At 46.0% G+C, this 72,089-nt stretch overlaps 1 protein-coding gene across 1 annotated transcript; it reads left to right on the forward strand.

Moving 5' to 3' along the window:
• Positions 1-24,528: 24,528 nt before the first annotated feature.
• NRN1 (neuritin 1) lies at positions 24,529-32,152 on the forward strand. Its single transcript, XM_058810042.1, is given in 4 exon segments — positions 24,529-24,926; positions 28,962-29,106; positions 31,704-31,869; positions 31,871-32,152. Coding segments are annotated over 4 exon segments (432 nt in total). The 5' UTR covers positions 24,529-24,871; the 3' UTR covers positions 31,937-32,152.
• The last annotated feature ends 39,937 nt before the right edge of the window (positions 32,153-72,089 follow it).

Here is a 72,089-nt window from a genome sequence, read left to right on the forward strand (position 1 = left end):
AACTGTGTCATGGTGGGAGATCTGCCTGGTAAATCTGCTCCCTCCCAACAAATTCCTCTGGCAAAGGGAGCTTGCAGGCATTTGCAATCAATGGACCCAATTCAGAGAGAACATCATAGCTGCTGGAAACAGGCAGGATTGGGGCAGAGGGTCTCAGTTTGGGAAGGAGGAAAAACAGAGCAGATAAGAGTGATTTGCAACACCCAGAGTCTGAGCTTACTGGCACTCTAGCAGCGGTAAAACAACATCTCATAGGGACACTTGAGGCTTCAGTTGTAAAACCACACCTGGCTCAGCAAAGCATCAGAGCACTTGGTGATGTCTACATATGAAATAATCACATGCATAGAAACATGATGGAGCATGTTCATCCTGACATGGGAGTGTTGGAAAAAACAAGGCCTCCTAGGGGGGAAACTTGTTATCTTCAATGGAGAGGAGAGGAGAGGAGAGGAGAGGAGAGGAGAGGAGAGGAGAGGAGAGGAGAGGAGAGGAGAGGAGAGGAGAGGAGAGGAGAGGAGAGGAGAGGAGAGGAGAGGAGAGGAGAGGAGAGGAGAGGAGAGGAGAGGAGAGGAGAGGAGAGGAGAGGAGAGGAGAGGAGAGGAGAGGAGAGGAGAGGAGAGGAGAGGAGAGGAGAGGAGAGGAGAGGAGAGGAGAGGAGAGGAGAGGAGAGGAGAGGAGAGGAGAGGAGAGGAGAGGAGAGGAGAGGAGAGGAGAGGAGAGGAGAGGAGAGGAGAGGAGAGGAGAGGAGAGGAGAGGAGAGGAGAGGAGAGGAGAGGAGAGTGATGGGGTGGAAAAGCAGTTTAAAGAACTGGAAACAGTGTGACTTCCATATGTAAATGACTTTTGTGGAAGTTCTCCCAGTCTAAGATAATTTTCCATGGAGGAGTAAAAAGAAAAGCATTGCTTAAATCCCTTAAAGGTGGTGGAAGTAAACTGCACATCAGTACTGGTCTCACCCTCTGCACACAGGGAAGGAGGATCCATTTTTTAGCAAATTAAAGCCTTGGTGCTGAAAGTTTGTCTTCAACTTTAGGCAAATAAAAACACAAACTTAGCAAACAAGCAAACAAAAAACAACCAATCAATCAACCAACCAAACAAAAAAACAAGCCCAAATCATAGAGGAAGGAAAAAAATGGAGGAGGAGGAGGAGATAAATCTAACAGAGTCATTCCCCTGCATAAGAAGCCCGGAGACTTAGCTCCACTAAACACTGTTGATAAACATATGTAGATATTCAAGGAGAAACCCTTTTCCCACTTCTGCTGTGGACTTCAATGATGCCACAATTTCATGTGTTCTGTTGCAAATGAAGTGTATGAAAATTCAATGCATAAAACCCATCACAAAAGAATGGGCCAAAAGCAAGGAGGGTTTATTCTTCATCCTTATATAAAACTGGACACTCTGTGCTGCAAAAACACATTTACAAGAGCATTTTTGACATGGTACACAGGAAGATAGCTTCATATATAGCCATCAGTGAAATCAAGAATACGAATAATGCCAAGTCTCTTGCCATAAAAAGCCTTACTGTAAGAGCAAGAAACTAAATAAAATACATGGACTACCTCCTTTCTCCAACACACCATGATGTACAGTACAAAGGTATTTAAAACAGCTCTAATTAGATAGAGTATCACTTGAAAATGTGCTGAAAGGACACAATTACAATAATCAATGCAATAATGTGGGATAAGACCTTGCATTATGCCTAGACTTGCACCTTGACTCAAAACGATTTCTCTCTAAGCAGAGCCCTAAAATCCAGGTTGTTTTGCATTCTGAGGCTATGTTTGACAAGCATATGAAGTAGCAGCTGCTCCATCATTGCTCCATTTCAGATGTCAAAGTCTGACCCTGTCAAACCCACTCACAGCCTCACGTGTTCTGGTGAGGAGCTGGAGAAATGCATGGACTTATTCACCAGAGCACTGTTCATTCATAACGAAGTCATCTGTGCTACCCACATCCATTAGCCAGAATCTGAAATACCACACAGAAAAGCAACTGCCTAAAATTTTCATGAACTGAGGTATTAGTCCTTGAGACATGAATGGAAAGAGAATCGTAAGTGTGCTTGTGATGATGAGTCATGGGTTTAAGAGGATATTGCCAGGTAAATATTTTTTGAGCCTTCCTCTTTCTATTACCAGCACTTATCTTGCTGCACCTATGAGAATCTGCAGGCCTGCATCCTTGCCTGGCAAATTCCAGCTGAACACCTCAAGCCACCATTTCCTGCTCAAAGGCTAAATGGTCACACCTGGACTGAGAGTACAGAGTGCCCTTTAATGTAAAGGATATTGCAGCACCAGTCAAGAGGTGTTCAGCTTTTCTGGACATGCCATGAACCAGGTGGTGGCAGAAAGGCACTCATCCACCAAAAGTTTCTCCAAAGACTGGAGAGCAATATGGCATATGAAGAGTCCATTTTCAGGAGGAGCTTCTACACTGAAACATGGGGTAGCCCTTCAAATGCTCCACTCATGACATGAGTTTGTAGGAAAGAAATGAATGTTTCAACAAAGGTCTGAAGAAGACAATTACATGTAAAACCACCTAGGTTTCCAGAAGATTCTATATTAAAACATATAGATGAATTCATGCAATCATCTAATCAGCTACCCACCAGTGATGGAGGCTGCACAAAGTGGCCAAATTGCCCCATTTCCTGCTCACCCTTGTGCTGGAGTATCTACATGAAGAGAACAAAACCTACATTTTGGGAGTGTTGGCTGGGGAGAGAGATCTTTGGATGTCCTAGTCAGTCAGCTGGTCGTCCCAGTTTGGAACTACACCTCTCGCTTCAGGTAATGAGGAGTTCAAAAGAGAATTAACTTTTTTCTTTCTCAGAGAGAGGATATCAATGATAGGAGCTGGAAAATCCAGACAGGTGGAGAAAGGAAAGAAGAGTCTGCTATGAGAAAAGAGAGGGCACAGAGAAATGAGAACTATTAGAAGGGATGGAGTTGGAAATGATGGAAAGAGAAAGAGGAATCTCAAGGGTAGGCAGCAGCAAAGGTGTTGCTAATCATGGTGCAGAGTAATATGGAAGGTTATAGAGACAGAGGACTTTGCTGATATACATGCAGAGAGCGTGTTCTTCTTGTCCCTTGTGAGGATCACAGTGAGTTGTCCCTTCTGCCTTGGCACAGTTTGGGTGAGGGACCTGGATGGCCTCAGGTGGACTGGGTTCTCCTACCTAGTGTCAAGTTTTCCATCAAGGTAGGCAGTGCTGACATACACCAAGGGCACCTTGTGCATGACCAGCACGGCCAAGGTGTGTGAATAAATTTCCTGCACACATTGCACATATCAGTGGTGTCCCACTGGGCAATGGAGGGGTCAGGATACCCCTGGAGAAGACAGTGTGTCCCACTGATGGTCCCAGCACAACTGGGGTACATCATACCTTCTGCATGCTGTAGTGGCCACTTGAGGTACTGTACTTGAGGTACAGCCTCAATCTGTGGCTTGGGCAGCAGTGCATGGCTTTGCAGCTCTCTGCAAAGTTCACCTGCCCTTGGACCTGGAAGGCAGCATAAATACACATAACTATTTCCCAAAATGGAGACCACAAGTACCTCTGAAGGGAACTTTTCACATCTAGACATCAGTGGGCCACTGACAGGACAGAGGCCTGTACAGGTGCAAGGTGCTCTGGCTACTAGAGGGATCTCATGTCTCTATTATTGCCATTTGGCTGAAGAAGGGGATTGTCCCATTGTACACCATGCTGGTGCAGCCTCACCTCAAGTCCTGTGTGCAGTTTTGGGCAAGACAATATCAGAAAGACAGAGAGCTATTAGAGAGCATGCAAAGGAGGCCTACAAAGATGGTGAGGAGCCTTGAGGGGAAGCCATATGAGAAGGGGCTGAGGTCACTTGGTCTGTTCAGCCTGGCAAAGAGGAGACTGAGGGGAGACCTGAGGGGCAGACACTCTGTGGTGGTCAGTGACAGGGCCCGAGGGAATGGCCTGAAGTTCTGTCAAAGTAGGTTTGGGTTGGATATCAGGAAAAGGTTCTTCACTCAAAGGATGGTTGGACACTGGAACAGGCTCCCCAGGGAAGTGATCACAGCACCAAGCCTGACAGAGATCGAGGAACACTTGGACAATGCTCTCAAGCACATGGTGTGACTCTTGAGGCTGTTCTGAGCAGGGACAGGAGTTGGACTTTGATAATCTTGATGGTCCCTGCCTGCTTAGGGTATTCTATCATTCTGATTCTCCCATTTTTCCAGAGGTGATGCAGCACAGGGTAGGTGCATCCTGAGCAGGTGAATCCTGTGATGTACAGTGTGGATGCCCTTGGGACAGACAGCTCACGAGGGGTGAGGACTCAGCAGAGCCGTGTCCATGGGCAGCCCTGTGTAGAGCAGGGCCATGAGCCTAAAGTCACTTAGTTCACCATTCCCTGCCTGCCAACAGCCATGCATTATCTTCCATTCTCTATTGAAACAGCTAAGGCTGGGGCCACCTTCCAGGAAGCATGTTTTGTTCAATATCCAGCACTGTCATACTGTGGTCCATGACTTCTTGATGGGAGATGAGTTGAATTGCAAAGCTCCGTCACTGAATGGTAACTCAGCATAGATTAAGGAGCGGGGGGCAAGGGAGAAGCATTTGAAAATATTGCTGTCACAGCCCTCCCCTCTTCCTCATGTTCTCTTTTCACTCTAGATCTCTAATAAAAATCTTAATCTAAGAATAATATCACAGAGAAGCCTCTTGCATTGACATGTGAAACAATTTTTGCCTAAGAGCTGCAAGATATCATCAGCTTGTGGAGTCTGTCAGAAGGTCAGCTCTGTGAGTGAAGTTTATTAGCAGGGCTGACAAGGTCGTGCCTGTCTGTGCCAGCAGCAAATCACAAGGTTCCTGATTCAGAGTCTCCAACAGCAGTCCTGGTTCCTTGTTTTTATTGGTAGGACTGATTGAGGGCACTGTAAACCTGTAAGTGAGCAGTCCAAAGACCTGAGTTAGAGTAAGTGTAACAGCTCTGTAAGTGTGTGCACTGCCCGTGATTCCCCTGCTTTGCTGAGATAGGTGCTCCAAAAAAAAAAGGAGCATGTGAGGTGATACACAAGAGAAGTAGGTTACCCATGACTTACTGGTGTTCTTTAGCTCTCTTGCCTCTAGAGAATGGCACTCTTGGAAATACACAGCTGTCATGCAGACCTTATCAGATAAAAGGCAATTTGCCTGGGAAAAAAAAAAAAAAGCTTTATTTACTGAATTCTGATGCTTTGTACCAGATGACTCATTGTCACACTTCTTTTCCCTCTTCTCAGTGAACTAGAATCGTGTAGCAAGTTACTTTCATCCATTATGGCTTGTTGATAAGATGAAAGGACAAATTTTAAACTTTAAGATTTTGCTTATCCTGTAAGAACATAATTCTTATCCTATATGAGCATCATTAAATTTTTCTGTCTTGTCACCTGGTTGGCATTTTGAGTTGAGGAGAGTGCCACTTAGCATTGGTGACCTCAGACCTCAAATTTATATTTTTTATAAAATTTGGTTCTGGGGCTTCTTTGCATTGGTTCTGAGGCCCTCAAATTGGGGGAATGAAGGTTGCTTGAAGCCCCCAGCTCTGCTTGCTGGATTTTAGCCAAGGACATTTGCATAAATATAATTCCTTGGCTATGATATTAAAAAAATCACACAAATTACAGTTTTCCACATTGTTTCCCAGAGTCTGGTCTAGCTCTCTAGGAAGCTGGCAAAAGGATTATTTGGTTTTAATTAGAGTTGTATAAAGACTTAGAATACAATGGACCAACTATTTATTTTGCATGGAGTCGACAGAGTACAATTGGCTTCAATAAAGATGTGCCAGTTTACAGCATGTGACAAACTGACAACAGACAGTTCCTTAACAGCTAAAAAATGCACTAACTTTACAGTCACAGGTTGATGTCAGGATTTGGGGGTCAAAATATTTAGATTTGGACCATTTGAGGAAACAGGTAGGGTGAATAATGAAAACCAAGTGAATATTTTTTCTTAATAGTAGTTCCATTTCTGTTATTCTTTTATGTTAGGTGTCAAAATCTCATATATTTTACAGATGAGACATTTTGGTATGTGCTAGACTGAAAGAAACCAAATCTAGTATGGACCTTCTAGTTGAGCATACACCCCAGCTTTTAGACCAGAAGCAGTAATATTTGGTAGATTATGAAAGCTAGGCAGACAAATAGACCAAGCTCTTAATTACACATCCTGGAGAATTTCTAGATCCTGTTAAATTGATTTATTCTATATTTATGAAATGAGAAAAAGGTCCACATGTGGGAGGCTCAATTTGTGTAGCAATAAGATGGAAGATTAAGACAAGAACACTACTTTATTACATATATCTTTTTTCCTTACAAAAAAGAAAAAGGTAATTATTTAAATTAATTACTTTAATAATACAAACCCATTATAATAGCTTTTGATCATGTTAAATAATGACACAACACTTATGAGGTAAAGTTCACCTAAGAAAAGTCATCACAGTAGGTATTTGGGCTCAAAGGGGTGGCTGCAGTTAGCACACAGCAGGATTTTATGTAGATAGAATTAGGATAAAGAAAATTGATTTTTAACCAACCATGAGGACCACAAAAAGAAAACTTACCATGCTCCTTAAGGGAACAGAAGTGCAGCCACCCCCATGGGAAGAGAATTAGACTTCATTTCTCAATGAAGCTGAATTTCAGCAAGATTCAGTAATTAAACTGCTTGCTTTAGCAGTCAGGATATTTGCAGCCAAATTATTATTTCTTCCTGCTTAATTGATAGGAAGGTACATTTGCATTCAGGGCTTGTCTGAGTCTCAGCCACACCACGGCATTTTCTGCTCAGAGGCCAAGGGCTGGAGAGGAATCCGAGTGCTTGACAGAAGCTGGAGGTCAAACCCCACCACCTCCACTTGTGCTGGCCTGGCCCTCCAAGAGCCACAGTGAGCTCTGCTTGTCACTAGCTATTCCCATCAAATTAAGGGAAATTTTGAGATAGAGCCCCTTTGAGGTTGTGTTTTTCACAGGCAGCTTATCTGTATTAAGTTGTGCCGGCATATGTGGAGGCAAACATTTGCCTTGGGCTCGGAGTGCCTGGAAAAGTGCCTGGAAAAGCTTTCACAGGGAGTGTACCACTGCCACACGAGAGGTGTCTGTCAACAGGGTATTTTGAGGAGTTACAAGGAATGAGGTGTTGGAGATACGTGAGATTGCTTGAGACTCACCCTGAATTTACAGCTTTTTCCTAGTGATTCAAAGGCAATTTCTGTGATGCTCCATTCCTCCAGGCCTTAGGAATCAAAAGTAGAGCGGGTCATTTGCACTGGCCTGAGCAACCACCAGGCCACCACCAGCATCAAACCTGTGAGCTGTCACCTGCTGGTTTCTTTGGGAATACAGAGAAGTTGGTCCCAAATGGGATGCTGGGTGCAATGCCCGGGGGCTGACTGACACCCCAGGCTCTTGGTGCCAAGCAGAGCTGCTGCTTCAAGCCTTCCTTGCACCACACAGCAGAGCTGATCATCCCACTGCTGACCACAGAGCAGGAGCAACAAGTCTGAGGGAGGAGAGTTCAAACAACAAAAGCTGGGAAAAGTGAATCTGAGCAGACAGAAAGAGAAGAGGAAGGAAAGGAGTAAGGAAGGATGGCATTTCAGTGGGCTGGTAAGGAGAAGGATAAATGTATCTGGGAAGAACTGCATTTGCTCATTCCTTTCTAAATTAAGACTTGTAAACTAAAGTAAAGAAAATAATTGGGGAAAACAAGAAGCAGGTGCAAAGCAGGATGCACTGCATGGCTGGTAATGAGGAAGAGGATTTTTCTTCATCATGCAGAGGAAATGCCAGGATAGCAAGGGAAGCAGATGCTGCTTCCTGGCAGCTTGAGTGAGAGGTAATGTCAGGGAAGTCAGGAGGGGACAACAGTTGTCACTTTTCATGATTTTTCAGTCCCCATAATGGCCTTTTCTATCAGATTACAAGATTATTGCACTGGAGAAAAGAGTGAAAATGGATGTCTTGCTGCGTATGCATGAAGGACAGAAGGGCATCAGCCAAGTGGAGGGACTCAGCTGCGTCCCAAACAGACCACACAGAAACACACCAGTGTGAAGAGAAATGCCAGAATTCTCCCATAGCTTGTGTACCAGCAAAATTCCTCCTCACCTTATCAAAATCCCTTGAAAATTTGAAGCACTGGAAAACATTTTCAGTAAGATAAACAAGAAAGCTGGTCCCCAGGTGGAAGTCTATAGAGAAACAGAATATAGAGAGCTGTTTTAAGGGATCATTTCCTTTAAAAATTCAGATCTGCTGTAAGATTATATGAAGAAATATTTAGTTTTGCTATTCTTTCAGAAATTCCCTGAGCTGTGTGACTGGACTTGAGCTCCCCTAGGTCTTCCTGCCCCATGTTCACACCTAACAAAGCTGTGATTGATGGATGCTAGCATAAGAAGGCTGCTCTTTGGCCCCTGAGGGAACAGAGGATTAGGTATTAGCTAAGCTGCTATTGCAAAACAGCACCATGACACCTACTGGACCCACGACTGGGATAGCCATCAGCTGGTCTTGTCAGTGAGGGCAATGCAGACTGTGAGGATTTCCTGTTGGGCCAGCTGCATGAGCTGCCACACAGGCTCAAGCCAGCTGCATATACAGATGTGGCAATTACTTTTGCTTGCAAGTTGTCAAAACCTTTTTTTTGTGGCAAAACTTACATTGAAAACCTTGCCATGGATCTGCCTGTGTTCTCTCCCTCTGAGTTACTTTGTCATATTGCCAATCACAGATCAGACAATACACTCCTGGACTTGCCAAAATCGGGGCTTGACATGAGTCAGAAACTTTGAATGCATGGATTGATTCCACCAACAAGATGAAGCCACGATACCTCTTGGATGGGCATAACTTATTTCAAGGTCACTGGAAGGTACAGTGGCCTTCTCCAAGATGCAAACATCACCACCCTGGCTGCACTTCCAGCAGTCACCAAGCCATTACTACTTCAGGTTGGCTACAACACCTGCAGCAGTGGCTAGAACACAACTTGATGATTCCTGAAGTCACTCTCTCCCTCCTACAGAGTTTTCATTCACTGCCTGATTTCTCTTCTTTTTGTGCTTGTTAGCTAATAACTAGCTAAGTCAAAGTCACCTTTTATCATCTGTGATCCAAAAAATATCCTAGCAGTAATACTCAGAACAGTGAAACATAATTAGAAGCTTGCCAGTTGCTGAAGCGACTGTGATGAATCTCTGTTTCTCCAGACAGTTTGTTAAAAAAAAAAAAAATCAACATGGAAGACAGTAACCTTTGTGATGGGATTTGCTGTGCGTTTTTTCTCAATTTGTATGTGGTTTGCATGTTGTCTCTCTAAAAGGTAGCCAGAATGAACAGCCATGGCCATAGGTCAGGAAGGTTTCCCAACTTTTCCTTTCCTACAATGCAGGACACTGCAAGACCAATCCTAAATTCACCAACAATATAAGAAAATGTAAAATTTTCCCTCTAATTTGTAAGGGAGTAGAAAAAAAAGGTGTTCATGCAATAAAATCTACTTTGTATATGAAGTGCTTTAACCACTTGCCCCTCCCCTTTTGTGTCTTCAACAAGAAACCAAAAATTCTTTAATGGGGGTTGTTACTACAAAAACAAGGAAAAAATCACTTGCTATAAACCCCTGATTTAAAGTTGATTGTTTAATCTTGCAGCAGTAAATCCAAGACTTTACATGAGATGCAAATCTGATCCCTTCTTTAGCCCCAGACACTCCTTTATCATTAACTCATATGCATCAAAAGGCAAAATTTACCCTGGCATGCCTCTTCTTTTATGATCTTACATGTAAATATTATTTTTCTATCCCCTGAGGCCATTTAGCTATTCTGAAGAAATTAGAGACAAAGATGGAGCAATTCTCAGCTCGAGTGATTAAATCAGCTTAATAGAAACCCAGGATCAAGGAAGAGCATTTCCTTGCTAACTCTCTGAGCTCCTGGTGGGCTCAGCTCTGGGGCAGGAATGAGCCACTAACCACATCCTTAATCATAGCTCCTGAGAGATGGCTTGTGTGTTTTCTGCTGTACTGTATAGCCATACCCTTATGGCTCCCAGTTACAAAAGTCCAGACTAGTTTTACCCTAAGTTTATCAGACTAATTCAGATCATACTAATTTAGATCTCACTTCAAAAGTAAAAAAAAGAATGCACCCCATGTGTGCCATGACTTCACACGATTTTCTTTCCTTTAAGAAAAAAAAAGCATGCTAACAATTCAGCTGGTAGAAATTTCACTTAGTGTCTGAAATAACCAGAATGTATTTCAAAATAAATTCTTTACTTCTACTGTAATTTTCCCCAGACCTGAAGAATAATGAATGGCTTTATGTCCCCCACCAGCTCTGTGGTTCCTCAGTGGAATTCTTCTCTCCAGCTTTTCAAGTTTCAGCCACTTTCTCAAGATGCAATTTCAAGCTAATAATACTAATAGTTCTGTGCCTAGCATTCCTCTACAGTCAAGGACCTGGAACAGGATTCACAGGGGAGATGTTTGTTTTGGGTTTGTTGAGGGGTTTTTTTGCCTCTTGTGACAGGTGCCATCATAGACTAGAATTTTCTTAAGTTAGTAAAACTGCTTCTGGAGTTTGCTACAATGCTGTCTTTTAAGTCTCTGCACTGATGACCTGCACCCTTATGCACTTTGTGGAGCTCATTACATTAATTGTTTGACCTTTCCTATAATGAAGTGAACATTCTGCTGCTCTCTCTACTATCCTTCCTGTGTGACCCTTCCAGATTCCAGGATTCTGTTGGGCAAAAAACTGGCTGACAGGTTGGGCACAAAGGTTTATAGTGAATGGGGTGATACCAGGCCAGCAACTGGTCACTAGTGGGGTTCTGCACAGCTCTGTTTAGGGCCAGTGCTCTTCAACATCTTCATAGATGACTTGGACATAGAATCAAAGGTATACTAAGGATGTTTGCTGATAATACCAAATTGAGAAGAGCTGTTCACTCCCTTGAAGGCAGAGGGGCCCCTCAGAGAGGCCTTGACAAATCAGAGACATGGGCAATCCCCAGCTCTATGAAGTTCAACAAGGAAAGGTGACAGATTCTGCACCTGGGGCAGGACAGCCCTGGATATACAGACAGACTGGAATGAGAGGCTGGAAAGCAGCCCCATGGAAAGGGACCTGGGGCTCCTGGTCAGTGGCAAGCTGAACATGAGCCAGCAGTGCCCTGGCAGCCAGGAGGGCCAGCCCTGTCCTGGGGGGCATCAGGCACAGCATGGCCAGGCAGGCAAGGGAGGGGATTGTCCTGCTCTGCTCTGAGCTGGGGCAGCCTCACCTCCAGTGCTGGGGACAGTTCTGGGAGGCACAGTATAACAAAGTTGTAAAGCTGTTAGAGACCATCCCAAAGAGGGCCATGAGGATGGTGAAGGGCCTTGAGGGGAAGCTGTATGAGGAGCAGCTGAGGTCACTTGGTCTGTTAAGCCTGAAGAAGAGGAGATTGAGGGGAGAGCTCATTACAGTTACAGCTTCTGTGTGATGGGAGGAGGAGGGGCAGGCACTGATCTCTGCTCTCTGGCGACCATTGACAGGACCCAAGGGAATGCCCTGGAGTTGTGTCAGGGAAACTTTAGGTAGGGAATTAGAATCTTTAATAGCTTTGGGTGGTTGGGCACTGAAACAGGCCACACAGGGAAATGGTCACAGCCCCAAGCCTGACAGAATTCAAAAAGGGTTTGGACAACATTTTCAGGCACTGCATGTGACTCTTGCGTTGTCCTGATCAAGGCCAGAAGTTGGACTTGGTTATCTTTGTGGGTTCCTTCTAACTCAGGATCATAGAATCATTTCATGGAATGGATTGGGTAGGAAGGGACCCTAAAGATCACCTCCCTACAACCCCCCCTGCCATGGGTAGGGACGCCTTCCACTATGTAGCTAAGGAAGACTGCTCCGAGTCCCATTCAGCCTAGGCTTGAACATTTCCAGGGTATGGGGCAGCCATAACTTCTCTGGGCAACCTGTTCCAGTGCCTCACCACCATCCCAGTAAAGAATTTCTTCATAATATCTCATGTAAACCTACTCTCTTTGAGTTTGAAGTCTTTCTCTCTTGTCCTGTGACTACCTGACCTTGTAAAAAGTCCCTCTCCAGCTCTATTGCAGACCCACCTGAGGCACTGCAAGGTGCTGTAAGGTCTTCACTGGGCCTTCTCCAGGCTGAACAACCATACAAATTTAAATAGTGCTGCTGTGATTGGTGTGAGATTGGAATCTCTTGGCCTGAAAGCCACACTGAGCTTAGTAGAGAAGAGTTTAAACTCTGTCTTGGAGAGAGAGCCGAAACAACCTGGACTATCACCCAAAATACAGACAGGACACTCTGGCCAGTGAAAAGTCATACGTTGTGACTGGCAATGTTTTACAAAGTGAATTTGGATGAAGTACATGTCTGTGAATGGAAGCAGTAAGAAAACTGGAAGATAAAAGGAAGGGAACATCATAAATGTTGGAAGCAAAGTACAGGAGAAAGAGACAAAGAGGCATAAGTAAGAAAATCTTTATTTTAAAGAAAATTTCTGAGTGGAAACAAACAAACAAAAGACATAAAGAAATAAAACAGAAACATTATTTCCTGATGGTGGGTTCTTACCACACCAGGGAAAACAAGACTTATTTCCACAATGGGCGGATCTGTTGGATCACATGAAAGAAACTATGAGCTCCATTAACCATTCTTCTAACAATCAGGAATTGGGAATGAGGAAAATAACAGAAAGAATCAGGATTACAGTGAGAGATCTGTTTTTTAAAACCCAGGAGCTGCAAGGGCAAGAAAGACAAGGTTAAATGTAGGTCAGCTGCAGAGCTAGGGAGGTCCCCAGTGAGCAGAGCAGGGGCTAGGATTTGAGAAATCTGATGGCACTTCAGATTTATCTTCCACTTCACTGTGCTGCACTTTAATCCCACTGATGTGAAAGAGAAATCTTTCCTACCTACCAAAATAAGCAGTGAGGAATAAATTTAGCACTCTGCAGATGCTGGTGTGATTTCCTGCCGGTTAGACAACAACTGAGATCCAAGAGTAAGGCCAGCTAGGTTTTCATGTTACCTGGGACTCCTTTGCTTGGATGGAGCCTGAAAACCTCCTACAATTTACAGCCCTTGAGCCCAAATATACTTGCAGTGCCAGACCTGAGTCTCACCAGAGCTGGCAGGAGTGAGGTCACCCGGGCAGACACAGGTGAAGCAATCCATAAGGTGATGATGGTGCTAATAGAGCCCAGACTGCGCCTGCATCAAAGGCTTCTCGCAAAAGGCATGCTAATCAATAGAATTTATAACTAAATTATTTGGATAAGTAATAGATAAACTATATAACCTATTACATAAAATACATAATTAAATGTTATTTGTGAACTAGGAAGTCCAGCACGAAGATTAAGCTGACTGTCCAAAGCAGCAGGAAGGTCAACTCCCCTTCTCAGCCACGTCCCAGAAGCACCAAGACACACTAATATTCCTCACAAGATTGATGGGACTGAGAGTTTCCTTAGTCATTCACAGAGAGCAGACAATGACATTTCCTCTGTTGTCTCCTCACAGGGTGGGAGATAGGAGGGTGGCTGCATCTGCCACAGGACCCCACAGCAAGCTGCTCTAAGAGCCCCAGCAGCCCTTGATGGCTGTCACCATCCCATCAGCAGCAGCCCTGAAACCACCAGCACTTCCCCTGTGCCTCTCATCTGACACAGTTCCTCTCTGGACACACACCAGCCAGCAGAGCCTCCCTGTACCACCACAGGCAGCAGCAGCAGCAGCCACACGAGCCTATCTCGCAACCTGTTTAACCAGCAACAAACTGCAGAAATTAGTGAGAGAAAGGAACAAATATGGATCTTCTAGGAGGTTTTGAGCTGCTTATCCAGTTTTCTCTGGTTTTCCTAAGGTTGTCTTCTCATTCATAAAATTCTGATGTAGACAGAAGAGGGTTTCCCAGTCTGCTTTGCTTGTAAAAGAACAGCAACTTAGGCAGATAGGTGGACTTTTTCTTTAAATAAGTGCTTAGGTTGTTGCTGGCATGAAGCAGATTGAACTCAGAGGCATGTGTTAAAACAATTACACTGTGTAATTCTTCAAATTAAATAGTGTCCTTGTTAAAATATTTATAGGGGAATAATTTTTCAGATAAGAAAGCTAAATAGTCACATATAAATGCTTCCATACCTCAAGTTTAGAGATTTGATGTTTAAAAATATAATTTAAAAAACCCCCAAACTGAAAATGCTATACCAACAAGAAAGCCTAGTCTCAGTGTGAAGCTCATCTCTCTAAGAATCCTAGTCAGATTAACTTCAGACTTTACACACACAAAAATCCTTCTCTGGCTAGAGAAAATAATTGAAAAATTGTGAGTAGAAAGCAGCTTTTTTTTCAGAAAGTTAGGAAAAGAAGGCTGAGCTAAGTGTAAAGCTAGGTGTAATCCTCCCAATGGAATCACTGGAATATTTTTAATATATGAAATATTTTAGGTTTTAAACTCTATACCTCAGTCTCACTGTATTGCATCTATAGACTATCAGACCACTAGGCTTCCTATCATCTTTTCCTGATACTTTTTTTCTGTTTCAAGACTTTTTGTTGGAAAATGTTAGAATCCAAACCCAATACAGCTGTAGTAGTTGAACAGCTGCCTCACTTTTGAGATGAATGGTGCAGCTCTATCCTCAAGTGCACTCAGTGCTGACTGATGTGAGACACTTCCCAGGAGATCATATCCAACCTCAGATGTCTCAGCAACTTAATCATAGGGAGATGAAGGTATTAGCTGTGGGAATGGGCTGGAGGGCCTGCAATAGCCTTTACCTGATGGCCTCAAGAGATTCCCTTCTCCATTTCATGCTGGAAAAAATACGTGCCCAGCCACCACCACTGCTGTGAGCTGTGGCAAATGGCTCTGCCTTTGCTTTCACAGAGAAAAAATGCATGCAGCTCTTCCCAACACTTTGTATTGCCTTGGTGCTTTTGGTCTTGGCTGGTTTCTTCAGCCTTTGCAGCTGGTTAGAGACTCCCCTTCACCAGGAGAGCAGAAATTCCACCTGTTCCCTTAGAATGGCAAGAACAGCCTCTTGTGACCTTGGTGCAGGCTTGCAGGAGGTGAAATCCATGGCCTTCTCTGCCGAGCTTGGAGGTGAGTTTGCAAAGCGTGAGTGCTTAGCAGGAGCAGCAAGGTCTGCTGAAGGCTTGCCTAAGCAGCTCACAGGCATGCAAACATAAAATATTGGCATTTCCTTCAGTTGCATTTCTTAGGCTACTCAGTGTAATCCCTCCCTTTGGTAACAGCAATTCTTGGTGGTGTTTCCCCCATTAGAGTCCTTAGATCCCAGGAACCTCATTGTGTGTATCTTACTGCAATACAGCACGCTGCTTCCATTCTTGTACATGCTCATCACTTTCAGGAATTGTATCAACTCTAGAAGAGTCTGATCCTGCTCTTATTACAGGTGATGACTGAGCTTTTCCATGAAGCCTGTACATGCTAACTATCCATTTAACCTCAGTCCTCAGAAAGCAATGAAAGTGGCAGGAGGCGGGTGGGAGAGGGCTGTGGTGCTGACTCTGCAGCAGCCCCAGCACTTAGGCTGCTCACAGCCCCAAAACACTGTGCTGGCAGCCACAGAATCAGCAGCAGGATGGGGTTTGTCCTGCCCTCCCACTTCCAGCATTGGATCAAACTGATCTGCTGTCCAGTACCTCCTACTGGGGATATGTGTTTGTTAAGGGTAGAAGCTGATCTCACTGTGACACATGGCATCCACGAACCTATAAATTTCCTTTAGCCATTCTTCCCTCCCCTGCTCAGTCTGGAAATCTCAACTGCAGAATTCCTCTCAAGAAAAACAAAAAACAAAAAACAAAAACCCAAAAACAAAAACAAAAACACAAAACCAAAAACAAAAACAAACACAAACACAAAAAAACAAAAACAAACAAGCTGTGCATTGCAAGGAACCCAATTATGATACTGGAGCTGAGATCTGGGCACTAAGGCTGCTGGAGTGAGTTTGCTAGTGAATTTCCCAAATACTTTTGGGAAAATTAGCTGGAGAGACACTGGAAAATTCACAAGTACTTCATACACTACTAAGTAAGTGTAAACACCTGGGGATGTTCACTGATAAGTTTAACAAATTCTGTAAGAAGTCACTAGCTGTTCAAACATGTAATTATGTGTTAACGAGCTTAACAGGGCAAAAATAACAATGATTCAGTAAGTGGAGTATGGGATGCTTTTCTTCCTTGTTTCCCTGCAGATTAGAGGCAGCATATGTACCTTTATTTGTCCAACTTAAAAAAATAAAATAAATAAAATGACCTTTTAGGAGCCCTTCAGCAGCTTGACAATTGTGTCATTTTAGTTCTTTTAACAACCAGATGAATTCAAGAGCAACATTATTTCCTGGCCAGGGGAGTGTGGAGCAAGCTATGGCTTCTCACATAACCTGCTTCCTTGGGCTCCTGAAATTCATACTGCACCAGCAGTGCTTTTCCCCAGTGCCAATTCAAAGCCTAGAGAGCTTTGGGTTTTACCCTACTTAAAAATAAATACATGCTAATTATAGGACAAAAGTAAAAAATCTCCATTCTACTGTGCTGTGCAATTCTGCTGCTTGGCATGGGCAGAGGGTTCAATGCACCTTTGCTGTGAGCAAGGGGGAGGGCTGAAAAGGAAAAATCAATGCCATTTCTTGTTCAATTAAGTTCATTGTGATTCAGAGCCACCTCCTCACACTGCAGAGCCTGCAAGAGATCAGTGCTGCAATCACTACCTTTTAACAGCTTGTGTTCTCCGTCTGGACTGCACAAGTCACTCACTGGCAGGGCATCACACTCTGAGGAAAAGAAAAAAATGGGGGAAAGAAGAAAAACCTCCTTATGAGACCCTCTGAAATGTATTGTCTGAATCATGGGTCTTCAGGTGGTCATTTCACAGGGGGCAGAGAGGGCAGTTTTCTCAATGAGTCATTTTATTTAGATGTCAGAAGTACTGCTGTCTTTTTACCCTTCAGTAAAAAGTTTGCTCTCCTTGCTGCCTGGATGAGAAATATCTGCAATACCCATCGTGCTGCTTGGTCTGGCTCAGGCTAAGCAGTGTGATGGTCTGGCTCAAAGACTTTTGGAAGTCAAGAGAAAGATTCTGAGGACTCTGTTGGACTACAGCTCAGATCAGCCCAGCAATCAGGGGCTATCAAGAGGTCGCGACAAAGGATTTTTAGGGGCTCTCCCACAAACTGCCTCACTTTCACTATTCTGAGGCAGCTGTAAAAACCGTCTGTGCAGAAGAATGGGTAACCTGGAGAGTTTCTAATCCCGAGCCCCAGCCTGCTGAGGATGCCAAGGTCTCCCATGGAGCAGGGTGCCCCCTCAATGCCAGCACCTGCCCTGGCACCCCACAGGCCTGCTCAGCACCTCCCAAAAGAGGAGACCAGGATGCTTGTGAGCATGTCTCACTCTAGTGACAGGACAGACAAACTGCAGCAGCCTGCCTCTTCCCAGCCTGCCTTTAGTGGCCTCTGCCTGCTCCCCAGCTGGAGGGGCTTGTGCAGGGCCCTCGGGGTTCAGTCCCCAAATCGCCAGGGTCTGGCAGAGCAAGCTGTTCATTACAAAACCCAAAGATGAGAATGATAAGGGGTGGCACAGGCAGAGAACAACATAAGAAAGAGAAGTAACTCCTTAATGTTACTAGGCAAAGGTCTTTGGTGCTCACAAACATGCTTGTTTTAGGTCCTGAGTGCATTTAAGCTAATGGCAATGGATAAGTGATGCATGAAACACCTTAATTCACAGCCATCCACATCCCTTCCCAGCCTCTTTATTGCACTGCTAGATCATGCTCAGGAGCAAGACAAGTCCTCAAGGAGGCTCCTGGCTGTGGGGGGGCTCTTATGCACCTACGAACAGCAGCTTGGAGCTTCTCCTGATTTTCCAGCTGCAATCACCTGCATGGCAGCTGACACATGACAGTGATATTTGAGCTAATTGTGCCAGCTGGGGCATGCACAAAACAAATGTGGCCCAAATGCAGCTGCTGAAGAAGGGTGTTCTTTGATGAATGTGTGCTTCTCTGCTCAAGTCATGCCTTTGTGAAATCACTTTACAGTTCACATCAAGAAGAAGCTTTCTACTCATATTCACAGGACTTATCTCTGACCTTTCCCAGTTTCCAGTGTCATATATAGGTTCCTGAAGCTAATAGTAGAGAAGGGGGATGAAGAAGTTGCCTGTTCTCAGCACCTTTGCAAATCAGACTGCTGATGAATGTACAGACCCATAATGTGTTTCCTTGTCACAGAGCCCTTTTCATCTTTGTATACATTCTTCTTCCCAGATTTCATCCTTCCTAGGAAAGTGAGATCTCACTTGGAGTTCTTGCAATGCCCGTGTGAGTGGCTGAACATCTGTCCTAGCAATGTTCTCATCAGCCCACAATTAATTAACACATTGGTTTCCTTCTCCCTAAAGCCCCAAGTTCCCCAGAAATTTTGGTTTTCATGACTAAGGACTGATGAAGAAAAATCTTGAAGCAATATCTTCCTATGAAAGCTGGAAATCTGATAAGGTTGGTTCTTTAAATATGTATTTATGGTTTTTTTCTAGAACAAATCATATTGACTGTTACAAAGAAAACTCAGAGTGGTATTTCAGTTATTGAAGTCCTACGGTAACTGAAGGTTAATAGCTGCTGTGGCAGTAGATACTCTATAAATCAATGGCAGAAACACGTGGATCAGAATATCACCCCACTGAGACACATCCCATCTCACTGTGGTCAATAGAAGTTGTGCTGCCAATGTCCATGGAAGCAGGAAATGTTCATGTGTCAGCAAATTTTAACAGTAGTTATTGATACATATTGAGGATATAGGCTTTATGCTCCCAGATTTTGTTCTGACAATGGCACTGTTTACTCCGGAATTGAAGTTTGGTTCTGAACCAAGATCCAGAATTTTGTTGTTGGCGTTTGCAACCAGAGAAGCTGGAATTACCTTAATGCCATGGGACTACACTCAAGGTTATTACCAGGCACTCAGGATGACAAGTATCTGGGCCAAGGTGTTTATTAAGGATGTCAGAGAGGGAACAGCAGCTCTGGCATGCTACCTACAGCTCATCACAAACCTTCCGATTCCACACGTGATGTGGGTTTCACCATAAGGAAGCAGCCACTGGAACAACCTCCAAAAGGACAGGGTGGACTCCCCAGCACGGGAGGTTTCTAAGACACAACTGGACAGGGTGCTACATAATCCCACCTAGATTCCCTTTTCCATCCAAGGTTGGACCAGATGATCTCTGGAGGTCCCTTCCAATCTGAGTTGTCCTATGGTTCTGTATTCTACGACAACAGGAATTCTGGATGCCAGGAAATCCAGCCATACAAGCCTTTACACAGCCATTTTCCAAGTCTATATACTTCCCTGTAGCCTATAATCAAAAGTTCACTACACGTGCCATCAAAGTGAAAAAGCCCCAAAGATTGGCTTTAGGCTTCTGCTTCTTGAAGGAAAATATCAGTGGTAAAGATGCCAGGAGCTGATACTGCTTTTCTTCTGAGACTGCTTTAGTGAAGCCACCCCACTCTTTTGAAACATCCGCAGGCACCTTAAGCAGATCATGTGTTGCAAACATAATTGTGGTGGGTGTGAACTCCATCTGGCTCTCAGCATGCCTCCCCTCAGCTCGCCTGGGCTCGGCAGCAGAGCCAGTGCCACCATCCCATGGAAAGGGGTCGCGCTCATGAGCAGCACCTGGAGTGCACGCACAGGCACCCTCCTAAAAATACATCCCAGAGGAGTGCAGCTAAATGCAAACACTGCTCACTCTGTAACAGATAGCACTTCCCTTCCTGGATTGGCTGGCATGAGCTGATCGTGGTCAAGTGATGCCTTGGTTTTTGAAGGCTGCTTTTTAAAAGAAAGAAAGCACTGAAGAATGAACACAGAGACAGCTTTTCAAATGAACATAGACGAGCCTGGCATTCTGGTATTCCCCTTTGAAAATCACAGAAGCTGGGCCTGACATTTCCATTATTCTAATCACTTTCTAAGTTTATATCAGATCATTTTTCAATGTTTCAAATAGGTTACAAATACCTTAACCAGCATTTTTCATTTTTCAAAAGATTTGGTAATAAGCAATAATGTCCCTTTTACATCCACTCAGCCATATACTTTTTCTTTCCCGATTTTGTATTTGAAACCAGAGCAACAGTTTACATTTCAGAAATATATTTTCACAAGCATGAAATGACAATGGTTTTCCTGGTGAATGATAAGTGCCTTTTAAGTACTAATTTCTATAGAGATGTGGGGCAAATTCTGGTGCATAACTTTAATTTTTTATGCTTAGCTAAAGACAAACATGTCCAGCCAGTAATGAAGCCAGGTGTCTAACGAACAAGACCACCCAAAAACCCCTTTAGAATTCCAGCTGTTAGCAAAAGGTATTTCTTTAATCCTACCTGTCACATTTTCAGTATGTTCTCATCATTTTTCTGCTTAAATATAATCTTGGAGGATCATACTTTGAACGGCTATTCATTTATCAGCCAGGTTTGATATTTGCATGTCTTTTTCTGGCTGGCTGCCTTGGGAAGGACTGGGACCCACCGCAGGAGCAAGGACAGCCGCCTGTGCAGGACTGTGGGGCTGTCACTCAGCCCATCCCTGCTTCCCAGGAGACCCCCGAGGCAGGAGGGTGGGAGCACAAGCCACTGGCTCCCGTTTCCATCAGCTTCTCCAGGGCCAGGTCTCTCTCTGGCTGATGGTGAGGGAGAGAAAAAGCAAGCGGTCACCTCCTGGTAGAGGCAGTGTTACTGCAGGATGAGCTAACAGCGAATGCATCGCTCAACACCCATGGGAGGGACTTTTTAAATATCACCGTGATCGCTGGACCCTCCCCTTCAACCTGAGACGACGCTTAGAATAAATCAGTCTCTGACTGACAGCACCAAAGATTTAGTTTTTATCCCTATTACTAGCCTGAAAACCTGAAATAAAAAGCCCATGGTGTGAGCCGTTTGAAGAGATAGTTTGCATTTTAAAAAGGGGATGAAGGGAAAAAGAATTTGTGGGGATACAGACAGCTTTGCTGGGGAAAGCGTCTCTCTGTTACCTTGAGCCGGCTGCCTCTTTTGAGTTTCAGCCATGACAGTCAGCCAGCCAAAAACTAAATGAGAAAACACATCCTCTAAACGTGGTGGGTCCCCTTGTGGCAGATAATTTCGGTGGAGCTAGGCTGGAATTAAATCATCTGCCCAGCACACTGCTCCATGCAGGGCTGCCCACCCAAGCATCCCCACAGCACACGGAGCTGCCCACGCCGTGCCCATCCCTATCCCTGGCACTGCTGTGTCTGGCCAGCAGCCCTGGGCTCTGTCCCTCTGCCTCCTCCACCACGGCAGGACGTGGCAGCCAACCCTCACAAGTGGAGCACGAGCCTGCTGCTGCTGCTGCTGCTGCTGCTGCCAGCGTGGAGAGGTTTATCTTAAAAACAAGGGCAAAATCGTGCTGATGAGCAAAGTGTCCTGACAGGAACTGAGCAGGGCACCATCAGACACTCCTCTCCTTAAGCACAGACTGATGTCTCTTGGAGGCAGGCTGATATTCAAGCACCTTCTAAAACATGACACCTTCCCATATTAGGTTGGGGGAAAAAATAAAGGAAAAAAGGACAGTCTGATAAACAGCTGTCCCCACTCCATCCTGCTCCCCGGCTCCAATAGAGCTGAGAGTGCTGCTATTTGAGATGGGCAGAAACTGCTGGCTTTTGTTCAGAATCTATAGTGCAGTGGGCCCCTTCCTGGGGCAGGAAAGGTGGTAAGACTGGAGTCAGGTTTGAATTTCAGACAGATCTGGACTGCCACAAAAGTCAAGAACATTTAGAGGAATTTGGCCAGACCCTTTTCTCCTCTGTAATTGATGCCTCAAGCTGTGAGATCTCTTTTTGTTGTTGCCTGGCCAGAAATCCCCTAGAAATGCCTGTTCTTATGAGACTTGTGGCCAGATTGCCAGAGGCTACAGTCATTTCGGCAGTGATAGACATATCAAAAGCCAGATATTAAACTCTTCCTGATTGTGCATTGGAAACTACCCCAAAGTTAATTCCAAAGCAGATTTGCAGAGTGTAATATTCAACACAAGCTTCTTGGAGCCAGCCCAGCCTTTAACCTGAAGCTATAGCTTGTCTGCCTTCAGAAAAAAAAAGGAACAGTCAAAACCCTAGCAGATATGTTTTTATTATAAATCTATAAGAAATAATAAACCAATAAACCAATACAGTTATCAGTAGGGCAGAAGTGAAATGAAAAATTCCTCTGGCTGCAGCCTCCACAATCTGGTGCTCCTGCAAAGGTGTCTTGTCCTTCTAAGCAGCAAACACAGCCATAAATGGCCAAGCTGCCGAGACCTGAAAAGTCCAATGTTTATGCCCATGTACCTCAACCAACACTCCTTTCATCCTCTTCCTTTTTTATGCTGATAATGCACCAACTGTGCATTATTAAAGGTCTTTTGGGCTATCAAATCCATCTCTCTGGATAAAAGAACAGGGCTCCACATTTTGATAGCTGCTTCAATCTCTCTTATGTGTTATAAAATCCCTCATCACCACAGCAGCAAAGAGCTGAGTAAAAGTATTTTGCCTCAGCTTCATCTTAAACTCAAAACTTTTGCTACTTTGAAAGGAGAATTTTGTGCATAGTGCAGAGCTTAACCTTTGTCTCCTTGACATTGCCAATGTCTTCAGGAGGGTGTAAAGGACAACCCTACTCTGGGCTGCAGGTTCATGGTGGAGTGAATGGAAGGGCAAGCTGCCAGGGGACACAGCCCCTGGCCTGTGCCTTGCACTTCATTCACTGCCATGTGCCCACGTGCTGAGCTGGCTCTCAGAGCTGGCTGAAAATGAACTCTTTTTTTTTTTTTTTAATTCCTCAGATTAGTTTTCAGTCAGCTCTGTCCTCTAATTCTTCTTCTCTCTGTCCATAGTGGAAATCTATAAATAGGAAGAAAAGGTGGAACTAAAGGAAATTATGGGAAGGCACAGAGGTGGCAAGCCAGCGTTTTTCATCTGCAGGGCCCAGCTGATGGCTGGCATAGTTACCCAAAATTACCCTTGCCTTTGAGCTGGAGAAACAGAGCTTGGGGGCTCATGGTGGCTTTGAGGGGATGCCCATGCAGGCTGCCACTGCACACATTAGGGAGACCTAAGGAGGCAGTGGCACTCACCAGCACTATTTTGTGAATGGACTCTCAGCAAGGAAGCTTTCCCTCTTGCCCTCCAGTTTCTTTACTCTTAGCTGCACTGTCATTTAACCCCCTGCACTCCCTCTCCTTGCCGGCTGGCTGCATTTGCAGCCCATGGGAGTCGTGGGTACCCGGCCTGGCAGCTGCTGTCTCTCTGTCATTCAGGTCTGAATATTGGCACGAGTGGTTTGTAAAAGAGAGGGACCGACAGCTGGTGCAGGACCCTGCAGCAGAGCCGGCACGGTGGGACTGCAGGCTGGGGGAAACTGGGAGGAATGGGAGCCAACACTAATTTTCCCTCCCACGAGACCCCCTCTGGCTCCTGGGGTGGGTGATGAAGGTCAGGACTGAGCTGGGCAGGGGGAAAGCTGTGCACTGCCAGAGCCACGGGACACGGCTGCAGGGGTTTGTCTGATTACTTTGTCCTGGGAGAAGCCCGTGCTGGCACCTTGGGGTCCCTCTCGTGCTGCTGGAGGCGATGGCCGTGAGGACGGTCCCGGGAGGGTGCCCGGGTGCCGGAGTACCCCAGAGGGAGCCTTATCCCCGGCAGGGCTCACCGGAGCACGCAGCCCCACCACATCTGCAGCCCGTCCCCAGAGGATGGGGTGCCACGGCTGGGTGCCACGGTCCCCGCCGCGGGGCAGCCCCACCGCCATGCCCCGGGCCGTGCCACGCGTGTGACCCCGCTGGCCGCGCCACCCTGTGCGGTGTCACGGCCGGGCGGCCGCCGCCGGGATGGAGCACCGGCGAAAAGGCCGGGAGAGACCGGAGAGACCGGCCCCCCTCCTTCCCCGCTCCCCCCAGACCTCATCCCGAGGGTGACGTCATGGTGGGGGAGGGGCGGGCGGGGGGAGGGGACCCCGCCGTCCCTGTGCCCCTCACGCCGCGCAGCGCTGGGCCGGCCCGGCCAGCCCCGACGGGGCGGCCCCGGGGGCGGGGGGCTCTGCCGTGCTATCCCCACCCCCGGGGGCGGCTCCTCCGCCTGCGTGTCTGTGTGTCTGCCTGTGTGTCTGCGTCTGTGTGTCCCCTCCGCCTCCGCAGCGCTCCCGCCCCGGGGGGACGGTCCCGGCCGCCGCCCCCATCGCCGCCACACGGGGCCGGAGGAACGCGAGGAGCGGGGGGGGGGGGGGAATTTCTCGCCGATTTATGGGGCGGGGGGACACGGGGAGAGCGGGTAAATCCAGCCTGTGATGCCTATAAATGGCGCTCCTCTTCCAAGGTGCACATTTATAAAAAAAAAAAAAATAAGAAGGGGGGAAAAAAACCCGGCCGGTGTCATCCCCCCACGTCAGGGCCGGTGGTGGGCGTGAGGCTGTACTTCCTCCGCCCCCTCCTAATGGAGCGAACCATTCCCAGCCAGCCTTCCTCGCCCTCTCCCGCTGCCTCCCTCTTCCTCTCCTTCTCCTCTTGTCTCCCCCCCTTGTCTGCAAAGTCCTCCGCTGCTCGGAACTTGTTGGCAATGTCTATTTTTCAGCTTTCCCCCACGTTCTCCAAAGTAACTATTTAAAGATCTGCAGCCGCAAATGGTTTTACTAAATGTAGGATGGGACTTAAGTTGAACGGCAGTTATATTTCTCTGATCCTTGCTGTACAGATAGGTAAGTGGACTGCCAAATTCCGTGTCAAGTTGTGCGCGCCCCAGCCCGGCTGCTGCATGCGGGAATGCCGGGATAACCCCGCGGTGCGTGCGGGACCCGCTCCCCGCTCCCCGCGCTCCCTCCGCGGCCGCGGCAGCAGCTCCGCGTTCCGGCGCGCTGTCAGGGCAAGGGAGCCCGCAGGAAAGGGAGCCGCTGTCTGGTTTCTCGTAAACCACTTTTGGTTTTCGTTTTCCTAAAGCCGTGCATGCTCACTCATACTTCGCCTTTTATTTTCCCTCCGCCTCTTCTTCCTTCTTTTCCCTCCTTTTCTCTCGGTTGCGTTTGTATCTGGGTTTCGGATGTCCCCTTCGTTCCCTTCCTCTTACAGTTTGGTGACTCCGGTGCTAAGAAATTTTCCTCCTCTCCCCGAGGGACAGAGAAATTAGAACGGGCACAAAATGTCTTGCGAGAGATCTAGCTGGAAAGTTTTTTTGCAGAAAATCAGGGGGACAAGAGAAGGTCTCCCTTTGGGAGCCAGAACGTTTTCCCATTTGTAGAGCATCTTAAAACCAAAGAAAACCCATCACTAAATTAAAGGAAATAATCAACTCGAATGCAGTGATTAAACAAATAAAAATTACTTTCAAAAATCTCGGAGTCCCACCGCCCAGTCGTTAATTTTGTATTTGGAGAAGACCTGTCAAAAACCGAGCAGGTCCAAAAAAATTCTATATATGCTGTAACTTAAAATAGACCAGGTTTCTTTCCATGCCGGTGTGTATTTTGTGTGCTTGTTGCCGGTTTTGTTCAATATCTTGGGGTTTTCGCTGGTTGCTTTTGTTGGTTTGCTCTCGGCTTCATTTTATACGTTTCTTTATGAGATTTTTTTTAGTTACGGACATTAAACAATCTCCAAGTTAATGACCACCTTGGTCCTATCTAGGCAAATGCTAAAGATTACTACTGGATATGTAGATTCCCGAGCATGATCCAAAATAAGGTTCAAATGAAAGGGGGATTAAAGCACGTCTTTTATTATCTAGACTGTCAGGTGTGAAGAGCCCTTTGAAAATATTTTCCTGCAAAGGAATTCTGATACAATTAAAAAAAAAAAAAAAAAAAGCTCGGCATTGCTATTTAGAGATCCTTTTGATCGGTCACACTCCTCTCCAGAAAACCTCTGCAGAATTTTATAGGTAACAAAGAAACAAGAGGGAAAAAAATTTTAAAAGGGGGGGAGAATTAGAAAGGGAGGCAAAAAACCCCTTGAACACTTATTCATCTAATGGGGGGGGGGGGGGGGGAGAGAGAAGAAATAGTGCAGCGAAATTTTGACCTCTGGGAAATGTGGTTAAATGATGCAAACCCCTACATTCGTATTACAATTCCATTTTAAATAAGGCTGAACACTTCACAAGGCCAGTTTGTGTACTGTCACAGAAAGAAGGGGGAAGGTTTTATTTGGATGTTATCCTTAATTGCAATCCTTGCAATTTTTGTTTGTGTGTTCGTTCATTCATTTGGAGGAGGAGGAAGGTTTTCTTTCTGTTGTGTTTATTTGGTTCAGCCGAGGATGGATTTTATTTCAAATTTCAAAAGGCAGCTAGAGTCTCTGGGAAATGCCGTTCCCGGGCTGGCATCAGCATGAGCAGTGGTTTCGAAAGTTCCCCCCAAATGCTGCTGCACACCGTGGGGATGGTGGCGGTGCGGTGGCTTTGCGGTGCCCTGAAGGGGACAGCTTTGAAGCTCGTGGAGAGCTCCTCTCCTCTCTGCTCCTCCTTCGGTATTTAGGGTAACCTTCCCCCCACCTCCTCCGCACCTCCCCACCCCCGGAATCAGCTTCTGGTTGCCGGTGTGGGGTTTGCGAGGGGCCACTGGCTTTGCCCCGTCCCCGGTAAAGGCTCGAGTGAAATGGATGCTCGGCTCGTTCCCAAAATGTCTATGCACCGGGACTTAAAAAAAAAGGGGGGGGAGGGGGGCGGGCGGGGGGTGTGTGTGAGGATTTATTTATTTGTTTGTTTAGGATTTAAGCATAGGAGATTGGAGCTGTCCGAAATCCCTGACATTCTGGGAGATGACCGAGCGGGGGGCTGGGGTGGGCTGAGTCTCCGCGGAAGGAAGGGACAGGAGGGATAGACCAGCCGCAGGAGAACGGGGAGAATGGGGAATGTCTTTCGGGAGGGGGCCCGGTCCGTCACGGAGGGCTCCTGCGGTCCTGCTGCATTGCACATTGCTGCACACGCTGCTGTCTTTGCATGGGTGCGGGCTCTGGAAGGTCGTGGCAACGGCAAGGCACAAGCGACCTAGTTAAAGAAAAATCCCGTTGTCTTTGAACCAGACAGGAACCGTGTCTATCTGCTTTTGCTTTTTTCCTTTTTTCCTCCCTCCCTTCCTTTTTTTTTTTTTTTTTTTTTTTTTTTTTTTTTTTTTTTTTTTTTTTAATTTATTGGCGGGGTTTGGGGCGGCTTAGAGCCGGGGATACCCCGTGCGGAGGCAGCGGCACGGGCAGGCAGGGCCAGGCTGCCCCTCGGGGCGAGGGATGCTCGGCTCAGCGCTGGTCCCAAACGTGACCCCGCCACCCCCCCCGGCCCCAGCCTGGGGCAGGGCTCCTCTCCGAACCCCAGATTCTCAGCACAGCCCGACACTTTTTTGCAGAAATTCGTGACAACTCCCCCTCGGCTATAGCTGCTGGAGCGAGATGGCGCGGGTTTTATAGGACATGGTTTTACCCTCGGGATGGTCTTCGGTTCTTCTCTATTTGTTTGCCTGCCTTCTTTTTTTTTTTTTTTTTCTATTTTTTTCCCCCCCATCATAGCCAATGTCTGGAGCCTGCTGGGGGTTTGATGTGGCGGCTGGTGCTGGTGTGTGTGTGTGTGTGTGTGTGTGTGTAGAGGGGAGTGGCCACCTAGTCATGTTAGCGATGAATCAAACGGCAAGAGGAGGATTTGGGTTGAAACAGTCTCTTTTGGAGTCAGCCATTTAGCTTGTAACCCGCACCCGGCCAGGAAACACACGCACACACCCCTGGGGTGTCGCAGCCATTCCCTGAGGACGCGGCGCGGGCGGTGTGGGCGACAAGGGGCTCCTCCTCAAGGGACGGGGGAAGCCCTTCCCGCCCCCGCCGGCCGCAGCGACATTCCCGGGCCCAGGGACAGCGCGGCGTCCCCAGCTCCCGCCACGGGCAGCCAGCGCCTCGCCGTGCCCGGGTACCCCGTGGGCGGGATGCCGTGCGGGGACACGGGCCTGCCGCGGGTCCCATGTCCCGTGCCGTGCCATGCCGCGCCCTCTCGGGGCACGCAGGAGGAGCCCGTAACTCATTTTCCTCCCGCGTTTGCAGGCGGTTGTTCTTGTGTTGGTTGATATTGTGCTGAACAGAATGCCCTTGGCCAGAGCCGTCCTGGGGGTGCCTGGGCTGCCCGGCAGGTTTGGGGGAGCGGGGCTCACCCCGGCCCGGTCCCGCCCTGCGCCCCCAGCACAGGCACGGCCGGGTGGGCACCCCCGCAGCTCTCTCCGTGATGTCGCGGTCCCTTCTTTGAGTGTCTCCATCGAGCTCTTTCTAGTGATTTTTTTTATTATTACTATTTTTAATTTAAATTTTTTCCCGCTGCGCCTTGCACGGTGTTTGCCCAGCGACCTGGGCAATAGGGAGCGTGTGCGTGTGCGTGCGCCTGCGTTTGCAGGGAGAAACGCTCCTGCTGCTTCCAGGAGGAATTTTCTAACAAAGGATCAAGTCCGGGGAGAAGCAGGCAGCGCATCTTCACCTCCCCTCCTCCTCTCCCCTTAGAGAAAAAAATGGAGGGAAAAAATAGAAAAAAAAAAAAAAATGAAAGCATCGTCGCTAATCCACTGACACCGAACCCTCCTGTACTAAAAAAGCAAAGGGCGAGGAGCCCCCGGCTCACCTCCTCGAGGGGCCGATGGCGAGCCCGGCTCGGTCCCAGCGCCCTGCGCTGCCCCAGGTCGCGCTTTCGGCCGGGCTGGGGGCGGGCGGGGCGGAGGGGGCAGCGGCGAGCGGGGCTGGGGCGGCGGCGCTGACCTGTGCCCCTGCCCCCGCAGCGTACCTGGCGCAGGCGGTGAGAGCGGCGGGGCGGTGCGATGCGGTCTTTAGGGGCTTCTCGGATTGTTTGCTGCGGCTGGGCGATAACATGGCCAACTACCCGCAGGACCTGGACGACAAGAGAAATCTGCAAACGATCTGCGCGTAGGTCTTTCCTCTCTTCTTCGGGGCCGCGGGGGGGAATGGGGGTCACCCGAGGCTGGGCGAGGGGGGCGAGGCCGGATGGCGGCGGGAAGGAACACAAGAAACGCCGGGTTGCGCTTTGGGGTTGGAATCTCCGCTCCAGGGTCCCTCCAAGCTCACTGCCACGGGGACAGGCCGGGCTTGGGGAGCAGCGAAGTCTGGCGGCCTCCGTGAATCTCAGGTGTTTTATTTTCTGGTTTGTTTTCTTGGTTTTTTTGTTTGTTTGTTTGTTTGTTTTTTTCCTTTTCCCTACTTAGCTCCTCTTTCATGTTCTTTCCCTTCCCCCGATCTGCACTGGGGTGCTGACATTAGCTGCCCCGGCATCGTTATCCCTTTCCCTATTGCTGCCTGTGGGACACGCTCACCGCTGCCCACCCTGGCGCTGGGGGGGCGGCTCCTCGGAAAACAAAACGTAATTAAAAAGAGAAGAGCCCTGTCACGATATGAATCGCCCAGCGGCAGACAGGCGGCCGTCCCAGCGCCAGCTCTCTTCTGCCACCTCCATGGCCCCGGGAAAACCCATTTGCTCCCAGAAGGGACAAGAAGGAAAGGGCAACGATAAAGGGGAGTAAAAGAATAATAGTAATAATAGTCGTAACAATGATAAAAGCAATAACAACAACAACAGCAACATTAAGAGGAGAAAAAGAGCTCGCCTCGCAAAATCGCGTCCCGCACAGGGAGGAGAACGCGAGCATTTTCAATATGTCTGGGAGGAAAAAACCGCCACAAAACAACAACACAAAAAACCCCAAACCCAAACCACACGTACAAAAAAAAAAAAAAAAAAAAAAAAAAAAAAAGAGCGGTTGCAGCACAGGGTGTTTTCCCCGCTTCTCGGTGCAAAATCCCCCCGTTAAAAAAAAAAAAAAAAAAAAAAAAAAAAAAAAAAAAACAAACAAACAAAAACAAAAAAGGAAAAAAGGAAATCTTTAGAAACGAGATAGTATCTGTAGACGTAAATAAGTTTGGAATAGTTTTGGGTTTTTATTTCGCTCCGCAAAAATCAGGAAACAAAAGACATGAAGTAGGAAGGTGAGAAGGAAAGGAAAGGAAAGGAAAGGAAAGGAAAGGAAAGGAAAGGAAAGGAAAGGAAAGGAAAGGAAAGGAAAGGAAAGGAAAGGAAAGGAAAGGAAAGGAAAGGAAAGGAAAGGAAAGGAAAGGAAAGGAAAGGAAAGGAAAGGAAAGGAAAGGAAAGGAAAGGAAAGGAAAGGAAAGGAAAGGAAAGGAAAGGAAGAAATAAGTGTGAAGAGACTCTGCAACACTCTTGTCTCCCTACCTAGATATTTCTGAGTCAAACCCCTAAAAAGGCTGGCACCTCTCTGTAAATGCTGGGCTGCGGTTTACTTAGTGTCCTGCAACAGAAATAAATACACGGGGGCAGCAGCGCCCTGATTTGATATCTTGTGCCCTCGAGTGCCAGACCAGATGTGATCCTGATCTCTAAAAATAACTATTTTCCAAGAAAGACCCTTTTCCCGACCACCTCCCACCATCCGATTGCCTTCGCCCTGTGCTGGGATGTGTATTGAAAGAAGATGGTGAAAGATTTAATTTTCCTTTGGGAGATGCAATTACAGCAGAAATACTGCAGGAGAGGCACACTCTCAGACTCTGGCTTCTCAGTATCTCATTATTTATTACAAATGTAGCAAACATTGGTAGTCTACAACCAGCTTAGAGTGCTCATAAATTAGAGGCAGCAGGACTACTTTGGAGGGAAAAAAAAAAAAGGAAAAGGAAGAAAATCAAGACCCAGTTTCGCAGACGCCTGCCTTGAGGCGTGGGGGAAATAGAAGGCGGATTTGGGGTGATTTTCGATAACTCAGACGTGGAGAGAGAAGGTCCTCCAGTACCGTCCATGAGACGGCGGGTGCCTGACCGGGGACAAACGCCGGTCCAGTCCCCGAGAAGAAAGAATTAAAAAAAAAAAAAAAAAAAAAAAAAAAAGGAAAATTTGTGCGAATAGCTGGAAATTATCCTAGGAAACGGAATCTCTTCCCTGCCTATAGACCCCTGGCTAAGGATCAGGGGTCGCTCCCGCTGCCCTGCTGAGGGTGCGAGGCGCTCAGAAGCGGAAGATGTTCCCTCCTCCTTCTCCTACCCTTCCTGCTTCTCCTTCTCTTCCCCCTTGAGCTTTTCCCGCAGTAAGGGCCTTTCCCCGCCCCGGGGAACCCCTCCCGAGGGTTTCTGCCCGCCGCTCCCCAAAGGTCCCTTTCCCACCCCCTCTGCCCAGCCCGCTGCCAGCGGTGAGGAGGAGCCCGCGGGTCCCTGGGCCGGCCCTGGCAGCGGGGGGGACATGTCCCCTCCTCCCGCCAGGCAGGGTCCCCTCCGCCGGGGGCTCGGCAACCCCGAAGGGCTGGCGCCGAGGGCGGGGTTGGGATGGAGGGACCCCGAATCCCGATCCAGCGGCTCCTCCCCGCCGGCCCGGCCTCCCTGGCAGGCATGCCCGGCTGGGGCGGCACGGCAGGAGGGGGCGGCGGGCCCGAGGGGCGGCCCCCGCCCCGGGAAAGTGGGTGCCTGCCTCTTCTGACGCCGGCTGCTCTCCCTCCCTGCAGGTACTGGGATGATTTCCACGCCTGCACCCTCACAGCGCTCACCGATTGCCAGGAAGGAGCGACAGACCTCTGGGAGAAATTGAGACGGGAATCCAAAAACCTCGATTTCCAAGGCAGCTTATTCGAACTGTGCGGAGGCGGCAGCGGCGCGGCGCCGTCCCTGCTGCGGCCGGGCCCTGCCCCTGCTGCTGGCGGCTCTGTGGGCCGCCCTAGTGACCTGGCTGCCTTTCTAGGGGCGAGGAGCACACTCACACCCACACCCTCTCCATGTGCTGGATCTATAGAGGAAGTGTCCATCCGTTGCTTTGGGGACGTTGTGCTTTTCTGTGGTTGATGATGATGATGATGATGGTGGTGGTGGTGGCTGATGATGGTGAAACACCCATGTAGGACTGTGGAAGCGTTCTCCCTTTTTTTTTTTTTCCTCCTTTTTTTTTTTTTTTTGTGTTTTATTTGCCGAATCTTACCAAACAGGCAGCGGCGCGCAGCCCAAATCGGACCTCAGCTTTACTATCGCTTCGAATCAAAAATAGAGAAAAAAATATAAAGAAACTAACTCGAGCCCTCGTTGTGCAAACGCAATCTCAGGAACGGCTCTGGGCCACCCACTGCTAAGGCTGTAGCCGGCCGGGCACCTCCCGGCGAGCCACGGGCTCCGCTAAAAATGCGGCAGTGTGCGAGGCGAGAACAAAAACCGCAGACAGGAAAAGGCACTGGCGAGAAATCCAAGGTAGATGTCCACGTGTGAAGCATATGGTGAATAATTCACAATCTCTCATCTTTCCTCCACAGTCGCTTGTTGTTTTTTTTGGTCATTCCACTGGGAAAAAAAAATTTAAAAATATATAAAAAAGAACATTTTTTCCTCAAGGGGAAAAGAGAGCGAGAGAGGGAGAGAAAGAGAGGGAAACGAACAGCTAAGGAAGGAAGGAAGGAGCAAGAGAAAGAAAGACGTATCTAAATGCCCGGAGGAATGAAGGAATGCTGCTAACATCTCTGAGAGTTTATCTTTACTTGCTGTTCGAAGGCATCTTTCCGAATTCACTGCCTTTAATTTTTTCCTCCTCTTTGTTTTAGATGTTACACATAACAGTAAAATACCTGAATATCCAACCGTAGAGATCACAAAAAGGGGGCTTAAATGTAAACCTAAAGGAAAAAAAATAACAACAGCAAAATGATTTTGAAAAAAAAAAAAGAGCCTTGATTTTAAAAGAGAAGAAAAATGTAATTTAAACAAAAGTTTATTATAAAGTCAATTCAGCAAAAAATAACAAAAAAAGATTTGCTACAAAGTATAGACAGAAGTATAAAATAAAAATTATTGTTTGAAATGAGGGTGTCGTCCTTTTTATAAAATATACCTAGAGTATCTTGGAAAGGACAGGGCTTTTAAGGCAAGGAAGTCTAAATCTTGAACCCATCCCTTGACGAGCACGGCAATTTCAGTTCAAACAAGGACAGGGCGCCTCAATCGCTTAGTCGAAGCCTTTCTCTCTCTCTCTTTTTTGTTTTGGTTTGTTTTTTCTCTCTCTTTTTATTTCCCCCTTTCTTTTGCTCCTTATAAATACTCTGTAAACCCTCCCACCCTCCTCCTCCTCCTCCTGTCCCGAAGTCGGAGGCGCAGCAGCCGCAGCCGCGCGTTCCGGGGGCGGCGGGGGCGCGCATCTCCCGCGGGCGCGGAGCGCTGCCAGCCCCGGCCCGGGGAGCGAAGGCAGCGCCGCCACGGAGGGGGAGGAGGAGGAGGAGGAGGAGGAGGAGGAGGAGGAGGCTGCGGAGCCGGGGCCAGAGGAGCCCTTTCATAATTAATAAGGCAGCTCAGCCGAAGGAGCAAGGGGAAGGGGGGACGGGGTATTGATTTCGCAGCAGAAGCTGCTCTAACCTCGGCTATTTATAGACGCCTGATGCCTTTATAAAAAAATACACATCGAATAGTGAACACGTCCTTTTTGCTTATGAGAGGAGAGCCCAGCTGGCGATCGGGGGTGGGTGGGCGAGTGGGCGATGGGGAGGTAGGGACCACGAGTTGGTGCGAGGTGATTTATTCCGCCGGGAACCGTCGCCCGCGCGATCGCTCTCCTTTGCCAATGTGTAGGGTGGCAGAGTCTCTCCTTCGCCCTCTCTCCCTGCTCCCTCCTTTCCCAAGGTCCGCAATGTAATGTGTAAGCAATAGCAAATGTAACAGTTCATAAATCAAACAGTGGGTCGCAAGCCAATCTGCATTTCCCAAACGGATTGAATCCCAGCAACGAATGTGCTCGGGAACTGGAGCCAGGCGCCTTTACCACTGGAAGCAATGTTGATTTTTTAATGATAAAATACATTATGCGTGTGTTGGGGGGGCTTTGCAGAGCCCAGCCTCGCTTCGGCAGACACAGGTCTGCTTCAATTTCGTTTTACTTTGGCCTCCCTCTAGATTCAATCCCCACCACCACCAAAGAAAAAGGAAAACCCTGGAGAGCAGAGCTTTGTTTAAATGGTTCGGGTTATTTTCCCTCCCCACAGAGGATCTAGACCTAAATTGATTTTTCTGTGCACATCTCTGTATTCATGAGGTCAGGCGCTGCTGTTACGGTTTCCTATGGCACGCAATGCCAGATGCCGAGGAGAGAGGGGAGAGCAAGCCCTTGCTGGGGTGCCGGGGGCTCCGCAGCTTGCTGTGTGTCCCGGCTGGGTCCCGGCTGGCGGCGGGCAGCGCTCCCCGCTCGGCCCCGGGGTGCCCGGGCTCCGCTCCCGGCCTGCGGCACCCCCGGCCCGGCCCCGGGGCGCTCCCGCCGCCTCCCCGGCCGCCCGACGGGGCCCGTCCGTCGCAGGACGATGGAAGGCAGCCTACCAGCTTCCCCTCACCCCACGGAAGAAAGCTGAAACGCCCTAATAAGGGGGCGATTTCCAGCTCATTAGCGGACTCGAGTTATCTTCGTGTGAAGTTCAATTACTAATGAATAATCTCTCCGTAATTAGCACATCCCCCCATTAACCCTCCGTCGAGGGGAATAATAAACGGCGGCAAAGCAGTGAAAAAGAGCGGAGCGGGTGGGGAGGGTGCCCGGTGGTCGCTCCGGGCCCCTTTCCTCCCTTCCGTCTCCTCCTGTTTGGGGCAAATAATTGTCGGGCGCTCACCCCCGGGGCACAGGCCTGCCGGGCTAGCCGGGATGCGCCGGCCTGCACTGCGGCCCGGGATTCCCGCACAGGCGGCAGGGAGGGCAGCAAAGCCCGGCCCCGCCGGCTCAGCTCCCCCGGACACGCTGGCGAGCCCGCTGCTCCGTGCCTTTTTTCGGGGAGCACGAGCAACCAACAAACTCCCCCTTCCCTCCCGCCCCTCCATTTTATAAGAGCCCCACAATGCGCCGGGCATTGTTTGCTCCCTTTTCTGCTCCTTTCAAGGGCCATTTCTGAGCGCCGTGGTTGATTTTACGTATTTAATTTTCTCCGCCGCAGGGATGGATGGTTGCTCTGCCTTGCCATGTTGTGTGGGCCAGGAAACGCGAGCCCTCCGCCAAGTCCCAGAAAAGGACTGAGTGTACTGGCTTTGCCTCCCGCCGCCTTGCACCTGTAGGGTTTGTAGAGGCTGCGGAAAGGCTGCGCTGCCGCTTGCCAGGCCGGTCCCGCTGCCCCAGGCAGCGAGAGCTGGAAGAGGCTCAAGCCTCGAACATCCCTTCCTAACTCCCGTGAGATGGTGAACTGGAGAGGGGGAAAACGCAACAGAAGGGAGTTTAAACCTTGACAGTGACCATAGTAAAATTATCTCTCCCGCTTAAAAGAAAATGCTCACACACGGATGCATAAAGGAAAAAAAAAAAAAAAAAACCAACAAAACAAAACAAAACATAAATGTAGATCAACAGGGAAAAAACCCGCAGCTGAAACAAAAGGCAAGTCAGTGCATTTCTAGCTGGCTGGATAATCAGGAAGAGTTGCAGCCATTGCGGCTCTGCCTGCCCTAATTCCTATTCCCAGCTCCGACTGAGCAACCGCAGCCCCGCAGTCCCCGGAGGGCTGCACAGCGCTGGCTCCTTCCTCCCCGGCAGCGCTGGATGCACCCGGCTTGGCCTGCGGCTGCTCTCCTGCCGCCTGCCTGCCTCTCCTGCTGCCTCCCTGCTCTCCTGCCGCCTCCCTGCCTCTCCCCGTTAGCAGCCGGGCCGAGCCCTGCAGGGAGAGCGGCATCTCGGCCCGGCCCGGGCTGCCCTCCGACACGGCGAGACCCCGCCGGCGCTGCGCTGAGCTGGTGCGGGTCGATTATTTTTGCTGTAAGGGGAGAGAAAAAAAAGGAAGAAAAAAAAAAAAAAGAGACCTTTTCCCATCTGTTCAAAAGCTGTAACAGGGACCCGGAGTGGGCCTGTGCTGGGAGCAAAAGCTTGAGCCAGGACACACAAAAGTGAGGAAAAATCTGAGTGGTAGTGAGAGCAAACTGGTTGGTGCTTGTGGAGGGAGCAGGGAGGCATGGTATGAAATAAGGTGGAGTATCCATTTCTGACAGGACCTTTTGGTGCCTGTGTCTACATCTCAGAGGAAGCAGCCAGTTACTGTTGGTCCTTGGCTCATTTGCACAGTCTAGGGATGAATGGATCTGTGGCTCTTCCAGCCCTCTTCCTCTCCAGGGTCCCTTTAAAATTTGTGCAGTTGCTGTCCTACCCAGTGAAACCCACTAAGTTCTGTGAGAAGGGCTGACAACCTAAGGAGAGAGAGAACAGCTCAGCCTTTCTATTCACCAAACAGATTCATTAATGATTAGTGCCATTAGGTGGACTACAGTAGTGCCTGAGGGCCCCAATTAAAGGAAAAGTGAGCTTGTTAAATCCAGAAAGCCAGATTCTCCCTCTGATACTCCTGCCTGATGCAGAGGTGGTGCCTCCAGGGCGGGCAGCAGGAATAGCCCTGGCTTTCTGTGTGAGCAGCCTCTGTGCTTCCACCCTCCCTCCTCCACCGCTTCCCTCTGCCCTGCCTGAGCTGCAGATCCTGCTCGAAGGGTGCTGCAGAGCAAGGCTGTTGCAGGAGTTGGCTGGCAGGACTTGCAGGAGGAGGTGTCAAATCAGCTTATTCTTCTGAGCCACTTCATTCTTCATCAAGAGTGGGTTTGGGTGGGCTTTTTTTGGTTTAGGTCTTGGGGTTTTTTTGGGCAGGGTTGAGAGCAGGCAAAGTGGTGGGGATTGCAGAGGAGTCTGTTATGAAATCAGATGCGATTTTAGATGTCTGAAAGAGTTTCTTTAGGCTAAAGGCAGCTGAAGATCAATTGCACTGTTGGCAAATGTGCTTCCAGCTGGTTGGAGCTTCTCTTGAGGGAGAGTTTCAACCCAGGGCCCGTTGCAATGGTAGTGCAGGAAAGGGCTTTCCTTTGCTTTGGGCTAAGGACCTTCTGCTGCCCAGTTCTACCAGTGAGAAGAGAAACTGGACATGATGTGGGAGAGGCACCACAGCACTGTTACTGGTGAGTTACTGGCTGTTCCTTTCACCCCAAATCCCCATGATGGGTCTGTGTTTGAAGATTTTGCTCAAAGCCCTATGCTCCTGAACTATGGGCTGCTAACAAATGGGCAGACTGTACTGGCACAGATTTTTCCTTTCAGGAAGTACTGAAGAAATAGGTTTAAATGGATCAAATTCTCAGAAACCCAGCCTGCGGCTTGTGCCTTAGCTTTTTAGGCTGTACTGTTTGTTTTATTTTGTTTCTTTGTTTGCTTATCTCCAAAGCTGATATGAAGATGGAAACAGCCTCCTGAAGGTCAAGGTGAGACTGACCAACACCCGATTGCTGGTACTCACCAGCAGTAATAAATCCCTGATCACAGGTGCTGGAAGTCTCTTCAGAGAAACAACATTGCTGCAGGGGACCAGCAACTAGTCCTGACCTTCTTTACACAGCCATTCTCTGGGAAATGTATCCCCTGAAGTCAATGTGGATTCTGCCTAGGTAAGGATTTTGAACGCTCAGTTTTACCTTATGTTATCCCAATATGAACTCCAGGCTCATGCCACCAAAGTACAAAGAGCTTTGTGTGTGCATTGTGCTTTGCACTTTCACATTTCTTGTCCAGGATATCAATTTATTAAGTACTGTGAAAAACTTACTAGATTTCTCAAGCATCAGAGATCAAATCTGCAGAGCAGCTTTTTTTTGCCAGGAAGCAGCCTCAAGAGTGGATGGGCAGTGCATCCTTTAATACCACTTTAATACCACCAATTTCTTTAACACTTTGGAAACTACCGGGTATTCAAACTGATGCTCCCCAAGGCAGCAAATGAAAACCTCAGAACCTCAGTCAACCAAAGTAAAAACCAAGTAACCAACCAAAAAAACCATTAGTAACCACAAGAAAGAAACAATCACTGATAGCGATAGGAGTTGTTTTATCAGATTTATCCCCTTAAAACACCTATTTTCCTGCAGTGGCTGTCAGTTAGTTTCCTTCAGATACAGCTATGCACATGGTGTAATTCTGCCAAATGCACCTCTTCAAGAGTCAAACCATGTGTCTAGTATAGTCTCTCTTAGTCAGGACTTCTAATAGTAGCACTTCTGACCATTGTAGTACCTTAAGTGCAAGAAGTTTTGCAGTAAATGGTCAGTTTGGTATTTATGCTTATTTTAATGTATTTTATTTTGACTGGGTATTGTAAGAGGTTTTATCCCTTCCTCTGTTCCCCTGGGGCACTTTCAATTTTCCAGTCCTCTGGCACGAGCTGCCTTTTGCAAAGGAATGATTCCTGTAAAGGCGCTGCCTCATTTTGTTTCCCATATTCTAACAAATCCTTAAATTATGTTGTCAGATGAAAAATACAGAACAGATTTTGTTAGCATGGAACATTGGTCACATTAGTTTCACAATGCCTCATTGAAGAATCCAATATGTCAGAAAATTGTCCTAAGCTTTGCTGTTTATTGAGGCTTAATAGATGCCCTTGTCCCTTTTACTAGAGCCATGATGCAATACTTGTTTTTTTTCTGTTGCCAAGACATTTCACTTGGTCTCCTTCACCCTTACTCCTAGTGCCCATTAAATGGGAGCAGCACTTTCAGATCTTTGAGATTTATGGGAAATGCTACATGAGGAGACAGGCTTTATTAATTGTAAAAATTTTATTTTATCTTCTAGCTTTCATCAGAAGAAAAACGCCTGGATTGAAATGACAGCAACAAATAATAGGTAAAGGATGCTCCCATGTCGCTTCACAGGTCTGTTATGTAACAGAAAACATCCAGCCCTGGGTGCAGGAGAGTTGTGGCTCCCGTCCCTCTCTGAAGAAACCTCATCTTACAGAAGGTTGTAGCAGCCCAGCCTCACGCAGGTGCTGTGCTGCAGCATTCCAGGCTGTGAATTTCAGCCTGTGCCCTTGGCTGGACTGTCCAGGGCAGGTTGCAATATCTGTCTTGCTTGCAAAATCCCAGTCTGTTTTCAGCATTGTCACTCACTGCTCACAAGCCCCCTGTTTTGCTGTGCACCAGAAGTTCATTTAATTACCTTCCCTCCATTTTCTTTAGGTGCTGGTGATTTGCACTCTCTCCACCTAAATCAGATATCTGGCACATCAATACTTAGAAGGCTTAGGAGAAGAAGAAAACATCAATATTTCACTGAACACAAAAAGTTGCACAACTCCCCACTTTTTATTTTAATGTCAGCTGTGGTTAGTGGGTCATATTTCTTTTTTTCTGTAAGACAAGTGATTTCCACTTCTCTTTGAATCCCACCTGTGCAAATAGCTTGTTTTTCTCCCTAGCAAGTGTTAACAAGGAACTGTGAGGGTTTTGTTCAGGCTCAGTAGTCAGGCAGTCCTGGGGCGTCTGACTTCTAGGAAAAGCCACAGCAGGAACAAATGAGAGCCAGCCCACGCACCAGGCACAGCTCACAGCTTTTGCTGGTCCTCAGCTGTATGTTCCAGCTCACACTCGTGGTAAATGGATCTCTGTTAGCAACTGCAATGCCGACCAGCGCCGGGAGCACAGATCTGGACGAGCTGGGTGCTTCATCATGGAGCTGCCCTTAGAAATCATGGCCCATTATGAGGCAGCTTCACCCTCCTGAGCAGAGCCCACAGCCATTCAGGACTTGCTCTGCTCACTTTAGTCCGTGCAATTTCATCCTTTGTGTGAGCCAGATGATGCAAATGGGGGCACCGGAGTCACAGGGAAGTCGAGTTCCACGCGAGGAGTGGCATGAGAAGGAGCAGCAATTAGCTCGGATTTCACTCTGCCAGCCTGTCATTTCTGCACTCTCCCCTGCTGCTCTGCAACTGGAAGCCTTGTGCTCTAGAAGAAGGGGAGAAGAACATTTTGCTCATGCTCATATTAATCAAGTCATCGTGTGAGCTGCTGAGTCTGTGAAATTGTATCTCCCATGGAGTTCGGTGGTAATGACTGTCTTCGATGTGGACTCTCTGGTGTCTAATAATACTAATAGTAATATTTCTGCAGTGGATGCACTCCCAGCATTTCTTCTCCTCTGCCTGCCTACTTCTACAGCACTTGTAGGCAGCTCAAACCTTTGAGACTTCTATCCCCTGTCAAGTTTGATCAAACCCAGTTCACAGGCTTAAAAATTATTTAGGAGGGACCGACTGGCGCTTGCACAGACAGTGTGATCTCATAGGCTTCCTTTCCTTGGGAAACTAGGCTACCAACCTAGCAACGGGATGAAAAAATAAGCCATCCTGCTAGCAAAGAGGACCTAAACACCAGGAGGAAAGAGGGGAGGTGGGAGAGGAAAGTGAAGGTGTTTTGAAGGGAAAAATATTGCTGCCTTGTGGCTGCAGAGCTCTCACACACATAAAGGGCCAGCCTTGGGGAGACATGCCGGAGAAATTATTCTCCAGGAGATGGAAAGTTCTCTCATGAAAATTGGTGAGGGAAAGAAATGACCTGGATTCATCTCACCACCTGGCACGCTGAATGGATATCTCTATGGTAAGGATTGTCTCTGGTGACACTCGTTCCTCCCTGTGGACTAGAGGAAGACACAGACACAATTAGCATGCAACCTGTATGCCTGCAGCATCTAAAGCGAGGTGTGTCCTGTCCCAAAGGGAATTCTCTTCTTCCCACTCTCTCCTTCAGACCAAAGTTTTCCATGGTGCTGCTGCAGGGTTTGTTACTTCATGTACTACATTTGTATTTTAGAAAAGCTGCTGTGTGTCTTAATAGCTGCAGATGTATGCATGGTTTTACTGGGCATTTATTATCACTTATCCTCTTTGCACTGAAACCTTTCCTGTCCTTGTATCTTATGGAATAAAATTCTTTAAGTGAGCTTTAATGGTTCTATGGTTCTACTTTACAAATTAGGGAGCTGTCATCCCACTTCTATTTGCTATCATACATTGTTTGAGGCTGTCAGAAGTGTTATAGTGCATACCCACATAAATTGATATTTATTTTCAGTAATTATAATGTCACTAATTGTGTTTTTGCACCTGATGCAATTACTTGCATTCATCTATTGAGCTCTTCTTTGTTCTTTCTAAATTTAGGCGTTCCCTTATTCTTTAATCTTCCCTGCCTATGGTAGATCATACAAACAATGAAACTTGGAAATAAAAGCTCAGACCTTCCCATCAATTTCTATGTGCCAGATGAATGGGATAGTTTGGAGCCCTGTGTGTACATGGAGGGCAGGATATGCTCAAAATCCCACTGACTATTTTAATGTAATTTTTATGAGGCTTAGAGGGGGTCTGGTTATCCAAATACTGCACAGTGCAATTGTTTGTACTGGCCTACTCCTAAAAGTTTTCTAAGTTTTAGGGGCCTTTTTGCTTGTAGCCTTTCACTTAAAATTACTCCAGGGCTGCTGAGGCAGTCCCTTTCATCTGGCCCTTTCACCAGCACTCTTTTCCTCACAGCCTTCCAGGGGTGAACTTTTTATGCCATATTCCCTGGGAAAAGGCTTCCTATACCTCAGCCATCCTCCTGTGCTCTTCTCCTCTACCTTTTCATCACGTTGCTGTCAAGTTATAATTCATATCATTCAGCACTCAAGTTCCCACACTCCTTCCACTTGGTGCCTTCTAGATCCATGAGTACATATTACATATGAAGAGTTTATAGTAGTAATTTTAATATAAGTGATGCCTGATTGAAAATTCATACAAGACGTATCAACCAATTAGCGTGCAACATTCAAAATTGTACTTAATCCTACTTAATCAAGCATAATCCAGCCAGTGCCAGCATTGCCATCAGACAAAGATGGAAGGCAACTTGAGCAGGCTTTACTAAAGGGTGTAATTTTACTGGGGGATTGGTTTTGATAGGATAGTGATCCCCTGCTGCACTGGAGCAGACACCAGGAGAGGATGGCCCCCTGAAGACTCCCAGCTGCATCCTGTCTACAATTTTCCTATTAACCTTGAACTTGGTGTATGCCACCAGCTACAAAATCAGTGAATTAAGCATGTGCTTAGTGTCAACCTGCTTCAACATCCTCTGTGTTAAAGTGCAAAAAAAAAAAAATTAAAAAAATCTGGGCTTCGGAATTCCTGCTGCATCCCAGCAGAGTTTGAGGATAGTGTTCCCTCTTTTTAAGGATACCTAAGACTCATTGGCCTCTGGATTATAGTCCACATAGAAACTTCTTTTGGTTCTATTAAAAAAAAAAATCCTTTAGTGGACAGTGCATCTTTATTATTATTGCCACATGTCAATGTTATTGCCATTCATTATTTCACTTTAGGAGTGGCTTTTATTATTTTAGCTTGAAAACTGTTCCCAACTGTCTTAAATTAAACCAACATAAATTTAATTTAACCTGAAGGGAATAGTTACCTCCCAGACAGCTGCTGTCTCTCTGCCACTGGAAGTGTGTGGTGCTGCAGGATTTTACATCCTATGACACAACCAAGGCTGCTTTTGGGGTTGAGTGCCCATGTGATAATAAGCACTGACTTTACTCAGTTTTTTGAGTTTAACTCATCTTCAGAAACCAGCCCTTTGAGTGAGTGACCAAATTCACCACTTGGTGCAAATGTGTGGCCTCTACAGATCATGTCCGAACAGGGGGCTGAGCTGGGCACCCAGAGGGCAATGAGGTACCAGGGCAGCAGATATGTGTTATGCACACTGCTGCTTGTACAGGTATTTAAATAAACTTTTATGTTTCAGCTTCTTTGGAGCAAAGATCAAGAGGTCTGCAGAGGTGCTCTTTAGGGAAAAAATGCCTATAACAACATGAAAAAGTGATTTGTGCTGAGGTTTCTGGGGAACTCAACCTTAACAATAAGGTGAGTCACCTGAAGGAGGACCTACAGACCTCAAAACAAATATATCCGAACAAAACCTTGTTGCTAACAAATATTTCCTGATGATGTTCATCATCAGAAATTACATGGATCACACATGGACATCATGATCTCTTGTGGGTCTCTCCAAGCCTTTTCCACAGCTTTCTATGTGATAAATGAACATCGTTAGGAAATACTTGTTCTTTCGAAATATTTTCTCTCTGCAGAACGCGATATTTTGGTTAAATAACCAGTATTATTTGGTCATCAGTCACTACCACTACTGAATTAATGAAAATCTTTGCTGACCAGCTTTTCTGAAGATGTACTAGGGCGAAGACCTGCTAGCAAACTCATGAGGTTGCTCTGGCACAGGAAGCTCAGTGTATGTTGCTTTGGGATCAGGGTGAGAGAAGTTCCAAGACATGGAGCTGTGTTGGACATCTGCACTTGGGCTGCTAAATAAGTCCTGTCAGTCAGATCCATTGTGTCTTCAACTGGCTGCTCTTCTCTTCCAGGTCTTTCCTGCAGCACACCTTTCCTCAGCAGCTTTACCAACCATGTTCCCCTCACCAACCATAAATGAGACCTGCAGATGTCAAACCCTCTAATGGAGAGAGTGCCTCTTGTGTCTCCAGTGTCCTGAAGAGCTGATGGACACCCAGCAAAAGAAGCAGATTATAAGGCAGTGGAGCTTTACTGTTTTTACACCATGACAAGGAAACTTTTTTATCTCAAGTTACTTACATAACCTGCCTCAGAAGATAAAGGTGTAGGAGGAAACACTGTCAGGAGGTAAAGGTTTACCCTGGATATTTATATTCAGTGACAGGAAAGATGCTTGGTGACATGCAGATGTTTGTCCCACTTTTTTTTTTTTGTATAAACAGTACCTGGTTTTAACATGTGAATTTAGCACCTTGTTTGGAGGAGCTGGGGCTGCATGGACTCTGCATTTGGCACTGAGGAAAGAAAATCCTTGGGGGCTGTGGAGCCCTGAGACAGAGCTTTAAATATGTATTTAAAGGTCAGACAGCAGCTTTGGCAAGTAATTTTTGCTTTTTTTTTTTCTCTGACATATTCCTAAAATGGGCTTAGACTCTGGATGCACCTGTTAAAGAGAATAGTAGAAACCAAATCTTTTATGATCATAAAAGTGGAGCTTCAAGTCTCATGTTTTTGGAGAAATATAGCTCTGGAAAATGAGTTTAGAGCAAAAGAATACACTGACTGCAGCTGGGAGTATTGCACTTGGTAATGTAGAACCTGTCTGAGGAATAGACAGAATATATTTCATGTATTATTTGCTAGGTCAGTGAAACTCCAAATACAAATGAAACCTTCAGAAAGTTTCCTTGGTTTGTGGCACTGGTGGAAATCCTGAGTGCTTGTGGACTTGATTTTCAGAAGTTTCAGATCCTCTCAGTTCCCAGAATTATTACAACTGTGGTGCTTCAAGTTTAAGCTCAGCATGAATTAGGGATTTCAACATGATAATGAAATATTTTGTTCTTAACCTGGAGTACAGACATGGGTTAACTGTAGCTTTGAGTTCCATGTGTTAACTGCCTCAGGGTTGGATTGATAGGAAGGTCATTTTTGAAAGAAAACAAAAACTAATGGTTGTGTAGAAAAGTGTGAATATAGACCATTTTTAGTGTTTTATGATGTATCCCATCACCTATACCTGTCCTCTCTCAAAGGCAGGCTTGGTTGTATGTGCTGGTATTGTCTGAAGCTAGTTCTTGTTCACAGGCTTGGGTGATGTTTGTGCACTTGTATGTCCAGGCCAGTTCTGACACAGCTCCTCTGCAGGTGGAGAGGCCCATCCTGAATCTCCCCTGAGATCAGCTGATGGAGCAATGCTAGATAATGCAAGTCCCCAAGTAAATTTCACATGTAGCATAATATATATTCACATAACAGCAAATTATTGCTCAAGAAGTTTGTATTCCCTCTGCACCTGTCACTCCACATGCCAAAAGTGTTCTGCCAAGCTGCCTCTGAAGCCCCATTTCTGTGTCTGCTTTTGCATGTTCGGATCCCCAGGACAGGCTGAGCCCAGGTGACAGATGCTGTCGGGCATCCTGCGAGCTGCAGGGTGGGAATGACCCTCACACACTTACCTTTGGCCAGCTGTGCCCTGGCAGCAGCTCCTGTGCTGGATTTCACCCCATAGGATGTGGGAATAGAGTCACCAGTGAGTGGGGCACAGGAGCAATCCCAGACTCAGGTCCAGCTGACACAGGTCTGGGTGGAACAAGCCTTCATGTTCCTGGAACCCAGCTCAGCATTTGATGCCTTCTGGAAGCACCTGCATTCCTCTGAGCATCGACCAGGAAGTCTCTCTAATCATCTCTGCACATACCTGCAGTGGCCTAAAAGGAACAAAGTGGCCCTGGATGATCTGAAAGCATGAACTGCACACACAGGCACTTTAATCCTGTCAAGGGTAGGGTGTTTTTCCACTTCTGCTTATAAATTAGAGACCAGAGACCTAATTACCTCACAACTTTCCCTAAGATGATAGCAATTATGTATTTTAAAGTGCTTTGGGTTAGGCTAAGAGAATAAAAAGTGTAGAGGAAAGCCAAATTCTGAGTTTGGTGGTTTTTATTTCTGCAGAAGTACATTGCTGAAGGATGCCTGAGAAATGCCTGGAGCCCTTGGATGCATAAAGGGGGCAAAAAGAGGTGAACAGCTTTGTCTGTCAAGTGTGAGGTTATGCAATGATAGATGTTCCCAGATGACTTGTCAAGTGCTTCTGTGAAGAAGGGACAAATACAGAATAAGGGCAGCATCACTCAATAAAATTTGCAAAACTGAAAGATGAGAAGAGAGCATTTGCAACCCACTAAATGTTTCTTCATAGCTTTGTTGTCAGACAACTTGGCTGAGCAGCAATACCATGACCTGACACAGGCTCCTGTGGAAAAGTCTCATCTAGCTCTGGGCTTTTATTTGCATCTGGAACAGTTTGTCAAATGCCTTTTTATTTGCTTGGCTGCTCAACAGGTGCACACACCAGCCAATATTATTAACCATAAGCAGATAACCCAACTAGTACTAATGGTTTAATGCTGGTTCCCTATGGTAACCTGTGGTACAGACTTTAACATGCCCAGCATGGATTGAAATCATCCACAGGATCCTCAGCAGCACTTCCTGAAACACTCTTCTGCTGTTGGCAGTTGGAGAGGTTTGAGCAAGTGTGGCTGGTTCAGCTGCATCACATTTCAGGGCTGAGTTGTTTCCAGTCACCTCTTCCTGATTAACACCCTGTGAGGAAGCTGTTACTGAGAAATCAGTGCATTGTTCCTGCTTAACTCAACCCTTGAGCTGCTCTTAAGAAATAGCAAGGGCACTTTGTATTTGCACCTTACCTTAATAAGTGATAACTTGCAAATGTGGACAGGTCCTGGGATACATGATTCATTATCTTAGAGGAGTGAGAGCAATGTGATGAATATGCTGAGTGACCCAAGGGAGAATCTTGTATCCAGACATTTCATGAAGGGGATCTGAAATTAATTTTAGCTTGGAGATTTTGGAAAAGAGAAATGGGGGTCTTTTCTTCATTTGATCAGTAAGAACAAAGGAAAGAAACCAAAGGAAACCATCCCAGCATTTCAATGGGATACCCTGTTTGCATTGTTCTTGCAGAATAAATTGGGGAAAACACTATTTCATTGTCATACAGATTGTCTCCCACCGATGTTTCTCACTGGAGAGGGCTATCTGTTTTGGTGGCATCCGTATCTGTGGCAGGAGCACTCAGGGATAGCAGCCATCCCTCAGATGCAGGAGGAGGAAGCCTGCCAAGTTACCTGGGCTCTCATCAGTCAGTCTGAAGATGGGCAGTTAGATATTCACTCATGTATAAGAAGTAAATTGTCTTGGATCAAATCTCTTGTATGTCCAGTAACTGATAAGCACCCAGAGGAAAATGGCATTTCTGGGAAGAGAGAAGACGCAGCTCTTTATTGAGAGTGTGCACATGTGACTTGGCTCCCGGGAAGATCTACAAGAGCCAAGATTCCATGGCTCTTTCCTCCTAAATAAAGCACGCTGTTTATCCTTGTACCTTTACAGACATCTGGCAGCATTGCCTGGTGTTTGTTTCTCATTTTTTCCCCATGGAGATAGGCCAGAGAAGTCTGTGGTATTCCTGTGAGGGCTGCAGTGTTGCAGAGGTGAGATCCTTCAGGCAGATGGACAAACCCCATGGGTTCTGGGGGCTGGGGAAGGTCTCCTGCCCTTCAGTGCACCAGAGCTGGGTGAACAGCACAAAATCACCTGTATTTTTCAGGGGTTATTCCCTTTGTGTTTTCTTTTATTTGTAAAAGGATACAGGGAACCTCGTGGTAGTTAAGATTAATTACTTGCCACTCTTGCTTTTTTTGAGCCATGAGTGTCCATTTTTATGACTGGACTGGTTTCTGAGAATTGAAACATATCTGGGCTATTTTCTGGCCCATGTAGGAACCCTACATGGCAAAATCCATGCTCCTTTACAGCTAATGTCCACATGTACTTGTGCTGTTGTGGCTGGGGACTTCTCCCCACTACTCCAAAAAGGCCTTTTTCTGTAGCAGATTTCTCTTCTGGATATCTCTGTCCTGCTGATGTAGCCTAAAAACTGGAATGGAGAGTTCTACTCCTCCTTGTGCTCAGAGTGAGGCTCGGTGTCCTAACTCATTCATTGATCCACTGAAAATCAGCCTGCCAGTGTGCAAGGTGAGTCTGGAAGGTCCTGCAAGGAAAGGACCTTGGTCTGTGCTCAGCCTGCAAATCCCAAACACTGGTGCACAAGGGCTGTGGCCCTGAGAGCTCAGGAGCAAACCATAGGCTCAGTAAGATGGGTCAAGCCACAATAAATGAGTTGATCATTGACCTTGTCTCATTTTCCTGTTTGTGAATTACCTAAGAATGCACTTGCTGTTTTCCAAGGTTAGGTCAACCTGTTTTAAGTAAAATTTGTGGTTCTTTGCTTTGCTTTATTTAATGCCTAGAAGGAAGAAACAGAGCTGTGGGAATAATAAAGCAGCATGACCATGAACACCATGCAAACCTCCAGAGAGGAGGCATGGCAGAAGACACAGCAAAGGTCAAAATCCACCGCGCTTTTTTAGTCTAAAATGGGATTTTTTGTGCCTCTGTGTGTTCTTAAATGACCTTTGTTTTTGTAATGATTGTCTTTAAAAAACCTGTGTGCACAGGGGGCTGAAAATCTCTGCCACTGTTCACTCTTGTATTCCAGAAAATCAGTGGAAGTGACCTCTGCAAAGCAGGGCATGGTGGGCATGGTGGGCATGGTGGGGAGTGGGACAGTGGGGATAGGCAGGCGTGACAACCTCAGCATCACATATTGCTGGGTCCTGGTGCCCATTCCCATTGCCAGATCCTGTGTGCTGGGGTGAGGGCGCAGACCTCTAGGCTGATCAGACTTTGCAGGGATGATTTCACTGCCTTCCTTTACATCCCAGCACTGTGTAACAAACAGTTTTTCAGCAACAGCTCGACAAGGAGGTGGACATGCATAGCAAAGCATGGAAATGAGTTTGGTACTGTCACATGGGATATCTCAACAGGCACAGCTTTAACCACAGGGGCTTTGCTTACAGCTGAGCCCACAGCTTCATTCCCTAAATACTCTTTGATGCTATCTTCCTTTTCCAAATGCCACTGCCTCCCACACAGGCATACACACCACAGAAATGCTGGCAGGACTTCTGGGTCATCTGCATCCACCTGCTCTGGGCTGCACTGTTAGAGTCAAGAGTTCAGAAAGGGCGCCACAAACTGGAAATATTTCCTAGCAGACCAGCAAGGAAATTTATGACGTGAGAAACAATTCACTAATATTTTTCATAAAATATCCTGGATCCACATATGATATTTATAATCTAGCAACAGCTAGGTCTCTGTCATGCGTGAAAAATTAGTTTGCTGGTTCTTAGCTAATTGGTGAAAAGCAAATTAGTACTTGTTATTTAATAGTAGGATGATGGAATATGGGTTACTCCACACTTTGTGTCTTAGATGGCAATTTTTTAATAGGATCCATTTTCCTTATATTCAAAATAAGTCAGAGAGTGGAAAATGACGTTAATAATAAACAAACCTTGCGAAGGCCTTTGGGACCTCACAGAAACAGGGTTCAGATGGCTGCACAGTGATGGAGATTCCCCACAGCTCACGTAGAGCAGTGACTGCCAAGTGTTAGCAGTCACACAGCAGCAGCTCCCAGAGGGCATTTCTTCACCATGGCAGAACAGCCTCAGCCAAGGTAAAAGTGTGCTACATCCAGGTCAGGAAGTCCCATGGCTTCTCATTGTTTCATATTAATATGTTATCTCATGAGAAAAATTACTTTGCACATGCCTGATTTTCATATTTGTCCTCCCCATGGCCCTGCAATGCTCCTGAGTTGAAGGCAGGGATTATTAGCCAGATCAGCTGCTGCTCCTACAACTATCAAATGAAATAAAGGAGACAGAATAGCAGTCTCCTCATTTTTAAGGTAATTAGCGACAGAAAAGATTTATGACCCCTGCATTTATTGACTGTTTAATTTATTGGACAAATAGCCCTGTGACAGAAACAAATGTAAACTGAGTAGAAGTATTCCAGTGAAAGATCAGACTGGAAAATGTCTTTCAAACAGGAGCTGGAAAATATTGCATGGAGATGCAAGACTTTTACTTTACAAAATCTTATTTACTACTTACTTTTGTAGTAGCTGATGGCATCCCACTTGTCACATAACCCTGAGTTTGACTGGGCAGCCTTGGATTACAGGGGACTCTTGATCAGGCTTCAAGTGCATGGAAAAGGCTGAAGTTTCTCCTCTGAAGTGACTAGGCAGCTCAGAGGAAAAAAATTATGGGTTTCTAATCATTACAGATGCAGAGAAAATAAGAATCTAGAGTTATGAGGGGTCATTAATAATTATGATCTAGATGCCTTACAACACACAGGTGCATAAAAGGCCTCATTCCCCAATCTACAGCGCTGCAATGAAACACCAATCCATTCCAGATTTAGGGCAAGGCCAAGGGAATGACAGGCCCCTGGTTCCAGCCCTTCAGGCTGTGGCCTGGCACGGTGAGACACATGGAAGCCAAGGGCACATGTGTCCTCCCATGGTATTTCCCTTGTCCCTTCCTACCAGGCCTTAGGGCTAAAATGGAGGGAGCCTCACAGGGAGCTCCCTCAGCAGCTGGAGTGTCCTCGTGAGGGAGAAATGACATTTTGGAGCCAGGCATTTGGCAGGCTGGGATTTAAAAACACGAGGGGTCACTGCAGGAAGTTCACAGTCATATGTCATATACAATGTGGAAAAGATGTCACAAGATTATCGATGAGGGTCGGTCATTAGCCAAGGGTGACAAGTGTTTTGGTGGATGATTGCCAACTGAAATGACCATCTGTGTCAAATCAAATTAAACTGACCATCAGTACACCTGTCAGTCAGAAAGAAAAAGAAATCAGGAAAGAAAGGCTTTATTTTCTGAACTGTCAGTTCACTTCTACAGCCCTGAAAACCTGGGATCACCACCAAATGGATGGTGAGCATACAATTAACTTCAGCTGTCTCAAGGTTAGGAGAGTTCTTGGTAGGATAAAAACTAGGAATAAAGCTCAAATGCTTTTATTGGCAGCACGCTTGACTGTTGACAGAATTAAAATCTTTCTGACTATTTTTAATAACTAATCCATGTCTATGGTTGAGCCCAGTTAAAAATCAGTTTTACAAGGAAGAGAAACTTTTTTTTCTACATTTTCTCATGAAAAAAGGTATTATTCTCAATGCAAAGTACCCTACCTCATTCACAAAATCAACCAAACAAAAAAGCTAAGCATGATTTCAAAGGAAAAATCTCTTTGTGGGAGATTTCTGATTTTCTTTAACAAAGAGAGACAACAAAGTTCTATGACTGTGTTTAATGAATGAGAAACCATCTCCCACCTGCTCCTTTTTTGACTGCAGTTATTTCAGCCATATCTACCTGAAAATGCCTTTTCCTGTGAGGATTGTAGCTGGGGGATGAGGTGTGCCAGCCTAGTCCTTTTTGCCTGTGCCATTCTAGTCCCTCAGGCCTCAATCTGTTGTTTATTGATTTGGCTGAGAAGAGGTGCTATGGAAAGGAAAAGACTGCCTGGCTTGTTTTCCCACCTGTGAGACAGGATTTTCCTTTTTTCTCTTGGCCTGAGAAGCTGAGGTTTGGTGCTCTCTCTCCTGTCTCACGCAGTGAGGACTCCCCATCCTATTTCAGTCTGCTGAAATCACCCCCTTCTCCCAGAGCGCTGCAATTAGAGCAGCTTAACGAGTTTGCATACGTCAGCCAAATTTCCTTCAGTGGCATTTAGAGCAGTGTAATTTATCTCACAGTTGCTGTGGATTAATGCAGAGGATCAGCTCCCGTTGCTCACCTCACGCCTGGAAATAGGCACGGAGTTGCTGCCATTGGATGCTGTGTGTGAGCCCTCGAGCCCTGGGGAGCAGCCCCAGCTGCTGCACTGGAGCCAATGTGTTGCCTGTGTAATTGTCCAACATCATCTGGCCCAGAGTGGCCAGACTGGACCCCTCTGTGGGAAAGGGAAGCCCTTAGGCACGACACAGACTCCTGTGGTCTCCGACAGACCACATCCCATGTACCAGAGTTTAAATCCTGAAACTCGTGATTATCCTCTATTCAGTATTCCTCTTTCATTTTTCAGGATTAAATTTTCTCAGTCTTGTTATTCTTTTTCATCCTGGAAATGTCTCCTCATTAAAACCTCCCAGCAGAGGAGAATATATATGTGACGCCACTGAGAAATGTGGATTGTCTGTCCTTGGCCACCAGCTAAGGCACTGTTTAGGCACTGCTGGCTTTCCACAGGATTCCCAGGAGTTTACTGAAGTCTCAACTCAGAGTTCAGACCAAAATAAACAAATTAAAAAAAGGTTATTAACACTTATGAACAGAAACTCTGCCAGCCTGGGTCACACTGAAACCCTAAGGTTTTCCTACCTATCTTGGGTGAAGACATTTATTGACCCCTTTGATTATCCTAGTTTTGAAGGTCTATCATTTTGGTGTCCTGTGGGGAAAAATTGATGTCCTGATAACGCAGATCCCATCAGTGAAATTTTGCTGGGGAAGAGCTCAAATCCTGAATAGCAACCAGCTTCCCACACCTGTAAGTATTTGCTTTAGGGCTAAAGCATTTTGCACTTGGAGCAAACCCACACGTAGTTAGAAAGCTATAGGAACATTCCCACAAATATGCAGTGTCAGTGTTCAATTTGTGCCTGCTCTGAGAATGAAAGCCTCTCCACAGTGCAAGAGCAGCAAGCCTCTTAACCTGGGAGGGTTTAGGAAGTGTGAGCATTACAAGATTCATTCTCTGAAAATACAGAGGAATGTACTTCTGGAGGAGTACAGTGAAGCATATTTTCACATAATGTCCATGAATATTTGCTGAAGTCAGATTTTGAATTTACTGTCACAAAGAGCCAGACAAGACACCCAGCTCCTGGTGCTGATCCCATACAGTCAGACAACACAAATGTAGCACTCAGTAGTGCTGGTCCAGGCACTTTGAGCTAGAAATATTCTTTAATGCTTGCAAGGCAATTAACAAAAAAGTACTCCTGTGCTAGATGGGGGAGTTTAATTTGCAATAAGCTATTCATATGATAAATGATTCATTAAAAATTAGCCTACATCATCCAATCACAAAGCATTTCTTGTTAGGGAGTCAAAAGAAGAAGAGAAAGGGAATAATTTTCATTATAATTACGGCAAGAAGGCTATGAATGATGAGGCACCGAAAAACTTTACATGTTTCTGTACAGTAAAAATTAGGCTCACCTTTTCCCCCTGCTCTTTCATAATTTAAAACTCACTTGCTTTTAAAAGTTCAAGCCTGTCATGTAGTTAATCCTCCCTGAGAGCTAAAGTAGATGACATGTTTGAAAATAATTGGTTTTAGGAATAAGAAAGTTATCAGTGCTGAAATTTGCTGGCTTCTTTTAGAGAACACATTCTCTAGAAAATGTTTCCTACAAGACAGGAAATTATTTTTCTGATCCTACTCTTGCAAGTGGATTTACTAAAACACAGCTCAAAACATTTCAATTGTAATTTGACTTGAATACAAGCTCTGTTTTTATTGTCATCTTTTATTATCACCACTACACAGGCTTCCTATTATCTTAATGGCACAGCACCACTGATGAAAATCTGTTTCAGCTGACCATTCTTGCAGCCACCTCAGCATTACTGCAGTCAAATACCTCTCTGAATTAGAAGAATGATAGGATTGAATTTCCAAGCACTCAAAAGTTTGAAAAGTTGAGGAAAACTTAGAAATTGCATCTATATGTTAACAAATATGCTTCATTTATGCAATGGCATGCTGTATTTTTAAAAAAAGTGTTGTCCAAATGAACCATTATTCAATATTTCTTTGACAGAAAATAAAATGTTCAGCACACATTACAAAACACCAAATGGAATCTTATTTAATTTTCTCCTGGATGTTTCTAACACATTCTGACTTGAATACTTGAGCAGAGATAAGGCAATGATACACTTATTTCCACAGCACTGTGAGGGAAAAGTGGTAGAGGCAGTAAAGCCTTGCTTGTGAATTAAGTGATCTCAAACACATTATCTATGACTTCAGTATTCACATAATTGCACTCAAATTGTGATTCCCATCTTAGAAATGCAGCCCTGGAAGGGATGTCCGAGATGATGCAATCCAGGGTCCTGCACTGGCAGGCAGTGGCTTTGTAGGGCTCCTTTCATCAATTGCTCAAGCTTCACCTCCAAGCTAATTGGGTTATTTTGGATTCACAGCACCCCGTGGAAGCCTCTGTGAGGATCCCATCACTCTGATAGCAGAAAGAGCTTCTCATTTCCAGTCTAGACTGACTCCTAGACATTTTAAAATCATTTGCTATCATGCTAAACTGACTTTTTAAAGCAACCCTTTGTCCTCTCTGGGATATTTTCAGATGACAATTCTACGTTTTGTCAGCCTTTTTTTTTTGTTGCTAGGCCAAACAAGAGAAATTCAGAAGACAGCCAGTAACCACCCTGGCCTGCTCCTACTTCAGTTCAGGTGCATTGTTCTTAAAATGAGGAAACCAGTTCTGGACCTAAGCCCATCATATGGATGTCTTCCAAAAAAAGTACTATGGTCAGGCTAGGTTATAAAGAAATCAGAACAGAAGTTTAGCATGGAAAGGGTCAGGCAGCCTTGAGGTGGCAGGACCAATTTCAGAGGTAACACCATCAGTCCCAGAGCAAAACCAGAGCCTGAGGCTCTGCTTGTGGTGAGGCTGAGCCATTGTCTGGAGGTTAACAGAGACATCCAGTAGCTCAAGAAGCCAACTCTGACCCCAGCTGGGAGAAAGGGGGGAAATCTCCACTTTACACTCTTGGTTATTCTGAGTAAAGTCAACAGATCTGGGGTGAGGGAGCTGCTGCAATTTTGGGCCTTTTCCTGCTATCTACCTGCATAGAGGAGATGTGCAAGATGACAAAGATGGCACAGGACACGAAATATTAATCTGGAGAGAAAAAAGTGTTTGTAGACATTACAGCCCTTGGGTCAGCCTTCTGTCTTTTTAGCCCCATTCCACATCTTGAGTCAGTTCTCAAAGTAAGTAAATGTTTTATTGTCTCTGTGTTTCTTTCCCTTTCTACACTGCTTTTGTAATGTTGTCAAAAAAGGCAGTCAGGCTTTGGGGATGTTGGGAAAGCAGGTTAACACAGGCACAGATGCATCTGCTGCCACAATCTCTGTGTGGCCCCAGAAGCTTTTTCAGCTCAGATAATTACCACAAAATTGGCTGCTGCCAAAGCTTCTCTATCTATAATTTACGGTATTTCAGGTGAGAAATACATACAAACAAACATAATATCCTCCAGGATACAGGTACACAATGACCAAAGATCAGTGACTTATAAGCAGCCAGAAAAATAAACCTTTCTGGAGATGCTGTTATGCAGAACAACGCATAAAACTCAGTTGAAATGTCTGGCACAGATAAAAGTTTGCAGGAGAGAGTCCCAGGCATAGATAGAATTGTTACAGCCAAATCCCTTCTCTGAACACCTATTCATAAAAGTAGGTCCCCAGCTGCAAGAATCATTGCCCCAGGAAGTGAAAGATGCATTGCAGAGATTTTGATCTGGATAGGCTGTTGCTCACTCCCTCGGTTTCATTCAGTGCTGTTAAAAATGCCCTCCTGCATCCTGGAGGTAGTGGATGAAAGGAAATATCTGCCTGTCCTTCACACATTCATTGTTTATAAGTTTTAAACACATACAGAGGTTCTTCTGGGTGTATGTGTATGGGTGTATACATGCATATATATATATATATATATATATATATATATATATATATATATATATGTATGTATATATATATATATATATATGTACACATATACAGATCTTTGTATGTGTGTATGTCTACACACATGAACATACAGAGTATGTGTTATAGACATGGGCTAAGTTTGTTATACGAATTACTTGCAACAATTAAAGAGAGTCATGAGACACTCTGCAAATGCAGATGCAGCTGCAGATGGCCCATCCCTGGAAGTGTCCAAGGCCAGGCTGGACAGGGCTTTGAGAAACCTGGTCTAGTGGAAGGCGTCCCTGCCCATGGCAGGGGGGTTGGAACTGCGTGATCTTTAAGGTCCCTTCCAACCCAAACCATTCTTTGACTCTCTGATATGATTCTGTGAACTATAGGACTCCATATGAGACTGGGTAATGCCAAGTAAATGTCAGTAATGACAGTGCTGACAGGTTGATGAAAATAAAGGTTTCTCTGCCACTGAGCAGGACTTTCAAGTATCTACCTGACTGCACGTCTAGCTGTCTGTCTAGATACACAAAAATTAAATAGGTCAACAAGTTTCTTGCAAACCCTAACAGCTTTGACATGGCAAGCATGCACCAGACAAATGCCTATCAGGATGGCTTTTGATGGAAACCAGGTGTTTTGTAGCCGGTTGGTGAGAACACACTGTGATGGATCAGAAGGTGTGCTCATATGTATGTATCAAATGTAAGTATTCCACAGGGCATGACTCATAATGTTTGTGTTCTTCCTTCTGGACAGTTAGACCTCACTGGTAATATTTTGTCCAGCAATATAGCATTGTTCAAGAGTTTTGATGCTTGCTACATTGACACCTCTGGTGGTGAACTGAGTCTCTAGCCAGGCAGGTCAGGAGGTGAGGTAGAGGCTTGGAGCAAAGGCCAGACACAGCCCAGCTCCCTGCAGGTGCATGTTGGTAGGCCACTGCTCTAGCTCACACAGTATTTATTCTGCTACCCCTTACCCCAGAGATCCAGGTTATGGAGATGGGGAGAGGGACAGTGTGGTATTCACATTCTCTGAAAAATCCTTTCTCCTGGGATGCTGAGAAGCCTCAGAGAAAAAGGAAAACAATTCTTATTTCATTTGCTTCTCCTGTGTTTTGCTTGTCTGGAATGTGTTTAGAGATTGTTTACCACAGGTGATTGTTTCATTGGTTTCTGCTGTGACTTGTTTTCACTCATTGCCCAACCAGGGCCAAGCTATGTTGGGACTCTGGAGAGAGTCACGAGTTTCCATTATTATCTTTTAAGCATTCTGTAAGTATCCTTTCAGTGTTCTTTAGTATAGTATAGTATAGTATAGTATAGTATAGTATAGTATAGTATAGCATTCTTTAATATAATATAGTGTCAAAAAATAATAAATTAGCCTTCTAAGAACATGGAGTCAGATTCATCATTCCTTCCTTCATCAGGGCAGCCCTCAAATACAATAGGACAGAAGGACTGCGCCTCCTGTCCATGTGAGTTTGTTATCCCTGCTATTATGTGAGTTCCCAGAGAAGATAGCAAAGGGGAAAATGGTGATCTTCTCCCGCAAACAAGGAAAGATGTATATAATGCCTCAAAGTCCATCAGGATAGACTGTTCCTCAGAAAACAAATCTACTGGCGCACTTCATGGCAGCCCTTCTGATCATTTCCACGTCCTCAAGACATTTTTCCCTTCTACCAGAGCAGCCACAATATTTGTAGTTGGTGAAGGAGTGTAAAGGGCTGCTGACACCTGCAGATGGCTACATGAGTTATGGCACAGAACAAGCTAATCAGAGAGATATGCAGAGCAGATTTTATTTTTCCATTTGTGAGATGCATATTGGGCTCCACATTTCTGTAAAAGAAAACATTGAAAGTATCTGCTGTCTCTGGAAAATTGCTGAATGACAGCATGGGGAATAGAGTGTTTCTCCATGACACAGCTGGCTACTAAAAAGAATCCAGCTCCAGTCAGCTCACCTGTGCTGAACAAGAGTAGATGAGTTGACTGTGCACATGTTTGCACCCCCATGGTGCAGCTCCTGGGTTCTGCAAGGAAGGAAATGGGATTCCCCACTCCAGCTGTTCAATTACACCCTTGCACCTCCAGCCCAGCACCTGAGCCTCCTGTGTCCTGAGGCCATGTGCAGCTGCATATCTCACACCTGAGAGACGAGCTGCCACTGTGGACTCATTATGGCAATCTGGTAAAAAATCAAGTGCTTTGAAAAGTGACTGTGCTTCTTGGGCTCCTTAGCACCAGCTCCTTGTCAAGCACCACTGCAGTGGGCTAGAGCTGCTCTTCAGGGGCTCCTCATTTCTCAGAAACTGCAGGGGAGAGAGTGCAAAGGCTTTGTTGTCCCACAGAAGGTGAACTCGTCTTCAACAAATGAGCCCTCTGAAAAAAAGACCAAAACAGACCATGTTATGTCAGATGCTCAGAATCAATTACCATTTTGCAGAAGCCCTTTAGATAGCTTGAGTCGTTTCACGAGCAGCGGCACCTACGTGTGTGAGCACACACATGCACAGCAGCCACTCTGCGTGGGACTGTGTGCTCACACTCACAGCTAGTGCTAGCTCCCATGTCATCTCCACACTCACACGCTGTAGGTAGCTCCCACATCTCCACATCTCCTCACAGCTAAAAGCACAACCTGCAGTAGGCAGACTGGGGGTTGTGCGTGTGGGTGGTGTGCGTGTCTCCCTCCCACGGGCACTGGGACTGCGTGCCTCCCTTCACACGTATGCACAGCCCAGACCTGCATGGAAAGGCTGGAAGCTGGCTCAGGCAGCACTCTGCTCCTCCTGAAGGAAGAGCTGGTGTGTGTAATAGCTCCAGCAGAAGCAGGAGCGGGCAGCTCGTCCCAGCAGTACACTGCGGTTTCCTAGGTAACTGAACTTGAAATAAGGTGATGTCTGGAACTGGGTCTTATCAAATCAATTTGCTGAAGGTGCATACATGGGGGGGAAAATCCCCTCGTGTGGGATCCTACTGATTGTAAAAGCCAACAATATACCACTTATTTATTTTGGTAGTTGAGGAGTTTGTTGCCTTTTAACGATCAGCGATGACATTTTCCCATTGAAGCCATCTGTGCAGGCAGGGACGTGTAGAAAATATGACTGTGCATGTTATGCATTATTTACACAAGGCCACAGCTATGTGCTTTGCAGACAAATGAAGGAAAGACAGATCCCTGCCCTGAGGGGGCTGCATGAAGAACACAGTTCCCACCTTATTTCTGATACCTCACCTTACCTGCGTGAGCAGCCCAAGTTCAGCAGCCAGACTGACTCCCCTTCTGCCACAGAGTTCCCAAACTATGGTGGGCCACACATTTGAGGCAAGGTCCACAAAAATATTTGAGTGGTTACCTAAGTGTCTGAATGAATCTGAGATCAGTGGGTGGGACAGCAATATGTCTTGGGAAATGAGACTTAGCTTCTCTGGCTATACCTCTGCCCAAGGAACCTAAACAAGATGAGGGCATGTGCCCAGGATCTGGAGCACATTTCCCTCCACTGTTGAATTACACCCATCGTGCTCTCAGCTCGTGCCAGGCAGCACTCAATCAAGCAAGTCCTAAGAACTGCCTGAGCGTGACATGAGCCAGGCAACCTAGGAAGTGATACAGGCTGTGTCACTTTGGTGTGTCCTCCTGCACTGCCCTCCAGCAGAATTTCTCCTTGTGCAGCCCTCTTGCTCTCATACCAATCCTTGAAACACTCTGAGTTCAGCATCATCCAATTAAAAACTCCTCACTGGTAGGAGATGCTTTTTGCCATTTTTTTACTAGAGCAGACAACTACAATTTTTCCAAGGGCCTTAAACCCCTCACCTCGCTCCAAGCTACTGCTGATCCCATGCTGCCTGTAACTGACCTGGGTCAGAGTCTGCTGGTCTCTAGAAGTGGCATCTCTCTTCTCCGCTGGGATAGGATTAATCTCACATGGCCAGCCGTGCTTCTGCTGGCTCCAGCCAAAGGAGGCCTCTGTCCCCTTCCCCTTGAGCCTGGGGAAACAGCAAAAGCATCAAAGACATCACCTTTTACAGGCTGCAAAAGCAGAAGCAGCAGCCCAGCCTTGGAGGTGAAGCCTGCAGACCCCAGATTCAGGGCCTGAGCATGCCTGGGTGCCTCAAGCATGGATGTGCAAGAGGCAAGGGGCCTCCCCCACGCTGTTCATGCCACAGCCTGTGCCTACTAAATTGGGGTCCCATTCAACAGTGTCCCCGTAAGCCACCACAGCCCACACAGTGCTTCTGATCTGGGGGGCACCAGGCAGCTCCAGGAATGTTTGTCACTATTGTTAGCACAGACGTGGTCTGTGCCCATCTGCAGTGTTTCCTGTCCCTCACTGGGGTGTTGTGAGGACAAGTACCTTAGAAGACTGAGTCAAATGGGACATCAGAGTAATGGAGATCATAAAAGCACTGGTTATGACAGCAGAAGATGATGACACATCAGTGGCTGTCCTTCCATCACGTTTTTTTTAGTCTGATGTTTCTAATACCCATGACAGACCAATGTCCAGGACAAAGGCCCCTAAGGAGGCTTGAACAGAAGGGTCAGGAATGCTTTGTGCTGTTGCTGCTGCTGCATTCAAAGGGACACACAGAGGATGCCAGTAATGCAAGCATCCCACACTGGTCTGAATGCACTCTGCATTTAATTTCTGACTTTTCTTAGTGTGTTTGGCAGTGGTGTAGGGTGCAGAGCAGTGCTGCATTTTGGGTTTTGGCAGCTGCAAGACAGAGAAGCCAACAGAGCCCCCCAGGGCATGGTCTACCCTGTGTTCCCTGCACCATGTGCCCCACAGCTGCCTGGCATGGCAGTTCCCACATGCTGGCAGGCAAATTGCTGGTGTGCTCTGAGATGGGATCCCCAGGTGCTTTGGGGCGCTTGACCCAGTTGGATCCCTGCAGCCCTCAAGTCCAGTATTAAGGACAGATGGTCTCAGACTTTTCCTTATCTTGCAGCATCCTGCAAAGCTGCTCAGCACCCCAGGGTGTCACAAGTCTTTGAAAGACAGGGCTTTATCCTAGTTTGTCCAGTGGCAAAGCAGGCTGCAGCAGCTTAGCAATCTGCAGTACCCATTAGCAGAGATGCTGTGTGATTTCCAGGGATGAATCCATGTTCCAACAGCTTGTTCACAACAAAATTAGCTTGGCAATACTTGATTGCAACACCACAGCAATTAGCAGATGGCTCAGGATCAAGTCAGGGACCTGATGTGACCGCAGTCAAATGTGGAGGATCACTTTGTCTTCCAGTTTGGTACTGTGTCATCTTAATGCAAGTGGGGCTTTGGGCTTGCTTTTAACTGATGTCTAAACAAAAACAAACAAACAAACAAAAAAAAAACCCCCAAAAAATAAAAGGAGGGATCTATTTTTATTTAGCAAGATATGCAGAAGCGTTATCAGCAAAAATATTGCCTGCAGTGTAGAGATGTTACATTTCATTTCAGGCAAATGCTGTTAAGGCTGCCTGGGATGTGACAAAACATCTGACTGATTGTTCTCCAAGTGCTGCTCTGTAGCCCTTGGAAAATCAACACATTAAGTTTTCGCTATAGGCAAGCAATTAGGAATAGAACCATTCAAATGAAATAAAAATCAAATCTGGAGGGAAAACTGCAGAACCTTGACTTGTAATTTCACCTCAGAAAGTTTCATTACTGCTGTGCTCAGCACCAGCTTGGGACAGTGCTCTTGAAGATGGGGCTCATGGGGGAAGGCTGAAATCCTAGAGAGGGTTCAGCGGTGAGCCTGAAAAATGTTCACAGGTAGGTGAGCACTTGTTAGGGTGGAATATTCTGTGCAAGCCCCAGTTGCCCCAGGTACACATCCTGCAGTACATCACAGGGTCCTTGCTCCTTCCCATCTTCCCTGGGAAGACAGATGGACAGGCTTTCTGGCCAGTCAGCTCACCTGGGCTTTTCTGGGGCAGAAGCAGAGCACAAAGAGGGCTGGCAGGGGCAGGCAGTGTGCACCTCCATGCCAAAACAGGTCACAGCCCAGGCACTCACCCAGGCTCAGCAGTCAGAGAGTGCCATTAGGTCTTCTGGCTAATCCACGGCTTTAGGGCTCAAGAGAATGAGTCAGCTTCAGAAGTGAAAAATCAGAGCAGTGCCTTTAGCCATGCTCAGTCCCATGCCCAGGCAACAGAGTTAGGAAAACAGAGTGCCCCTCTAGCCAGCACACCAGCCTGAAATAAGTCAGACTGTTACAAATAAATAAGAACAAGTAATGTATATTTAATAGGGAAGGAACAACTTACCAAGGGCAGTGGTGGATTCTCCTATTCCCTTCTCCATCTAAGATCAAGTTGGTCAGTTTCTCTCAAAGTATGTGCTCTAGTTCAATAACAGCTCTTACACTGAAGTAGAAATTTAGTTCTGTGAAGTCCTGAGGTCTGTGCTATGGGCAAAGTCTTACTGATCTGCCATAATGGTCTCTTCTGGCCTTTAAAAGTGGGTGATCACTATGTTGTCCTTTCCCTTTCATCCAGTCTCATATTTCACATTTGTTTCTTTTCAAGTCATTTTATGGCACTCACATGAAGCATCTGAGTACTTCACAAGCTATGAATCACTTCTGATTCAGACTCCCTTGATGAAGTCTGTCATCCCTTTCTCTCACATGCAGAACCAAAGCTCTGAACATAGAAGTCCCAACTTGTACCAACAATGAATCAGAGCCAAGAAAACCTTATCCTGTGAGATCTGCACCACCACCTCACCAATATCAGAGCAGTACATCTAAGTCTGTGCTTTCCCTTCCAACAAGAAGTTGCAAAGCAAAGTGGACAATGTCTTTTACTACAGTTTTTAACTGGGCAGTGTCTCCTACTCCTCTTTTCACAACCTATTGGCCTGAAGGGCTGCCCAGGTGCCCATTTACCTCAGACAGGAATCAGAGGGGGAAGGCAGATCTGCACTTCTTTGCTTATCTTATTCCTGGATCCAGACAAAGGTTTAAAGGAACAAGAGGGTGAGCCTGTAGGGGATGTGTGGAACATGCACCTCAAGGAAAACTATTGCAAAGTGAGCAGAGATGGCTGTGTGGATCCATCTCCCAGTGGGCCGGTGCAGAAACCATGCCATATTATCTGGGAAACGCATTAAGTCTGAAGAAAGGACTCCTGCCTTGCAGAGTGGGGAGGAGGCAGATGATGGGTGTGAAGGTGGAGATGGAAGTCTACTGGACTTGCATAGGAGTAAAGATATGTTTGCCTTCACCACATACCCTGTGCTCCATCTTTGTTTATATCCACCTCATCAGCTGCAGCAGCACTCCCAGAGAGACAGGTTTGCTATTTATAGGCACCAGCAGTTCCTCCTTCACTGCAGGGCAGTCTGAACATTCCAGCTTCTCTTGCTGCTGACAATCACTTCTCCTGAACCAGAGGCATGGGCACTCCTGTGTCCATGTGAGGGAAAAAAGAAAGGGATATTGCTTCCAAGCCCCAGCCTCTATCCCCTTCACAGGGGGATAAGCACAATGGTTGTTTCTGTGTTCTTCTCTTTTAAACTTGTGTAATGTAGAAAATAAACAACAGTGATCAACATGTTGAAATGCTCTAGTAGCTGATCAAGCTGCTCAAAGCATATGGGAATATCTCACGTCTGAACAAAAAAAAAAATTGTGTAGAGCAAGGGGTCTAAGCCCAAGCTGCAGACACCCAAGTGATGTCAGTGTGGACTGAGGTAATCCCCATCTCAGGCTGTACATCTGCCCTGAACCCACACTGTCCTTCCACTTCTTTACCCCTCTCCCATTTCCTGAGGAGTTCCTGGGAGCATTCCACTGATCAAGCTCCACTTTAGCTCATTCTGATGAAGAAATACACACAGTTGATATTTCTGAAAATGTTGTTCAGGGTGAAAGAAAAAAATTCTGGATATGACCTAGATTGGATCATCTATTCCAGCTACAATCTCCTCACAAAACCAGTGCATGGTAAAACTTTGGAAAAACTCTTTTATTTTGTCTAATATCAGTATCTCTTGCTGCAATTTGACTTCTTTTCCTATCCACTGCAGAGCTGATAGATTATATGCAGAACAGCTGGCAAAGTATAGGCTAGAGAAGTGGGCAGTGAGATGAACTGCACATTGGCTGAGCTGCCAGGCTGGAAGGATTGCAGTCAGTGTCCCGGAGGACAACTGGGGACCAGCCAGCGGGGCGAGCCCCAGGGGTGGTGCCAGGGTCGGTTCTGGTTAACACCTTCATTAATCACCTCCACGCCAGGACCGAGAGTACCCTCAGCCAGCCTGCAGGTGACACAAAACTGGAAAAGCAGCTGAGGCACCAGAGAGTTGTGCAGGCATCCAGAGGGACTGTGACAGTCTGGAGAAATAGGCTGGTGGGAATTTCATGGAGTTCAGCAAAAGGAAGAGCATTAATTCTGCCTCTGGGAAGTAATAACCCCATGCCCCAGTAGAAGCTGGGGGATTTCTGACTGGAAAACTGCTTTGCAGAAAAGGACCTGGGAGTTCTGGTGGATACCAGTTTGACCTTGGGGCAGTAATGTGATTTTTTTATAAGAGAAACATGTACAGTATACAAGCCTTGTGGTTTGCTTTCAGAAAAGCAGTGGCAGCTGGTTGAGGGAGGTGATCTTTCACCTCTGCCCAGACCTGGTGAGTCATATCTGGAATACTCCACCTGGCTTTCCCAGTAAAAAGAGGTGTGGGCATCCTGGACCCAGTCCAGGCATGGACCACAGAGATGATCAAGGGGTGGGAGCATCTCATGTATGAGGACAGGCTGAGTGAAATGGAACTACTCAACCTGGAGAAGCAAAAGCTCAGAGAGATCTTCTCTATGTGTATAAACACCTGATTGTTATTTATGCATGGCAGACAACTGGGAAGACAGAACCAGACTCTTCTCTGTCATGCACAATGATTGGACAAGAAGAAATTTGAACAGACTGAAATACAAGGAATTCCATTTAAATATAAGAATGAAACCTTTTCAAGGGAAATTGAAGACCTGAGAGGTTGTGCTGTCTCTGTCCTTGGACATATTCAAAGCACAATAGAACATGTCCCTGAACAACCTTCTTTAGCTGACTGTAGTCACAGCAGGTGCTTTTAGATGATCTCCAGAGGTCCCTGCCAGTCTCATCAGTTCTGGGGTTCTGTGACTGTATTTCCTTCCTCTCCCACAGTAGCTTTTTTACATTCTTGAAGGTAATTTTCATATGCCCCCCTCATATCAAGTTAGTTCAATACTTCTTCAGAAGAGATATCTCGTTGTGGGCTTCTGGACCTTCTTCAGTCTGTCTGTCTGTGCTCTGCTCCAAGTGCAGAGTTCTGCACAGGATGCAGCTCAGTAGCTGAACCTGACTGACAGCAGTGAGTTTGGAGTTACCAGGCCGCAGGGACAGTTGTGTGAGAAGACACATCTGGGGGAGAGAAAAGGAAAGAAAGGCCAGCAGGCAAACACCCACTGAGTGCCAGTGCACAGTTAAAAAATATCTGTTCTGGGTGTCATAGATGAGATATCTTCAGAAATTTTCCATAACTTTATGCTACACCTGTTTTGGCAAGAGTGTGTTTGGCTTGGCTTACACCCTTCTTCTCCCCCTTAATATTGAGTTCTTAAATTGTACCTTTAAAGAAACCAATGGATTGGGCATCAGCCTTGTTTTCCAGATCCATTTTGTGCCATTCCCTCCCTTGACCCCCGATCCCCTGGGAATTTACAGCACTCCCACCTTGCCTAGGACCCAAGTTCCCCTGTGTGCCTGGCAGAGGACTAGATTTTCAGAGGGCAGGCAATGTTGGTGAGCTCCCTTGCACTGTGCCCATGAGCTTGGCAGGAGGTGGACTCTTCCCAGTGCTCCAGAAGACAGGACAGGAGCCAAAAACCAGGAGCAAGAGCAGCCAAAACAATCAAATTCAGCGTGCTGTACTCCAAAATATATGAGCATGTGTCAAAGTAGGAAGGCTCACAACAAGGGGTTGTCTTGAGCTGGCTTGTTTATGGCTCCATTCCTCACCCTGCCTCCTCCCTCGTCTCTGTTGCCAAATGCAGGTACACAGCCCTTTTCAAAATACAGCAGAAACCAAGGGAATAAAAATTCTTGAAGTCATTCAAATATGAATTCCTCCCTCATAAAGAAGGCCACCCTCTTAGTACCCTGTCAGCCTGTGCACTGACAGTTGTCACCCCTGCAGAGCAGGCACCAGATGGGTAAAGGAGGGAAGTTGTTCTTTTTCTTCTCTAATAGATGCATTCTGAAAACCTGAGGAGGTTGTTTTGAGCTGCTTGATGGTTTCTGCCTGCTGTATTGCTAAAGGAAGGCCAGTGAACGGCACAAGAACTGCTTCAAAACAAAGTAATAAACTGGGTGAAAACAAGGGAGATTGCTCCTGGCTCAAGATGACAGTAACCAGTGACCGTCAATGACCCCAAGGTATTTACTTGTGAATAAATCTCTCCATTTCAGTAGTCCCAAATCATAATGCCCAATTTAACCCAGAGAAGGTTTTCAAACCTTCTAGCCTGCTTGAGCAATATCCTTCAAACCAAAGAGGCCATTCCCTGAGCCAAGATACAGCAAAGTCATTCTTTGGTTTTGGGTGAAATTTTTGTTTGTTTGCAGTTTTGTTGCTGTCTCCCCTTTCTTTTTTCCTCATCTCTCCCCCCAAACACCACCCAAATAGACAATTTCAGGTATGCTACTTTTTTGAAATGTTTTAGCAATATGTTTGCAAAATTAGAAAGGGGGAAACCTTAATATTTCTACTCTGATATTGCATGTATCTTTTTTCTTGGCTGGTCTTAGCTGCAATTTTCTCTATGCGTGTATTCTGAATGTAAATATCTTGGTGTAATACCAATGTGTACTTGTTTAATGCAAGAACATAAGACCTAAACATAATGTAGATGTAGGAATCAACAAAAATTGTGTTATTATTTTGAGTGAAGCACGACAAAAAAATCAGAATTCAAACCCTCTCCTCTTCTCTCAAACATAGAATGAAGGAGTCAGTTTAAAAGCTTTTTCTCCCCCATCCCTGATCTTGCAGACCTGTTGGCTAGCAAGAAGACATATGCTAATCTTTCAGTAGAAGAGCTTTTAGTTCTTTGTCTGCTTGTTTGGTGACAGTGACAGAACTTCAAGTGTTGTGGTGGGTTGGCAGCGCTCAGTGGGGATCTGAGGTGCTGGCGGGGATTTCTTGAGCTTTGCCCTGCAGAGCAGACCATCAGTTGTGTCAGCCTCATTCTTGGATGTGTGAACTCACAGACCTTTCTTTACTTTCTGGTTCAAGCCTCCATTGGAACTCCACCAGGAAGGGCATCACAGGGAAAAACAAGGATTATCACTCTGCTCTGCCTGCTGCAGAAGACAGGACACCTCCTTGCCTGGGTAAGGTGCTCTCTGTAGAGCTGTAGGTGACACCTCAAGTCTTCACCTTCCCTAAGAGAACTGGGAATGCTCACTGGGATGCTGCACTTTTTTTTTTTTCCTTACTAAACTTTCCAAGATGTACTGAGATCAGAACTCTTGAGATATGGTGACAAATGTTCAGTGTGTCCTCCTTGCTTTCCTTCCATTTTTACAAATCGCAGGCTTCGTCCTCCTGAATTAGGATATCTATTTCCAGAAGAGCAACAGTGGATTTCAATCTCTGATGTATTTAATGAGAAATTATAAATTAATAGGCCTTCTTCCTGGATGATCTATGCTAAATCTGTGTGGGATCCTTAAGGACTGCATAGTCAAAATAATTGACTGTGTGTATGGCTGTAATAAACACAATTTAATCTAGGAACATCAGGACAGTCTAAAATATATTAAAGAACCCCAACAAAACACTAAAATCACATGGCAAAAGGGTTTAATGTGTCCTCGGCAGACCTGGCTATGCCAAATTTAATTAAAGAGTTCTATTTGTGTCAATAAATTATCATCCAAGGTAAAATAAAAGTCATTCAAGTCATTAAAATTTAATTTTATTTAGATACACAATTAAAGGGTTTATCCTATTGCAAAATAATTCAGGCAAGGAATCAATGCTAGCACCAAGTACAAGTGAATTTACAAACAATCCAAACAGTCTTCTGACACTAACTGGCTACAGGTGAGGACAGAATGTTTTATATAAATGGCATATACATGCACATACACACAGACAAATGGGTATCTCTGTAACTATTTCCTGAAAGTCATTAGCTGAATGCTACTGTAATACTACTAAAACTAATAACTGTGTTCTTACAGAAGTGGCTGAAGGCAGCTTCAGAAATTAGACAAAGCAAAAAAAAACAAAACCAAAACCACAAACCCAAAAAACAAAACAAACAACAACAACAACAACAAAAAAATACTCAAAACAAAAAAAAACCCCCAGCATTTATAATTTTGTCTGTCTGCATCTCTCCATTTTTTAAAAAGTGATGCTTTAGCCCTGTGCTTGTTTTGTACACTTTTCCAGTAAAATGTAGATGAAATCAGGTCAAGAAAGTGGACCAAGAATAAGCCTAATGGGCTCTTGCAAGAGAGCTCTCCACCTCTGCGTTGCTGCAGCAGGGATGGAAAGCACTCCCAGAGCTGCCATCTGTGCCAGGATGTGCCAGGATGCCTGCTAACCTGTGCTAAGGGCCTGGCTGTGGAGGATGGGCAAGATGTGCTCATGCATATTTTATCCAAGAGGCCTTGACAAACCCACCAAAAAGTGAATCACAATCCAGAAGGATAATTGTTATCGCTGGGAAATTGTCACGTCATCTAACCTGAGACACCCAGTAGGTAATTAAGGCAGAAGCTGCCCAATGTGTCTGCACCGGCAAATTGGGTCACTCCTTCTTTTACCCAGCTGCAGTGATTACACATCCTGGATTCATGTTAGCTCCCTTTGGGAGTGAACATCCAAGAGGAAGCTCAGGCACCTCGAGGGAACAGCCTCTCCCCAGTCTGCAAAGAGAGGGCACTCTGCAAGAAAAATCTCTTGCTGCCTCCAAAAGAGACACTCCTTAAACTCCTAACTCAGCAGATTTTGCTCTCTAAACCTTTCTTTTTAGGGATAGGAAGTGGCATACATTTTCTTTTTCTTTTACAAAAAGAACCCAAACCAATTCTCTGAAGGCTGGAAAAAAAAAGCTGTGTCATTAATATGTTCATTTTGAACAGAAAAAACACCACATACGTATACATATGCATGCACACGTGTCTGAGCATCTTTTTTTTTTTAAATGTTGCAGCTGCTATGAAGGGATTCTGGGGTCAATCTAGAGCTTGATGGGTTTGAGTGATCAGGAATTACCTGCTTGCCCCAGGATCTCTCCCTGGTGCCATCCACAAGACAAGGAGCATGCCTACAGCAGCTGTAAGAGGCCAATTTACTATGGAGACCATCAGACCCCAGAGCTTTAGGAAGGAGAATGATGTTTGTAGGTGTCACATTCTCCTTCACTGAGGTCATTAGCTCTTGAGGTACAAGGAGGACAGAGGCGGGAGTTGTGTTTATGGCAATATTGTGTTAATAATATTTGTGTTTATCGTAATATGGTAATATTTTAATGCTCAACTTCCTTTAGGATTCTACAGGGCCCCTAAAAGAAGGTAGAGAGATGGTACCAGGGACCAGTTCCTTATTTTCATTTTTATTGTGGTACTCCTGCCAGTTGGGATTGGAATAAGGGTGAGGCCAGTAACACTTTCAAAGGGCCAGTTTGATTCTAGAGGACACAAAATCCCAGGGAAAGACTGGTGGTGCTGTGATCAAGGCCATAGTTTCTCTTTTACCATAGGGAATGATACTTTGGCTATTGGCAGGCATAGAGGATGGGGTGGGCTTGGATCCTGTAGTTTTACTTTAATTCATCATTGTAGGGCTTTCAATAATGTAAGGACAGCTGGTGTGAGCAGAGGTAAAATTACATGCTCCTTTAGGGAGGGAGGTTATCTCCTCTATATAAATAACATTAGGGTTTGTGTTGGGATTATAGTTACAGTTTGGAGAGTATAAAGTACCAGAGGCACAACTCCTTCTTGCAATATACAAAGCCTAAAGACATAGTGAGAGGATTTGTGTTGAGAAGAGAAAATTCTCTTCGAGCTCTTTTCCAACACAGATTGGTTCCCTGACTTACAGCAGTGATCAGGGTTTGAAGGTCTGGGAAACCTTCATGAACCCAGCATTCTGTTGAGTGCTACAGCAGTGATACAGCTACAGAGAAGAGAAAGACTGGCTAGGGCCCTTCCTCCTTTGCATGCTCTTTTACTGCAAGGATTCATGCCCTGGTATCAGACTCAGCTGCAGGGACAGGGTGTGCAAATATCAGCCCCCATGCCCCATATTGCCCCATATTACCCCATTCCCCACCATCCAGAGGCAGAATGCAGCAGATTTCTGCAGTGATCTGTACCCTTTCAGAGTAGGAAAAGGTGTAAGGCCTAAAGCATCAATAGACAAGCCTGCTCCCACTTCTGGTGAGATGAAGGAAATAAACACTGGTGTTGGCATGACTGGACTGGGCCCTTAGGCTTGGCTCTCTCCTTCTGCAGGGACCCATCACCTGGACTAGCAATCAGAGGAGACAATTTATATTTTTAAGAGCTGTTTGTGTGTCCAGAGTCAGAGTAAGTGTAGACACCAATGCTCTGTTTTATTGTGGGGATTGCAGCCCGGGATACAATTAAAGTAAAGATTTGAGCTGGGATTATCTTTACTCTCTCCTCAGCTTTTCCCCTTGCTTTCTGCAGTGCCTGTGTGGTAGTTCATTCCTTCTGGAGTCAATCAATCATCTCTCCCCCAGAGGAAATCTGAGCATGAGTGATGGGGGAACAGCACACACAGACTTGTGGCCACAGATGTCATCATATTCAGCTCTTCTCTCCCAGGAAAAGCCAAGCAGTGTCCTCAGCAGGCCCTGAAGCCTCCTGCCTTGTCCTGGGGGACCAATCTCATGCCCTTCACACAGGCACCACTGAGGTGTACGTGACACAGCCACCTCTGGCACTTAAAGCACTTTGGATTAACCCCCACTCCAACACATAACAGTGATTTTATGTCTCTCAGTCACTGGGGCTGCCTAGTGAGAGGACTTTGGAGTGAGTGTCCTGGCCACCCCATGGCAAGGGCACAGCCCTGAGCACTGCAGGCACGAGCCGTGTTGTCCCAAGCAGTGACACATCTGTCCTGTGCTCCTTGCAGAGACAACAGTGAGAAGGGAATTTGAACTGCTTGGAAAAGAAGCTCCGGAGGTCTTCCTCCTTGCATTGATGACTGAGATGACATTTGGTGCTTAGTCAGGTGTTGTTATAGACCTCTTTCTTCCCACAGCACTTCCTCCCTTCACACACTTCTGATTTTATTTTCTGGTCCATGGTTGGTTTTGCTGCACTGTGACACAAAACCATAGGGCAGTCTACGTAATAGCAGGATAACCTGGTTCAGAAAAGAGGGTAACAATATTACTATCCTGGAAAAAATGAAGGAAAAGAAAGCGATTAAAATTATGACTTTATAATTGTAATTGATTTAAAGTTAAAGCAACTCAAAGCATTTCTGTGCACTGAAAAAAAAAAATCTCCGTTTTTGTGGTAATTTTCTGCCTCAAGTCTTCTCTTCTGCAGGCTTAACACATATGAAGCAAATATCAACTCTTAACAGCACTTCATCTCTAACACTGCATGAGTACTACTACTACAGTCAAGCATTTGTATGCGATCCTCAGGTGAGCATAGGTGTCTTCTAACTCTTTAGAAACAATTACACATTAGTGGAAAAGTAAAGATGGCTTGGGGTAAAATTCCAGCCAAGAGTCAGAATCTCCTGCTTACTGAAGCTGCTTCAGGACTTCCCCCCACACCACAGATACAAAGCCATGATGCAATAAGCAATTCCCGGTCCAGCAGGTACAGAGGAGTTTGGGGTCTGTTTAGACAAAGCAATAAGGTTACTTACCAAATCTCACAAAGGAAGCTTGTGGTGCAACTGGTGGTGCACCTCTGGCATTTGTGGTTTGTGTTTCTAGCCCCCAAGCTGTATTTCCTTTTTCTTCTAGACAGCTGCCTTCATCCACATGGAAAAAGAATGCATGAGGCAAGATTTATTCTGGTTGTAAACCAGTTCAATCATCTGTGGTATTGGTGACAGTGGTGAAGAGAAGTTGTCTTTGAACACTAAGGTAGTTTTGTGCATAAAAATATTCTTGATAGTGAGCATCAGTTGAAGAGACACAACTTACATTCATACAAAAGAGACAAGGCTTACATTCCTGGTTAAAAGAGCTATCTTCCCACCCTACAAAATAAATCAACATTCCTGCTAAATCAGCTATCTTTCTACCCTTCGACATACAGCAACATTCAGGAGAAGACAGAACACTTGCTGAGTTTTTCATTCAACCCACATTTGTGTTATGGGTAGCTCCAGTCTTTTAGACCATACACAGCTTTCTTGAATACTGTTGGGCAGGAGGGCTCACTGTAAAAAATCCAGGAATGGTGTGGCTGAAGAAAGAACCTTTTATCTCTTCCTCTTCAGGGGCAAGTGTTGGTTGGATATGCAATTATGTATCTCTCACATTCAGCTGCATTCAAAATCCTTTAACAAGAACAGTGGTAAATAAGGCTGGACTCACTCTGGAGGAAGCTTTCTGATCACAAATTCAAGGAGCACAGATATATTTTTATTTATCTTTGAAACACTGATTACCAGGAAGCAGAAGTGTTTTTAAACACTTTATTTCCAGTGTCCTGAGGTTTTTAATGGAAAGGGAAAATTATGAAGGTCATGTATTAATATTTCATTGGCCATGAATCAAG

Source organism: Ammospiza caudacuta, chromosome 1 (assembly GCF_027887145.1).
Source record: "Ammospiza caudacuta isolate bAmmCau1 chromosome 1, bAmmCau1.pri, whole genome shotgun sequence".
In the NCBI taxonomy this organism is placed as follows: Eukaryota; Metazoa; Chordata; class Aves; order Passeriformes; family Passerellidae; genus Ammospiza; species Ammospiza caudacuta.